This window comes from Canis lupus, chromosome 22 (assembly GCF_048164855.1).
Source record: "Canis lupus baileyi chromosome 22, mCanLup2.hap1, whole genome shotgun sequence".
NCBI lineage: Eukaryota > Metazoa > Chordata > Mammalia > Carnivora > Canidae > Canis > Canis lupus.
Genome location: NC_132859.1, coordinates 7,072,215 through 7,143,884, shown reverse-complemented (window position 1 = coordinate 7,143,884; position 71,670 = coordinate 7,072,215). Strand labels below are relative to the sequence as shown.

At 45.6% G+C, this 71,670-nt stretch overlaps 1 protein-coding gene across 1 annotated transcript; it reads right to left on the bottom strand.

The window, feature by feature from the left end:
* Window positions 1-16,907: 16,907 nt before the first annotated feature.
* On the bottom strand, window positions 16,908-65,352 carry MINDY4B (MINDY family member 4B). The gene is made up of 15 exons (XM_072792096.1): window positions 65,263-65,352; window positions 54,435-54,494; window positions 53,023-53,133; window positions 51,791-51,933; window positions 51,533-51,560; window positions 49,638-49,805; window positions 41,681-41,800; window positions 40,843-40,934; window positions 37,683-37,848; window positions 37,051-37,116; window positions 32,754-32,824; window positions 31,059-31,131; window positions 30,104-30,265; window positions 19,167-19,347; window positions 16,908-17,113 (listed from the first exon to the last, which is right to left on the bottom strand). Exons 1-15 carry the CDS (start codon window positions 65,350-65,352, stop codon window positions 16,971-16,973), a joined length of 1,674 nt encoding a protein of 557 aa, XP_072648197.1. The 3' UTR covers window positions 16,908-16,970.
* Window positions 65,353-71,670: the final 6,318 nt, after the last annotated feature.

The following is a 71,670-nucleotide window of genomic DNA, read 5'->3' as shown; positions in this document are numbered from 1 at the left end:
GCTACCTGATGGCAACATGGTCTCTCTGGCCTTGCTGTCTCTGTTTCTGCTGTTCCCTTCATTTCTCAGGCCTTGCCAACTCCCTTGTGTTGTTTAGAAGTCCTTATGGACACTACCTCCTTCAGGAAGCCCTACCCATGCACTCCCATAGCACCTTCAGTTAATTCCCTCTTAGAACTTGTCACACTTGTGCGTGTGTGTGTGTGTGTGTGTGTTTGGGGGGGTGTATGATTTTTTTTTTTTAATAGTCTCTTCCTCACTAGACTAACAGCTTCTTTTAGATTGGGTCTACATGTCTTATTTCCATATCCCCACTCTGAGTCCCTAGAATTTAGGAACTCCTAAGTACACAGTATGACAGTCAACACTGCTTTTTTCTTTTAGGCAACGAATGAATGATATAGACCTTTTTCTCACCTAACTGTCTGGGTGCAAGCATTCGGGGTGGGGAGAGCAGCACCAGGGTGAAGGGCCCCTGGCTCCTTCTATCTTCTTGCTCTCCCATCCCAAAGCTGCTGCTTGCGCCCATGAGGGCCTAGATGAACCATCACCACAATGCCCACCTTCTTTCAAACCAGTGTGAAGAAAGAGGAGATCACTCCCTCTTTCCCTTTGAGGACCCCATGTGGCATGTGACCTACTCACTTCTGCTCACATCCCGTTGGTCAGAACCCAGAGCCATGGTTGCACCTTGCTGTGAGGGAGCCCCGGGGAAATGTATGCTGGGAGGCCACAAAGAAACCCTTAGTGTTGCCATATCACGATAGAAGAGAAGGAATGACTATTTGGGAATAGCTATCAATTTCTGCCGCAGTGAACAAGGATTGTGGAATCACTCTATCATATATATATATATGCTGTGTTGAGTGAAATCAGCATGTGGATTGTTGAATTTTTAGTTTACTGAATAGTCATTTATTTTATAGACTCCAAAGCCTTTAAATGAAGCGTTTCCTGGCTGGAATAATTTGTCAGCGTATGTATTATTAAGTGAATCAATTTAGTGGAGTGATGGAGGAGAGAGAGGCCTGTCAGAGAAGGTTTCCTGGAGGAGGAGGATCTGATCTGATCCTTAGAACACGTGTAGGAGTTAGCCGGGTAGAGACAAGCCCACGTCTCCGGGTCCAGGGGCTGCAGGTGGTGACCAGCTAGCTATGCGTGGACTCCTGTCAACTTCATGCAGCACCCGTGTGACAGCACCCGGCCTCATGCCTGCACCTCAGGCCTCTTGCCTTCTGTTTTGGGGCTTTCCTGCTCACACAGAGGCATGGGAGCTTGGGGAGCCCCATGGGGCACCCACACTTACACACCTGCAAGTGTAGGGTGGATGATACCCTGTGGAATGGGCCTTCGACCTGAGATGAGAACCCATGGGTAATTTTTTTCTCTCTCTCTCTCCCAGGTGAATGGTCCTGAGGTGCATTTTTAAGTGGCTTCCCGGAAGGGTGGCATGAGGTCAAGCAGTCAGGTGCTCTCCACGTGTTGCACCCTCACCTGACACTCCCTCTTTCCTTGCTTTATGCCCCCTCCTTGTCCCTCGCTCCTGCTCTACGGACTTGCCACCCTTAATAAAGGAGGAATACAGAAGCCTTTGCTTCTCAGACTCTGCTTTCTGGAGAACACTTTGTCTCCTTGAGCCCCATTCCCCATTCCATCAGCGGGATAAATCCATTCCCCTCTTTGTTATCTCTGCAAAGGGTAAGGTGCACAATAGCCATTCACAGGAGCACTCTCTTTCCTCCTGTCCCTGAAGGAGATTTGAACCCTTGCAAAGACTCAGAGGTGCAGGACATTTTCAGAAAGCCATTCAACCACACATTTCAATTTAGATCTCATTGATCCCATGTTAGCATGTAGAGAGAAAGTTATTAGAGTCTGTGCTTGACTGGTTCCTGCCCTTGCCTCTGCCTGTCACGGAGGAGCTTGTCATTGGCATGGGGGAGCCAGGCCGGGAGGTGGAGCTGCACACATCAGGCATTCCGGACGCCTTTCCGGAGTTGCAGACCCAGCTCTCAAGTCAAGTTAATATTAGGAGAACAGTCCCCCTTCCCCACTCAGACCCACAAAAAAGTTTCCCCGCAGAGATGCAGTAAGGAAAAAACAGCACAGAAATCTCATCTTGACTGTAGAGTCGCTACTGTGAATGATACTCAGAGGAAATCTTATCTCTTACCTGTTGACCAATCTTGCGTTTGCCTTGTGTTGTTTAATTACAAGAACAGACATGAAAGAAATCTCAGAAAAAGATAAAAGATCAGCCACGGTCTCCCTTCCGTTAATACAGTGCCAGGCACTTGCTGGGAGCAGCTGGGGTAGGTGACCTTCATGGTGTTGCGTGTGTCTAGGAGTCTGGTTCTTGGCTGTGACTGTACTTCCCTTCCCCATCCTGCTGAGGCTGGTGACAGCCCATTACCTTCCCAAGCCCTACTGTCAGCCCCCAGCTGAGTCCCAGCACCGCCATTCTCCCCTGTGTTTTGAGTGGAGTGGATCCTGGCATGATGTGAACTGGAGGGTGCCGTCCAGCTGGCTCCCCCATCAGCCCTCAAAGACAACCCTCTGGGTCTGGGAGCAACTTCCTGCCATTCGGGGGAACGCGCGTGTGTTTGCTACAATAGCAGAACACATGAGCTCAGGCTCTCCTTTTTGTCAATAACTGTAGAAAATCAAGTGTAAAGAAGGAAATCATCCGCCATCCAGCATCTCGTGATGTTCATTCTTACTCCTTGAATATATTTCCCTCTGTACATACATATAAAAGGTTCTCGGCTTTCTGTGTGATTGCTTCAGCACCCATACAGCCCCCTTAGCGTGAGGCCCAGTGTCTTCCTCTGGAATCCTGTTCTATAGGATGCTCCCCTCCCACCACCGCTTTTTGCAGAAAAGCTTCAAGAGCTTCCTTGGAGAGAGTGGTCTGGTCTAGGCGTGAGTAGCACCAAAAGCTGTGATCATTCCTCTGCCGCTCGATGCATGAACAGCCTTGTTCTGGAAGACCGACAGCTCCGTGCTACTGGACAGGTGACTCATGTGTTCTTGAAAGCATTACGGAGGTGACTCATATGTTAGCTTCATGTTCATCGTCATGGATTTTCAAAGCATGACACGGCTGAGGAATGACACAGTTGGGGAAACCATATAGTCCCCACCAAACCCCCAAGGCCTTTGTGTTGAGTCTGGATCCGATCTCAACTAGCCCCTTTCCTCAGGGTAATTTCTTTCTCGTGACCTTGTTGGCTTTTGCTAATACTGGGTCTCGCTTGGGATCACACCATGATTCTCTTAACAAACGTTCCTAACTTGAATTCAGGAAGCAAGGGTGGGGCATCCCAGGTACCTTCTCACCCAGAGGAGTGTGGACACTTTATGATTATTGATCTGTGTGTCCCCACAATCCTCCAGTTTGGCAGGGGGCCAGGGAGCCTTCACAAAGCTCCACAAAAGGTAGAGAGAGCAGTTACACCCTTTCCCCAGGACCATGGATGGTCACCATCCCATATTTCTATTATTCCTAAGACCTGTCAAGCAGTAACGGGTTGAGAAAATGTTTAACCACCAGCCCTCTGAAAAAATAAAAAGCCCTGATTTTTTGTTTGCCAATTTGTGTGATGCAAATACCCTTAGCGTGGCCAATTTCAACCTACTAAGGTGATGCCCCTGGACTTGGAGCTGGGAATCGATTCATAGAGTCAGCACTCTCTGCTCGTGGGAGTCCAGCTAGCTCCAGGACACCACTGCCTCAAGGGACCAGCAAAACAGAGGTCCGCTCTGAGGGCACCTCTTGTCATTGCTACCAGAGAACTGCTGGAAGCATTTTCTAAGTAAGTAAATAAATAAAATACACTCCATGATACACTTAAAAACTGGGATTATACCAAATAATAGAGTCTCTAAACTGTATCAAAATAAAGCTCCTGATACCCAGTTTTTCTGTACTTATCAAACACCTTAGAGAACCTGGTTTATTTTTTTGTGTGTGTTTAATTATTAGGTTAAAACAAATTATGGGGACGCCTGGGTGGCTCAGCGGTTGAGCATCTGTCCTCGGCTCAGGACGTGATCCTGGGGTCCTGGGATGGAGTCCCCATCTGGGCTCCCTGTGAGGAGCCTGCTTCTCCCTCTGCCTGTGTCTCTGCCTCTCTCTCTCTGTCTCTCAATAAATAAATAAAATCTTTAAAAAATAATAAAAATAAAACAAGTTATACCTACCACTTAAAGCAACTCCCCGCTAACAGACTCCGCTACCTCTGTCCTTTCTCCTTCCCTTTGCCCTTCTCTCCCTCCTTCCTGCCTTCCTTTGCAACTGCGGAGACACTGAGAAGCCAAGTCCACTGTGCAGGCAGCCCGGGACCCCATCCCCAGGCCCCAAAAGCTCAGGTTTCATATGTTATTGAAAGCTGTGCAATATTTCAATGAGGAGCCTCTAGCTGAGCGTTTGGGCCAGAGGCCGTAACCAGGATCTGGTAGCACCAGCTGCCTTTGGGATCTCGGTTTGGAAATCACGGTATACATTTGCTTTAATATCGAAATTGAGTTTTGCCTCAAAAGAGTATCTAGGGATTTTAAAAAACACAAAGAAATGCCAAGTTACACTATAATCAGCCGCTCCCCGCTCTTCAGTGGTTATCTTGAAGGGCGGCTGGTAGTGCTAAGCTGTGGCCTGGGCCCCAGCCCCCCAGCACAGAGAGGGCCCCCTTCTGGGGCAGCTTCCTCCCCCCAGGTTTCCTTGTCTTCCAGGATTCGGCCCACGGCCTTCCACGTATGTGCTGGCGAGATGTAACTCGGTCAAAGTAGGGGAAGCTTATAGGATCTGTGTTTTTATTCAACATAGTTTTATTCTGAGCTCACAATGTGCCAGGCGCTGTAGTAGGTGCTGAGATTTATCAGTGAGCCCAGTACTCAGGATTCCTGTGCTTACGGAGCTCATGCCCCAGGAGGAGGGGCAATGAATGAATGAGTGAGTGAGTGAGTGAGTGAATGAGTGCTGCGTGAACAAGGACCAATGGCCTCCAGGGGCACCATTCACTCTGTACTAGAGGAAGCAGAGCAGACCTGGAGTCTTCTAGAAAGGCTCCAAGACTCAGATATCCTGCCATAGGCTCCGGAAGGGCGCTCTTTGGCTTCCCAGACAGCTTTGCTGACACCCCTCAAGATTCAAACTGCGAGGTGCAGGGCCTGGCCAGGCTCCCCGGTCCAAGGGCCCTTCGAAAGGGCGGCTGGCCTGCCTCGCTGTCACCTCTGAGCCGTGTGGCTGGCACTGAGGTAGCATTCACAGATGTGGGCGGGCCAAGGAGGGGAGGGAGCCCAGTGTCCAACCCTGGCCTTGCCATTTACTAAATCTAAGACTTGGAGCAGCTTTGCTGACCTCTGCACCGAGGCAAACAGCTACTGGATCCAACCTCAGCATCACCGGGAAGCTTCCCGTGGCCGATACAACACTACCTAAATGCACTTTTTAAGATTTTGATATAGAGACTGAGGTGAGTCAGTCTGGAGATCCGCCGTGTGTCTCTTTCTCTCTCTTGTGACATAAACAGCATTTCCGGTACGATATTGGCTACTGGAGCGATTTTCAAGCGGGGATTTAAATCAAATAGTAAAGAGGCATGTGAAGTAGCGGTGGTGGCAGTGGGAGACTTCTGCTTGAGTGTGAACCCCTTCTACCTTGGCAGAGGGCTCTTGGGACTTGACCTAATAGAAAGGTCACAGTGGGGGCTTCCTGGTACCCAGGGGCTGCTGTAGGGCTCAGGTGGAGGTAGGGCGGGCAGGGGCAGGATGTTCAGGTGTAGGCGCGCTAGGGGAGAACCGCCTTAGTCAATGTGGGTAGTGGCCTTTCATAAGTCCAACCCTCTCTGCCACCTTGCACCTTGCATTAAATTCTGTTCTTTGCGGGGGGGGAGGCACGGGGGGGGCGGAGAGGTACCTGGTGGGCTCAGTCGGTAGAGCACGTGACTCTTGATCTTGGGGTTGTGAGTTTGAGCCCAAGCTTGCTGTGAGATTTCTTTAAAAAATGAAATCTCAAGAAAAATTCTGTCCTATGGAATTTTAAAAAAAGATTTTGCTTATTTATTTGAGAGAGTCAGAGAGAGAGAGAGAGAGAGAGCACAAATGGGGTGGAGGGGTAGTGGGAGGGAGATGCAGACTCCCTGCTGAGAAGGGAGCCAGATGCGGGGCTGGATCCCAGGACCCTGTGATCATGACCTGAGCCCAAGGCAGACGCTTCACCGACTGAGCCACCCAGGTGCCCCAGTTCTATGGAATTTAAGGGGAAAACTATTTCCTACAGCTGTGAATTGCACATGTAGGTGCCCCTGGTTGTAACTAAATAACACTTAATTTCTGGTCATTATTTGTGTGACACCACAATAGTACTATCATTTCGCACGCAGCCTCTTTGGGCCACACTTAACGTTTAGTGATGCTCTAAAACCATCCAGGTTATGTCAAGGGCACTTTTAAAATTTGGCACTTAAGGGTAACCTGGGGGGCTCAGCAGTTAAGCGTCTGCCTTCAGTTCAGGGCGTGATCCTGGAGACCTGAGATTGAGACCCATGTAGGTCTCCCTACATGGGGCCTGCTTCTCCCTCTGCCTGTGTCTCTGCCTCTCTCTCTCTCTCTCTCTCTCTCTCTCTCTCTCCTCTGTCTCTCATGAGTAAATAAATAAAATCTCTTAAATAAAATAAAATTGGGTACTTAAGAAATCTTTACAGCTGGAGAGACAGGAGGGAGTGTGGAGGAGAGAGACAAAAATGAGCAACGTACAGACCTAAAGCATTTTAGGAAACATTATGGGGGGAGAGTGAGGAGGGCAGAGTAGTGGGGCGACCCTGAACTTGGCCCCTCCTTCGAATACAGCTAGATCAACATCTACTATTTTGAACAAGCAGTGATACAATTTGAAGATTAAGGAAACAGCATCTCTCTCCTTTAGTCCTGTGGCCTCAAAGTGTGGTTGACACGTTGTGTTTTATTAGACATTTATGCCAAGTTCTCAACTATGGAGGTTCGCTGAGGTTGGAGTCATCCTCTTTTCTTTTCTTTTCTTTTCTTTTCTTTCTTTTCTTTTCTTTTCTTTTCTTTCTTTTCTTTTCTTTTTTTTTTTTTTTTGTCATCCTCTTTTCTGTCCTTGTTTCACGACTGTGGGGAGGAGCCTGAGGCAGGCAACGGAATTCCTGTCTTCCTAATAGTTTGGGAAATAGACTGTGGGTCGTGGTTATTTCAAAATAACTGGAGCTCCGCGTGGGACTACTGTTACCTTCTAAAACAAAATGATGAGCCAGGCTTTCTAGAAGGACTCAGCTATCCTGACTACACAGGTGTCTGGTACAGCTTTCTCTAAAATGTGCTCAGCTACGGGGCTGTGCTGTTTTCTGTTTTCTTGGGGAAGCTGGACCCTTAGCTACCTGTCTTGACATACTCTGGAGGGTCGGTCTGTCCTCCCTCTCAGCACCTCTTCCTCTTCTCCCTCCTCCCCCCCTTTTCTCCCTCCTCACCCCCTTTCTCCCTCCTCCACCCACCACCTGCTCCCACCAGCATCACTCCTGCTTTGTTGCCTATTTTCATCAAAAGAGGGAACTGTCTGATGAGATCACCGAAAGATACCTTTCCATCAACACCAAAGGACTGATGAAATCTATTTCCCAGGCCAAAAGATGACACACGAGGGAGTCTGTGAAAAGAAGGAGCAGAGAAAGATGGAAGGGACAGGGTGTCGTGATGCTTAAGGGTTGGTCACTTACTTAGCCACAGGCTCCATGTAGACACAACTGTCCAAGAGCTTTCCGACGATTTCTGGGGGAGAAGAAGCCAGAGGGGGGGAAACAACCAACCCAGATGTGGCCTGTTGTCTGGGACATAAATTTCCTTGGGGGTGCCTGGGAAGGGGTCCCCGGCTGAGGGCAGGACGAGGACATCCATCATACCTTACGTGCGCAGATCTATTAAATTCTTGGACAGTAGCTTCACCCTTCTCCTGATGCCCACGGCCTCGTCCTGAGCGTGTGGGCCGAAGGGACCCGGACATGATAAAGAGCAAAGTGTTTTCTGGGCTGTGCCATTGCTTTTTCAAAATAGGGAATCCCATTCGATGGAAGAAATACCAGATTAGCTTTTCATCCCACGAGCCGCTAGCTTTGGGCGGCCTTAGCTAACTTCAAGCCGTGCTTGCAACCTTGTGCGGGTAACAACTTTGTGCATTTTTATTACATTTATGCAATCCGGGCTCTGGAGTATCGCATCGATGATGCTATTCGAAACCGGATTTGGTTAGCAGATGACTCAGTGTGCACATGTGCACACGCCTCCCCCGTGGCCTGGCGCTGCTGGCGCTCTCTGAGCGTCCTGTGAACCGCCCAGTGGCAGTCGTGTTTGGCGACAGCGACGGTTAAGGTGGCTTAGCCAGCTCATTTGCACGCCTCCTTCCTCCCCTGTGGTTTTAAATTGCTTAGTTAGTGAATCTGTCTTACTTTTAAGTAGCAGCCAAGCAGGTTGCTCACCTGCCACTTTTGTTTTGCCCATCAGGGCTCCCCCCTCCACCCCGTCTTTCTGCCTGGTCAAGTCTGATTAGCTCTTGCACAACGTGGCTTCTTGGGCTGCTGCCGAGGGGCAACCTGGGTGTTCCCTGCAGCCCATCTCGTGCGGCTGGTGCTCAGTCATTTAAGCACGAAGAGGAGGAAGGAAGAGGGCCGTGACGTGGGTGTCACTGGAGCATCCAAGGGAGAGGAAGGACCGGCCGCATCCCTCCCCGGGGTTTATAACCTCATGCAAAATACAAAGCTGACGAGAGGGGAAGGGACTTGATCAGGTCCGGGAAGAGTCTGAGTTCAAGGTCTGAAACCAGCCAAATGCCAGTTTCTCTGCAGGGAACTGAGTTGGTTTGTTGGGGATGACAGATGGTGATGAAACTTTCACCACCTCCCACCCCGAGGAACAGTCACGCCTCTCAAAATGCCCTGGTTAGGGGCAGAGATGTTTGGCCTCTGCAAATCGATCGGATCTTTATTATTTCACGATGGTCCCTTTCACAGGAATGGTTTTGGTACCCCTTATGAACAGCTATTTTTAATAAACAACCTTATTGACTTATAACGTACATTCCATAAAGTTCACCTATGTGCACGACCTTTATTATATGTGCCCAGCGTGTGACCATCACCATAATCTAGGTTTCTTTTTTTTTTTTTTTAAGATTTTATTTATTTATTCATGAGAGACACAAAGAGAGAGGCAGAGATACAGGCAGAGGGAGAAGCAGGCTCCGTGCAGGGAGCCCGATGTGGGACTCAATCCGGGGTCTCCAGGATCACGCCCTGGGCTGAAGGCGGCGCTAAACCACTGAGCCATTGGGCTGCCCATAATCTAGGTTTCAAATGTTTCATCATCCCCCAAAAGGAACCTTGGACCCATTAGCAGCCATTCCTCCTCCTCCTCCTCCTCACCTACCCTCACCCCCTTGTCCCCCTGCCAACCACTAACCTACTTTGTACCTCTGTAGACCTGACTATTCCAGTCACTTGACAGAAATGGAAGCACACAATATGTGCTCTTTTGTGACTAGCCTCTCTCACGTAGCATACTTTTTTGAAATTCACCTATGTTAAAGCCAATCGTGACGCAGTTACCTACGAATGCTATTCCTCTTTACGGCCGAATAATATTCCATTGTAGGGATGTGTGATTTTTTTGTTTCTTCATTGATCAGGTGATGGAACTTTGAGTGGTTTCTGCTTTTCTGGCTATGGTAAATCATGCTGATATAAACATTTGTATGCATGTTTTTTGTATGGACGTATGTTCTTGTTTTTCTGGGGTATAGACCTAGGAGTGGAATTGCTGGGTAATATGGTAGCTTTATATTTAACATTTTGAGGAGCTGCCAAACTGTTTTCCAAAGTGGCCGCACTATTTTATACTTCCACCAGTCATGTGCGACTGTTCCAATTTCTTAGCCTACTCAGCAACACTTGTCTTTTTGACTATAACAGTCCTAGTGAGTGTGAAGTGGTATCTCATTACCCTAATAGCTAATAATGTTGGAAATCGCTTTGCATGTTTATTGAGCCATTTGTAGATCTTCTTTGTAGAAATGTCTATTCGAATCACTTGCGTATTTAAAATTGGATTGTTTTCTTATTATTGAAGTATATGAGTTCTTTATATATTCCAGATACAAGTCTCTTACCAGATGCATGATTTGTAAATATTTTCTCCCAGTCTGTGGGTTGTCTTTCCCTGATGGTGTCCTTTGAAGCACAAAAGCTTTAAATTTTGAGAAAGTCCAACTTATTAATCTTGTCTTTTATTGTGTGTTTGGTTTTTGCATCTAAGATATCACTGCCTAAAACAAAATCACAAAGATGTATTCCTAAGCTTTCTTCTAAGAAAGGAAGAAAAGGATAACATTTTAAGCTTTTGCGTTTGAATCTCTGACCCACTTTGAGTTAAATCTTTGCATATGGTGTGAGTTAGGGATCCAAAATCATTTATTGCATGTGGACAGCCAGTTGTCCCAGCATTTGCTCAAAAGACCATTCTTCCCGCCACTCAATTGTCTCAGCCTATTTGTCAAAAATCAATTGACTTTGAAATTTAGGATTCATTTCTGGGCTCATAATTCCATTCCATTGATCTTTATGTCTATCTCCAAACGTCCTCTCAAGAGAAATCTTTTTATTAAGTGTAACATACACATAGAAAAGAGCCTACATTTACGTGTATGATTCTGAAAAAAAATTGCAAGTGAACAAAACTGTGTAGCCAGCACCCAGACTTAGAAATATAACATTATTACTACTCCCACTAGCCCCTCTTAATCCTCCTAGTCACTGCCCCCAAGGGTACCTACTCTCCTGAACTTTATCACCATAGATTAGTTTTGTCTGTTTTTGAACTATATATCGATGGAACCATACAGCATGAGCTATTTCCTATCTGTTTTTTTTCCTTCAACATTATGTTTGTGAATTCCATCCGTGTTGTTTCGTGTAGCAATAGTTCATTAGTAACTACTGTGATTTTTTGATGTTGTATTATAAAATATGTCATTTAAGGATCTTCATAACTCAATGAACCAGTATTTTCTTTTTTAAAAAAGGTTTATTTATTTGAGAAAGAGAGAGAGAGTGCGCATGTGTGCCAGTGTGTGAGGGGAGGGGCAGAGGGAGAAGGAGAGAGAGAATCCCAAGCCGACTCCCTGCCGAGCATGGAGCTTGATGACCGTGAGATCATGACTTGAGCTGAAATCAAGAGTCAGACACACAACTGGCTGCACCACCCAGGCACCCCTACAAACCAGTATTTTCCAAATGATAAATGCATGGGAAAGATCCACTTACAGTGCAATATACATGAACGGATTTTGATGTAACAGTGGTTGAAGAATTCATTGATATGATTCCAGTTTCTACACTGCAACTAACCTTTAAAAAAATGACCACTTGTAGAGTTTTGGTGTAGTATCAAAGAAGAATAGCCACAAGCTATTAAATTTCTCCTTCTTTTCCAGCTAAATATCTATATGAGGACAGATTTTCTTCATACATTTTAACCTGTAAGCATATCACAGCAGATTAAATGCAGAGGGAGATGTGAGAATATAGCTATCTTATGTTAAGCTGGCCATCAAACAGATTTACAGAAATATAAAGTAATGACACTCTTTTCACTATTTTTTTCCTCTGGGAAATACAGTTTTGTTTTGTTTTTATAAAATACTACCTTGGGTTAATATGTAATAAGTATTACTATTGCTGGATCCCTGGGTGGCTTAGTGGTTTAGCGCCTGCCTTCAACCCAGGGTGTGATCCTGGAGTCTCAGGATTGAGTCCCACGTCAGGCTCCCTGCATGGAGCCTGCTTCTCCTCTGCCTGTCTCTGTCTCTCTCTCTCTCTGTGTCTCTCATGAATAAATAAATAAAATCTTTAACAAAATAAGTTTTACTATTGCTATTTTAAATGAGTTAGTATTTAAATAATTTTTAGTTTAAATTTCTAATAGGACAAATATTAATAGATATAACTCAGATAAGCAAAAGCTCTTTGGGGTCACTGATAATTTTTAAAAGCATCAAGGGGGGCTGAAACCAAAAGCTTGAAAACCACAGTTCTAGTGGGTCGCTAGGCATGGAACACAGAAGCTTACAAATAAGTATGTCATTGCAAATCATTGCAAATGATATAAAGAACTAGGGAGACCTATTAGATGGGGGGGGGCGGTGGTATCAGAGAAGGTGCCTTTGAGAAGTGATTTTCAGCAGAGATCTGAAGAACAAGCATGAAGATCACTGTGGGCAGAAGGAACATGCAGGCAAAGCCCCTGAGATGGGGATGCTCTTGACTTGGGTGGAGTATGGTGATGAGCAGGAGAGTGGCAGGGGATGGATCAGGAGCTAAATCCTACAGGCTCTCACAGATCACGTTGAGATTTTGGCATTTTGTCCTAATTACATAAAAATGACGGTGATGTGAATTACTTATAATATGATCAGATTCAAATTTTAAAAAGAGAACTGATGGCTGTGTTGAAAAAGGACTGGAAAGGGTTGGGAGAGAAGTCAGGGGAGTACGTGGATGGCTCTCCTAATAGTACAGGGAGAGCAAGCGGTGCCAGCATCGGGGAGGTAGTGGTACACGTGGGGCGATTCCCAAGTTAACATTTCTAGTTCTTGCTCTCCCCCTTGGAGCAGAGGAGAGCGGAAGACTCCTAGGTTAGAGCACTTCTACCCACCATGCTTAGAGATACCTGTTCCAGGTGCCACAAAGATGAAATATCCTTTACATTAATTTTATAATTATTTACTGGTTTTTGTGTGTGTGACCGAGTCACTCGCATGTATTTGATAATTAGATTTGATAATGATATTGAAAAAAGTCACTCTCATGGCACCACCTTGTGGAGAGTAGTGAGAAGTTTTCTTATTGGGTTCAACACCCAGTTCTCTAAGAGGTTCACCAGTTACCAGCCATTCCAAGTACTTCGTGGAAGAAAATGAGAAATGAATATGTTCTTTAGAATTAAAGTTAGACTGCTATCCTGGAAACAACTGTCTGGATTTATTCAGACTTGACTTGATCCCCCCTCTTGTTGACCTTAACATCAAGAATCATTGACCGAAGATACCTTTTATTTAGATATCACTGGACAGCCACCTCTTATATCCATCTGCTCCTCCTTTACCTCCTTCCCCGGCCCATCATACCTTACTCAACTACTGACCCTGGAAGTCCTCAGGGCTCAGTTTTAGACCAGCCCTCTTCTTGCTTCCTACTCTCCTTAGGCACATTTATTCCAGACCCTCACGTTACTTCCCATCAAGACTCCCAGATGTGTTTGGTCCAAGCCTCTCCTCTGAGTGCCTGGTCCCTATTTCTAACCCACTGTTCTACTTCTCCACATAAATGTTCCACACAAGCCTGACCTTAGGGTTTCTTCCTCTCCAAATCTGCCATGCTTTTAGTGTTTCCCAATTCAGTGGAGGCACAGCCTTCCACCAGTTTCCAAATCAGAAACTTGGAAGTCATTCTTGAGCCCTCCCTCCCCCTCCTCTGCCTACCCCTGAAATCAATCTCTTGGCCTTGTCTGCTTTACTGGTGGGTATCTCCCGAGTGGCCCGCTTTGGTCTGCTGTTTATTGCCAGTGCCTTTTCTGACTGTCTCTAGCCTTGTACCACAGCCATAGCCTCCTCACTAGTCTCTGCATCCCCTCCAGGCTCTCTCCAGCCCATTCTCCACACTGAGGCACTTGCTTCAAAATGCACATCTTGCCAGGCCCCTTACAACCTTCCAAGTTTGCCCTACAGCAGGTCCTGCCCTCCCCTGACCACAAGCTGCTTCCCGGCCATTCTCTGCCTTGCTCTCTGCACCTCGGCCCCACTGGTTTCTCTGTTCCTAAAGCACCTTCACCACCGGGATCTGCCCCTGCCATTCCCTCTACAACTCTCCTGGTTATTTCTACTGAGCTTCCTATCTCAGCTTAACCATCTGTTCTCAGAGAAGCCTTTTCCTGAACTTCCAGGCCTTTATTCTCAATGCTTATCTCAGTCTTCAAGCTTATATTCATTGAAGTGGTGTTATGATTAATGCCATCTCCTTGGAAGGGCCTAAGCTCCATGAGAGAAGAGAGCCCATGGTCGAGGTGCTCACCATATTCCTCTAGCACCCAACAGACTGCCTGGCACCCAGGAGCTGTTAGAAGAGTTCCCCGAATGAATGAACAAACGGTTGTGTCTCTAAGGCCCTGAAAAGGCCATTGCAACAGTCAACAGTATATATTCACAGTTTGGGTTACTTACCTGTAAACAGAGTCAGGCCCGGGGTGACTGCAGGTTGCACAGACCTGGTGAGCACAAGGCCAAACCCAGCCAGTATGGGGGAAGGGACTCTTGGGCTGCCCACCCCCGGGGCCAGCTCCCACCTAGTCTTGCCACATTGGTGAACATGTACTTGAAAAAATCACACATGTATCTTCTCTAAGAACAAACAATAATTTTTAAGGGAGAGACCATTCCGAATCAATATTAAGGAAACAAAAAGTATTTGCCATCTCCTCAGAGGCCTGGTCTCACTATGGATACAGTCAGTTTAGGTAACTATTCAGAAAAATTGTTAGTCTCTGTCTTCAAGCAATCAGCTTTTTCCTGATTAATGAAGCTGATAGGACAGGGGCACCTGCGTGGCTCAGTCAGTTAAGTGACTCCTGGTTTTGGCTCAGGCCATGATCTCAGGATCGTGAGATGGAGCCGCACGTAGGGCTCCAGTCTCAGCAAGGAGTCTGCTTGAGATTCTCTCTCTCTCCCTCTCCCTCTGTGCCTCCCCCACACACACACTCATGCTCTCTCTCTCTCAAATAAATAAATCTAAAATTAAAAAAAACAAACAAGCTGATAAGATAAAGTCATTTTTCGCAAAACATGAAAGTTCAAAGGTGATCTAATTGTCCCAGAGCATTTCTAGCTACTTTAAAAGAACATGTTTCCACCCTAAAAAAAAATTACTGGGTGCCCTGTTAATAAGACAAAATAAAAACTCATTTACCAATGTTGACATGAAAAGTGATTAACACCTTTATTTTTTATGTCAAAGTATATATATATATCTCAAAATTATTATACCTTTATATATAAGACATAGGTTCTTAATCTTTCCTCTATTATTTTACTTATTTATAGATTTGTTCCAGGAATAATTTAAGACAGATTACAACACATAAAATATGACAAAATGCCACAAATCATAAATAAATTAGAAATTCAAAGGAAAAATAGGGTAGGGACCAAAAATAGACTCAGAAAATGAGGCCAATTAAAAAATGCCTTTTGCGAGGACAGATACACTGCCAGGCGGTGCGGCCGGTTGTCTACACAACAGTCATCCTGTTGTAGACTCTGTCCTTTGGTAGAGCCCCGATTTTGTCCTGGTAACAAGTGTCCTGTTCTCAGCCTTAGAAGATGAATCATGATTGACCTAAGAGAGCCACAGATCCCTTGCTGGACCAATCTTGTTGGAAAAGCATGTCCTTATTGTTTGAGACACTTGGAGTGAAATCTCTTACTCATGCTGGAAGCTTCCTCCCTGAGGCCTGTGTGGTTGTTTCTCCGTGTCTCTAAGTCCACTCCAACAGGGACATTTGGTTAGAAGTAACCCAGTACGCATAAAACAAAACAAAAAACCCAGATCTGCACCTCAGGAAAAGCCCATTATTGCTAAGACTAAAACCAAAGAAAACAAGGGTTGAAAAGGATCCACTTATTTGTCCAATGGATTTTAAATCCCTCATGAAAACACCAATGTAATAAAGATACTGTAATCAGCAATCCAAGCCAAATTGGCTTTCTTTTTTGACATAATTTATTATTCACCTTGAAGTTTCATTTTCTACTGCTCCTTAAGTTAAAATATTATTCTTTGAGCCAAATGAAAGTGCATTTCACAGATTAATTCGGACAACGGGTGCAGAAAAGGTGTTCTTAGCAATCTAACCTTTGCCTTGTGAATACAGAGCCCTGGCTGTGCGTTGGCAGATGGGTGGAGTGGGTAGGAAAAAAGGTCTAGATGGCTTCCAAGTACTTTTTAAAGAAAGACTATGTGTCCTACTCTGTGTACGTCTTCAGAAACAAGCGTAAGCATTCAACAGGACAGGGAAAGATCACATTCTAAAAAGGACTGTTTCCCCTTTTAACAATGACATAAGAAGAGATTCTATTTTTACATGTAATTTTGTTTTATCTAGGAATAAGATTTCTTTCTCATTTTATCTGTGTGTCTGTCTATGTGTTTATATTCAGCTTGTAAAGACAAGAAACATAGCATTGGTAGAAAGAATGTCTCCTTCCGTGTGTTCGCCTTGACTGCTTGAACCCAGAAGTCAACTACTATAGCTGCCAGAACCAGGAATAGTCCCTGCTTCAAGCCCAAAGAAGCCCATTTACTATTTTAATGACCAGATCTTGCTAATGTGGGCATGTGAAATGTAACCTTGGAAAGGAATGCTCTCTCTACCAGGAAGTCTTTGAGAAGGCTTGAGTTCTTGCCATAACTAAAAATCTGATGATGCATTACTGATGACTTCATCCCCAAATGAAAGCTAACTGCCTGCGTCCATAATCCTCAGGGAGAGTCACACCAGGAAAAGACTAATTCGAAAATAACATACAGGAAAGACACTTCACTTGCTCTATTGAATAAAATGAAGGAACCAGTCTATGCAAGTATAGAGGATACACCTTGCAAGGCCCTGCTGGAAGGGCCTGTGTTTCTTCCATAGCACTTAGAGGAACTGCAGAGGGCTTCACAGAGATGAGAAAGAGAGAGAGAGAGAGAGAGAGAGAGAGAATGAGAATGGCTAACGTGTTTTTTCACTGGGGTTCATGAATGAGGAATGTATGAAGCGGTCTCCCCCCCGCCCCCCCCCCACACACACATTAGCTTCATACCCCAGCAGCTTTCACGCTTCAGACGTCGTTGCACATCCTGGCTTTCTCTTTAGAGAAAGGGAATGGTTCCATTCCAGTTGACAGTGGCTTCTCTCCACTTGGTTCTGATTGCCATCTCCACTGGAGAAAGCCGTCTTCCTGGTCCATGTTCATCTTCATGTTGGTTCCTTTCCCAGTGATGGGAGTGAGTATCTGAGTGGGGAAGAGCCAGAGTGGTTTTTTTTTTTTTTTTTAAGATTTTATTGATTTGAGAGAGAAAGAGCATGAGCGAGGGGAGGGGCAGAGGGAGAGGGAGAGGGAGAAGCAGGCTCCCCGCTGAGCCTACTGTGGGGCCAGATCCCAGGACCCCAAGATCAGGACCTGAGCCAAAGTCAGACACCCAACTGACTGAGCTACGCAGGTGCCCCGAATGGCCAGCATTTAGGCCCTAGCATCCACACACGATTCTAGAGGAAGCCAGGAGGGAAGGAAAACACCACAGGTAGGCAGGAGTTGGGCCTGTGTTCCTAGAACTGGTTAAACAGAGGGGGATTCCAGTAGATGGTATGTAGAAATGCCCATACAAAACAAGTCTATGGTTACACGGGTTGTGTATTTTAGACCATGAATATTTGTGTCATGTGATACATATTCCAACACCATGATGTGACACATAGAGCCAAGTGTAGGTCACAGGATGTTGTCAGGAAAACCAGGAGAAAGGAGAGCTCATCGCTTCTAAGAATACAGTCACATGTTTGCGTGAAGGGCGAAGGAGTTGAGTGAGGTAGTCAAGGACTAGGTTCAAGAGCCAGCTTTGTCTCATGTGACATTTGAGAGGGCATTAACATCTCTCAGCCTCATTTAGTCAGTTAATAACTGCTTATTTTCTACCTCAGTTTCTTCTTTGTGAAAATAACTTCACAGTACTACCTCATATGACTTCTGGGAGAACTTAATGGGATTACATGTATAGCTTCCAAGACAGTGCCCAGAAGAGAATGCTCGCAATGCATGTGAGTTAATTAAAAAAAAAAAAAAATATATATATATATATATATATATTTTTTTTTTTCTGGGGTGCTTGGGTCACTCAGTTGGTTAAGCAAGACCCTTGGTTTTGGCTCAGGTCATGATCTCAGAGTCCTGGGATCAAGCCCCATGTTGGGCTCTGGACTGAGCGCAGTCTGCTTGGGATTCTCTCTCTCCCTCTCTCTCTGTCCCTCCCCCATCCTTGCGAGCACACATGGGCTCTCTCTCTCTGTCTCCAATAAAGAAATAAAATCTTTCAAAAAATGATACTTTCCTCAAAGAAGAGAATAAAGTAGAAACGATAACATACTTGAAGGAACGTCTTGTCAACGTCCCCCTAAATTAAATGAGCAAATATATATTTCTCATAATTAAGGAAAAATTAGGAGCCAGACAGATAAGAGTCACCAAGATACTTTTCCAAATTTGCTCATTAGACCAAAAAGTTGCTTAACACCAGGCCCATGATGCTAAATGCCAAGAGTGAAACATCAAACCAGCAAGGCTCCACCAGTAGAGCCGAGGTACCCAGTACAGACTCCCAGTCTCATCATGTTTATTCCCCTGTCCGAAGGGCCAGTGTGTAAACACACTTAAAGTTTAGTCCTTTTTCCTTACGAGTTTAAGCAAGTATGGTTGTAATTGAAATAAAATGACCTGCGTGGTCGTCTGCTTCTCCCATTGGACTGGAACCTCTTAAGTTTTGCTGGGACTCTGTCTTAGTTATTGTTGCTTTCCCAGTGTCAGGCACTTAGTAGGCCCTCAAATATCTGAACAGAAATGCCCTCTGGGTTTGCTTGCTTAGGTCACTGGATGATCAGCCCATCAGTTGTAGGATAGAACTGACCAAGTCCAACACCCCTGCCCCAATCCCTCCCTTTTTCCAGTTCTTCCTTCAGGCATTAAATGCCTCCTGCTCACAGATCAAAGACCCTGGAGGGGGCTTCTTGGAAATTTGACTCTCCCCCTTTTATTTTTTCTCATCACCCAAAGCTTCTGTGCTGCTTCTCAAGGCCCCTGCTCTCACTGAGAGCAGCTTTGGATGGCCCAGGCTGCAATGCTTGGGTTCAGGCCCGTGGGACTCGTGCACGGGTTTCATTTCAGAGCTCAAGCCGAAGCATCTTCCTGCAGAGCTAGTGTGAATGTGCACAGGGCTGTGAAACATCGGCAGGTGCATCTTTCCGAGCGCACTGCAGCGCCCACGAGGGGGGCCCTCGGAGCCAGAAATGCTCACCTACTGTAAGATGCACAGGCTTCTGCTGGGGGGGGCGGCCCCTGTAAAGGTACAGATCGAAGTGACGCTCCGCTTTCCAGTCTGACAAGAGCTGCCTGTTGGTGCTAAAAAGGACACTGGGATTTCCATTGATGTTGCACAGCCAAATAGGTAATTTGGGAGTCTTCAGCATGCTGCCCACCTGGAAGGGGAGAGCAAATGCAGATGAATATAGAAATTTGGTCACATCAAGGCAGATGCTGACACATCATCGTGATCAAAAAGCAGCTCGGAGGCTTCTGGTTGCACTTGCAGGTGTGCAGGGCGCCCCGCGTGCATGTGCTTTCAAGTGGAGGCTGCGTCATGAGTGAATTTCCATGTACAAATGGTGTGGCCCAGGGGGGCTGCTGCAGTTTGGGGATGGCCTCACCGAGGACGTGGAAACGCCTCAGTTTGGCTTTGACATTAAGGAGAGAACAAATAGATAAACTGAAATACAAGTGTGGGAGTGGAATACCAGAACTTCAGTTTGTCTTCATCACCGACTGGTGTCCTATGTCCTATGCCCAAGATAGGGCAATATTTCCCTTCAGCAGGTGCTCAGACCTCTGGAAGCACTAACTATTTAGAATATAGGAAAAAAGAGAGGGGCACTTGGGGGGTTCCATTGGGTAGGTGTCTGCCTTCGGCTCAAGTCATCATCCCAGGGTCCTGGGCTCCAGGCCGGCAGCAGGCTCCCTCTGCAATTCCCCCCCCACCTCGCCCCTGTTCATGCTCTCTCTCCTACTCATTCTTTCAAATAAATAAAATCTTAAAAAAAATATTTAGAATAGAGAAATAGGGAATATTTTGAATGGAGGACAGGGCTCCCAGGAAATGAGGGGGATGCACAGTCATATACACATTCAAATGCTCATACATATATCCACGTATCTGCATATCAACATGCACATGGGATGGGAGAGGGGCTGAGAGCCGAGTACACTAGTTTAGCATTACAGTAATAATACGCAGTTCACTCTTTTAACTAGTTCATCTCGTTTTTCCAGGCAACTTTCAATCCGGCCTGGAGTTCTCATAGCTAGTGAGTTAGATTGGCCAAGTAGCACTCCGAGAGGCACACCCCACAGCCCCCGAGGGTATCTCGGTATGACAGTGCATTTCTATTTATGATATCTACCACTTTGTTTAAAGAGGCAAGAAAGCACATATTGCCATCAAGACTCATTAATATTAAAAACTTTTCTTTTTCTAGTTAGAGACATGAGCATGAACTACTTAGGGAAAAAAAAAACACATCATTTTCATGTGATGCCAGGGAAACCTACTGGACCCTCAGCCTTAGTGTGTCTTCCCATAATGACCCAATTCTGTTTCTTTTCTTCGTCAGTCCTTAGAGTCTCACTGCGTGTTCAAGAACAGGTTCTGTGTTAGGGAAGATTCCGCTTTGAGAAATTACCACGTTGCATAAACCCAAGTATTAAGGGCTAATAACTTGACATTTTGATTTTTCAATAGTTCTATTCAAGTCTCTTCGTTTTGCTTTAAATTCTTCGGTTGTGGGTGAGTGGGTGAATCAGAAATGCTTTTGTCTTTAAGTTTTTGGCTTTTAGCTGCCGGAGGAAAATTTTATCACTGAGTTTGAAAGACACAAAGTCAGGGTTAGCGAGCAGTTTTGAAAAGGGGGTGCCGGCCTAGCACCTCAGTTTGGACATGCTCATGGGGGGTGCAGGATTTGCTCATCTACTCACACTAGAATTAGCCCCCTCTGGGCTGAATATAATATGAGCATCTCACATATCAAACGGGCAAGTCGCCCACTGGCTCCATCGGAAATAAAACACAGAGGATGTGCCATGGAAGCAGCCCAATGTGTTTACGTTCCAAGAATCCACCCACAAGTTCCAAATAACCTTGTAACCATTCATTAGTTATAAGAGAAGCATTTTCTTTCTTAGGCCTGCTTGCCGGGGCACCTAGTGCACTAAGGTCATATGTAATCAAAATACGATCTGCAGAACGTGGAATCAGTAAGGTTGGAAAACTTGGGCAAACTAGGAAATCGAGGGCTGTTTGGAATAAAGTGTTACTTCTGTTGAAATGGAGAAAAAAAAAAAAACCCTGAATTTTGGCTGATTTCCAACCAATGAAAGTTCCTGTAAATTGTGACTGGGGTGGAGGGGGGGATGTCATAGCGTATAGGCACGCATGATATTGTTGCACAGAGTTTTTGTAACGTAGGCAAAATTCAGCTGGCGCTCAGATTGAACACCCTGCAAGGTGCTGACACCACACTCTTGGTACTTCCTGCAACAAGGCAACGGTTTTCTCTTCTGAGCTCAAAGCTACTCAAGATTTTATTAGAGTAGGAGGAAGATGAAGTAGTTATAAATACAACCATCTCCAACCCCCAAAGTCACCATACAGAGACTGCACAACTGAGTGGGCAGGGCCTCGCTTGCCTTGAGAGATCCTAGTGGAAAGGAAAATGTCATGTGTGACTGTCAAGGCACTCTGGGGGTATTAACCCTGAGAGGCAAGCCTTAAGATCACAGCTGAGAATACACCTGGTGTAAAGTGAGTCCTGCAAAAAAACAAAAACAAACAAACAAAAAAAAAACAAAGCACCTCCCGATGGAATCCAGCCGTATATTATAGCCCCTTCTCTTCTTAGTACGCCACAGAATGTATTTGACTGGAACCTTCGGTGAAGGATGTGTATCGCTGTTGGGTAGACGGTGGATCTGCTAACCTCCAGCCCCGAAAAGCAGCGTTCTAAATATGTTTTATTGGTGAGATTCCCCCAATGCAGAATTTGTGCGTGTTGCCTCACGTTGCCATGGTGAACAAGGAAATTAGCTTGTGATACAGTAGTGCTATAAATAAAATACCTTTCTCCTTAAGTTCACTCATTGTGTAATAAGCCCGGCGTTACGTGCAGTAATCAAGGCTTTCATAACCTGTATCCTTTAAGTCAGCGTGACACTATAGGGACAGGACGAAGGGTGGACAAATTGCACACATGCCAAGGCAAGGATGGAGTCCAGCAATTTTTTTGGGGGCGGGGAGGGCATCTAGAACGATGGCACTTGGAATGTGCCCTTGCATTAACGAGCTTTGCTATGGCAAGTCCCAAGGGCCCAGGGTGGCAATCGGAGTGGGAGAAAGGTGGACATTTGTGCTTTCTTCCCTCATGCCTGGTGACGGTTCGCGTGCATAACCGTGAGAGGCCTGGCTTTCATCTCTGCAGCTGCAACACGGAGTCGATGGAACTCCCCTCAGCGAGTTTGCAGGTATGTGGTCCTTTTATGGTTGGATTCCTCCCTCCTGATCTCTTTAAAGGGACTTTAAAGAGGGAAGAGGGTATGGCTGGGATGCTGGTGTGCTTTGCCAGGCCTGCCAGGGGAGTGATTCCAGCAAGGCCTAAATGGCTTCGGTCCCTCCTAAAAAATCAGAGTTGATTTTTCTTCTCGGTGGCAGGTGCGAAGATAATGCGAACCTCCTAAGGCTTTCCAGATGGCGTTAGACTCAAACTGCTTTATGTTCTCACTTAGGTATTGGAACCTCACACTGAAACCTGTACCTCCAAATAGAAAAGTGACGGGAGGCTTCAAAACAGCGCCTCATCTTGCGGGTAGCTGGCTGTGTTCCGCAGGAGCTGTCAGTCTGGTGGGCTCTGGGGGGCTCGCCGTGTCATCTAATGAGAACTCCAAGGTTTTTTTTGTTTTGTTTTGTTTTGTTTTTTTTTAAATCTCACCCACTGGGTTGTGACATTGGGACTGAAAGGCAGTGTGTTTTTGCAGTCTCTGCAATTTTACCCCAGACTAAGAAGAGATTTACTTTAGGAAGACAGATGCAGCATTACAGGATGGGATTCACCTGGCCAGCAGAATCTGTTGGCACGTTGGTTTTCTTTTGAACTCGGGAACCTTTCCTATATCCTATCTTTAGTATCCGTGGATACATATAGTCTTCTGACCTGCAGCACTCACCGGAGGCAGGAGCCCCTAAATGCCCATAAAGCGTTTAAGGACCCAGGTGGCACATTCGTGAGTCCTGTGTGGAGGAGTTACCCTGCTCGGAGCAGAAAGGAAGGGATTCTTCAATCCATCGGGGATCTTCAATCCAGTGATACAGAGAGCATTGTTCTGGAACCACATCTAGTTCTTTCTGAGCAGACTTTTGCTCTGCAAAGTATTTCAGTTCTATGATAAAATACTGTGAACTATTCGGCTTCTGGATACATGGCAGTCGTATGAGTCTTCTGGTTGGCACGAGTCTCAGGGCCATATAATTGGCCACAGGTGAAGGGGGGCAGATACTTTTCAGAGTATGTGCCCCACGTATGTGTAGTTCACTATCAGCTCAAACTCGCATCTGTTTTAACCTAGAAGTCAATGTAAAAAGGTCTCGCTTGTTGAGTCATGACTTCTAAAACCTAGCCCTGGTGTTGCCACCAACTAAATGTTAGCATCTAGGGCATCTGGGTGGCTCAGTTGATTGAGCACCCAATTCTTGATTCTGGCTTGGGTCATGATCTCAGGATCCTGGGATCGAGCCCCCCAATTTGGCCTCTGTGTTCAATGAGTCTGCTTGAGGACCCTCTCTCCCTCTCTCTCTGCCCTTCCTCCTTGTCTCTCTCCAAAATCAATCAATAAATCTCTAAAAACAAATAAATGTTTGAGGGGCACCTGTGGCTCAGTCCAATAAGCATCTGCCTTTAGCTCAGGTCACGATCCCAGGGCCCTGGAGTCAAGGCCTGAGTTGGGCTCTGTGTTTGGCGGGGAGCCTGTGTCTCCCTTTCCCTCTGCCCTTTCCCCCTGCTCATGCTTGCTTGCTCTCTCATGCTCTCTCTCTCTCTCTCAAATGAATAAATGAAATCTTTTAAAATAAATAAATGTTCGAGTCTAACATCAGTGCATCTATAATAGACACTACAGATGATATAATACACATCCACATCTATATGTAAATAGATAAGATATGATAGATTATAAAAGCACTTGTGAAGGACTAACATTCTAAGAACTGGCATTTTGCATTGAGCACTTTATCCGAAGACAAGAAAAGATGCTAAGGACAGCATGGCCCAGTAGCAGAAGATGGGCTTTGATACAGGTGGAATCTGGCATCCTAGCACCGGCTCTGACACCCAGCTGGTGGCCGTGGGCAAGTTCCTGCACTTGTCTCTGGCTGGATTTTCTCATATACAAAATTAATGGCCAAACGACAGACCCTGGACTAAAACTAATACTACAACTTTGAGGGGAAGGGAGGATCGGACAAAATGAGGCATCGCGAATGGCTCAGAGAGAACCTAGCACATAGTGCGTGCTCTATACAAGAGGCCGTTGGGCTACAACAAATAAATACACTTCGTGTATACTTTCTTTAATTACCACCCTCAGGGATGTGAAAAATACATTTAAAATTATATATATATAATATCGTATATTTATATATAAAGCATAATTATATATAATTATTTTAATAATACAAATGAGTTCTGAATGGCTTCTATCCCCAATAATGAGCTGCTCGAGAAAGAATAAAAAAGCACCTTCCACTAAAAAACTTTCTATGTATATGTGTATATGTCTAACACATTCATAGATCTCGGCGGTTCAAGCAAGCAAACTAACCACCAGCCAGTATTTGCTCTTTCATACATTTGTTCCGAAGCCAAACTCCAGGTGCATGACAGAGACAGCATAATAAACATCCTTGGGGCTTCAAGCCATTAGTGTACAATTGCAGGCAATTTTCACTGAGGGCAGGATTCATAGGAGTCTCCCTGGAGAGAGAACACTGAGTCCAAGAAGGAAGGATGAAGAGTCACATGAGTCACTTTTCTAAAAGATAGAAGCATTGCAGATTTGACTTCTACGTAGATTTTAAAGCTAACGTGGGCAGCTTCCGTGCTTTGCCCTACTTCCAATTTATGAGCAAGCATTTGGACGGTGGTCCTGTCGTCTGGTACATTTTGCCCTCTTCTCATAGGAAAGCTCCTAATTTTTTATCTATGCCTTGGCCTTTTGGCTTACTTTAAGGTCCCAACAAATATCCACTTTATTATTGGAGGATATTTTAGGCTCTGCAGGTAATTTTCTGTAAATCATGACTTAGCAGCTCTACGGGTCTGAGCTGACTCGCGTAGAAAGAAATGTGTTCCAGAGAAAACGGTAGCACTGGATCTCTGAATTCTTGACTCTGAGGCACGTGCTCAGTGTCACCTCCCTCCCTTCCATGTGGCACAGTCTTTGACATCGTCCCTTCTCTCAGAGCCACTTAGTAGCTATTTAGCAAACACCTCCTTAATTTTAATTGAAGATAAGTTCTTAGACTTGTCCCTAAAGCCTTGCAGATGTTTACAGGAGCAGAAAGCTGTCAACCATGCTGATACCACTTGAAAGAAGATGTGCTTTCTTGTAATTTTAGTTGCAATAGTGGGTTTTTCAATTCTACACACATGGATTTAATCAGTTAGATCTAACGAGAGTTTCCTTTCCTTTAAAGCATTAGTTCAACCAGGGCAATTTTGTCCCCCAGAGAATATTTGGCAATGTCTGGAGACAGTTTTGGTTGTCACATTGAAGGGCAGAGCTACTGGCATCTAGTGGGTAGAGGCCAGGGGTTTGCTAAACATCCCATGGTGCACAGGACAGGCCCCACCACAAGGAGATTATCCAGTCTAACATGTCAATAGGACTAAGGTGGAGCAGCCCTGCTCTAGAACAGAGGTTGGCCCATTAGAATCACTTGTGGGCTTTCAAATTCTAATGCTTAGATGTTCTCTAGATCAAATAGAATAGGGGCATTGGCCCTATTGGCTAGGACTGGCCTTGCCATTGGGGCCCAGGGTGAAATGAAAATGCAGGGATCCTTATTGAAAAATTATTAAGAATTTTTTAGGCGGTGACAGCAAGGGCAGGGCCTTCTGAGCATGGGTCCCTGTGTGCCTACACAGGTCCTATATCCATGAATCTGACAGTGTTCTGGGGGATGAGCTGCCACTGGTAGTTTTAAAAGCTCTCGAAGTAGGCCAAAGGCTTTAAGAGATGCCTCGCCAAACAAAATATACAGATGCAAATGAGCATATGCAAAGATGTTCCTCACCACATATTATCCTGGAAATGAAAATGGAAACAGCAATGAGATACCGCTACACACCTACGAGAATGGCCAAAATCCAGAACACTGACGACACCAAGTGCTCGTGAGGATGGGGAGTAATAGGAACTCTCACTCACTGCTGGTGGGGACGCGAGAATGCACAGCCACTGGCGAGACAGTTTGGCAGTTTCTTACAAAACTACACACTCTTACCGTATAGCCAGCAATCATGCTCCCCGGTATCTATCTAAAGATGTTGAAAACTCCCGTCCCCCAAAAATCTGTACATGGGTGTTTATAGCAGCGTTTGCCAAAACTCGGAAGTATCCAAGAGGTCCTTTGCAGGTGAATGGACGAATAAACTGTGGTGCAGCAACGGAATATTATTTAGTCAAGGGAATATAATCAGCATTATGAAGAAATGAGCAACTGAGCTGTGAAAAGACCTAGAAGAACCTTGAACTTACATATTACTACGTGAAAGAAGCCAATCTGAAAAGGCTACAGGCTTTCTCCTTCCAACCATACGACATTCTGGAAAAGGTAGAACCAGGGAGGCAGTAAAAAGAGCAGTTATTGGGGCGCCTGGGTGGCTCAGTGGTTGAGCATCTGTCTTTGGCTCAGGTTGTGATGCCGGGGTCCCAGGATCCAGACCCACGTCGGGCTCCCTGCATGGAGCCTGCTTCTCCCTCTGTCTATGTCTCTGCTTCTCTCTGTGTGTCTCTCAGGAATAAATAAATAAAATTAAAAAAAAAAAAAAAAGATCAGTTGTCCCTGGGGGTGGGGGAGGGAGGGGTGACTAGTTAGAGTGCGGAGGATATTTAGGGCAGTGAAACTACTCTGTATCATGTTATAATGGTGGACACGTGTCATTATACATTTGCTGCAAATCCATACAGTATACAACGTCAAGACTGTACTGTAAACTATGGACTTTGAGTAATTTTGATGTGTCGGTGTAGGCTCATCAATTTTAACAAATACACCATTCTGGTGGGAGATGTTGACAATGGGGAAGGCTATGCGTGTTTGAGGGCAGGGAATATATGGAAAGTCTCTGTCTTCCACATAATTTTGTTGAGGAAGAAAACTAAAAAAAATAAATTCAGTTAAAGAACCAACCTCTCCAGGTGATTTCAGTGTACAGCCAGTGTCAAGACCACTGTTCTCCATCATTTAGTGCCTATATCCTTCCTCAAACAATCGGTGTATGTATATGTACTGGCCCATGTGTGACTCATCTTTGTATCTGGATACAGAGCCTCACAATCAGGAGATGATCAATGAATGCACTCTACTGTCCTTTTTTTTTTTTTTTTTTTTTAGATTTTATTTATTTGAGAGAGAGAGAGGGTACAAGAGAGAGCACAAGCAGGGCAGAGGGAGAAGCAGAGGGTGAATCCAGGACCTCTGGATCATGACCTGAGCTGAAGGCAGACCCTTAAGCGGCTGAGCCACCCCGGTGGTGGTTTACTACTACTTCTTTATCATCCATCATAAACTTATAGGCATATGGGCCATTTTTGGCTTTTCAGTGGGCTTTGGCATTTATTATCTTGTTTGCTCTTCACCTCAGTCCTGTGGTTGCAGAGCAGATGTTAGGACACTAGTCTGAGTGAGGAAATAGGCCTAGAGAAGGTAAGTGACCAGCCCAAGTGATGATCCTGTGAGTGGCGGGGCAAAGCCTCCAACGGAGTCTCCTGGTTTTCAGGTCAGGGCCACTTCCTACGCATTATAGAACCTCCCTCACTTTTAAATCAGGTTTCCAAAGTGTGGCACAAATGCCGATTGGTGGCATGTGGCAGGAAAGCCAGTGGCCCTGGGGTGAGCTTTCAAACAAAACCTGTTTATTTACTTATGTGAACATGTATTAGGAAAAAAAAAAAAACAAAAAACACCTGTCAAATCCATGGCTTGTATTACTGCTGCAGAAGAGGTTACATTCAAATTTTTACAAGGATTTGATTTAAAGAAAAATATTAATCAAATAATAGCAGAGTGTGGAGCAGGTGTGGAGACGCGACAGAGCTGTGAATTACCTACGCAAACGACTGAAGTACGAGAAACGCTTTTTAAAATCTTTGTAGTTTATAATGAGAATATAGTGAAACAGTGTGAAAGAGCTTTGTAATCACAGACAAAGCAGTACAATTACTATTATGGTTTCTGTGCCCCACTCTTTGAAACTTGCCCCTGGTGTATCCTCCCTTTTTTTTTTTTCCAAACTGAGTCTTGGCCTCTTACTGGGCTGGGAGAGGTACGGAGTGCTTGACCCCATATGGACATCAAATGACCGTGTGTGGTTGAAAAAAAAAAAAAAGAAAAATACGTAAAATGAAATCTATAGATCCCTTTCCTGTTTATTATCGATATATCAAATTCTAAGATGAGTCCTCAGATGATCTAGGACCGAATGGTTAGGAATCTTATAACAATAACAAATCCTTTCTGTGTTCAGGATATATTCAAAACACCGTCTTTCATATCCACGCAGTGGAATTCTTTGCATCCATTACATATGACGAAGGGCATACATCCATTGACACATTACAGATATCTGTGTCAAATGATAAAAATCATGTTTTGAAGAGTAGAATAGGACATATTCATATAAGAAGGAAAAAGACATGGAAGCATTTCTGAAAGGATTGATCCCTGGGTGCTGGGAATGGGTTCATTTCTTTTGCTTTTAGCTTATCAGTCACTTCTCATTTTTCTACGATGGGCCTGGATTTCAAACCCAAGGAATAGCAAACAAACTTTTAAACATGCTCGTAATGCAACACGTACTTAATTCTGCTATGGTCAAACTCTACTCCTCTGGTGCCATCCGATATAGGATTTGTAGGTGGCACGAGATGCGGATTTCATGAACGAGGCATTGTGGCCGGAGCCAATGGCAGGAGGGAAGGTGAGAAGCTCTGGATGGAAGAGGATCTTCTAAAGCGTGAAGTCTCATGTCCATGAAAGGGATTCTGAGCTGAAGGAGGAGAGTGAAGGACAGGACAGGCCCCCATTTGGTGCTGGTGAGGGGGGAAGGGCTGGGGGGTCCGTCCTCATCCTGTTGAATCACAGCCCTGCTCATCTCATGGCCACTCCAGAGAAGCGCTGCTTTTCACAGGACCCGCCTTGCCCTCCCTGGGTTCTAGGGTGATGATCTTCGTGACACTATCACAGAAGTGTCTTTGATATCTGGTTTGGGGTTGGGTGTATTTGCCTCCTCACCCTCTCTCCTGTTTATTTCTGCAGAATCACATCTGACTTAATTCTCTCGTGATGTTTTTCAACAGCACATTCTCCTTTCTGGTTGTCGGAGGCTGTGAATCCCCTGAGCTGGAAATCTTTAGGGGAGGAGTTTCATAAAGGGGGAGTTTCATAAAAGTTTTTTTCCCCAGTGATTTTTTTCTTCAAGCTTTAAGCAATAGATAGGAAATATGGATTCATTTGCATAAATAAATTGGGACCATACCCATGGGCTGCTGACAGTACTGATCTCTGAGAAGGAGGCCTGTCCCTGGATGAGGATGAAGGGAGCTTTCTTTTCGTCTGAATATTTCAAGTATTGTTTTTCAAAAAGTTATTTGCATTTTACTTATACTACCTGTACTCTCTATACACAAAAATGCATAAAATAAATATGAAACAAGTACAGGAGACTCGGATATTTACATTTAGACTCTGAAAGTCTCTGTTTGTATATGTGTATGTGGTGGGTGGGAAGCGTGCGGGAATATAGTAAAGGACAAAGTTAGCTCAGATTTTCATTGCCTGAATATAGAGACCGAAAAAAAAATAGCAAAATGTTTACACTTAGGTTGTGTGGCTGAGAATCAAAGCACACTCACCTGCGCAAGCCTGTCATCCTCAGAGGCATCCTTACCCCACTGCAAATACCCGACGTCACTGCGGGTCAGGACTCCATGTAATATTTCTTGAGACTTGCCCTCCTGATAGCCATTAAAGACATTTGGACTTGCTCTTCCAGTTAAAATCATGTTCAAAATTGCCTGGAGGACATATTTTACAAATATTTACATTCTTGGTAGCAATGACAAAAGGACTTAATTTCTTTTTCCTTTTAATGATCACTGAAGAATTACCAGTTTTGCTTCAAAAATATCCACTTTTGGATCCCTTAATATCCACTTTGGGAAAAACATGTCAGCAACCTCTGGTAGGGTTAAAACAGGAGTCTATTGACTTGTTTCCTGAGCCATACCCCATATGGCCGCACTCAGATCTTATTGCCCTTCCTCCCTTTACATTCCTTTTAAACTCTGCTTTCTCATAGTTGCAATTTAAGAAGCAATCAGCTAAACTGTTTTTCTAGTACTTTTCTTTCCATTATTAGGGATTCCTGGTGGGTCTCGTCAAGGTATTTTCTAATAGGTCTATGGAGTCTCAGGGAGAGGGCACCTGGGCGGCTCAGTTGGTTTTGCGGCTGCCTTCGCTCAGGTCATAGTCTTGGGGTCTTGGGATGGAGCCCTGCTTCGGGCTCCCCACTCAGCTGAGAGTCTGCTTTTCCCCCTCCCTCTGCCCCAACTTCCTCCTGGTGCTCTGTCTCTTTCTCTCTCTCATTCTCACTCTCAAACAAATAAATAAAATCTTGGGGGGGAAAAAAAGACTCCCAGGGATATGGGGCCCTCAGAGGTTAAGTGGGAAGGTAGAGTCTGATAACAAACTTCTCAGTCCTTCAGAGGTAGCTCGATCACTCTTCACTTCAGGAGAGAATATACTTAATTGGGGGGGAAAAAGCCTTATTCAGATTCTACAATAGAAAGGCAAAGTCTCCCAACCTACCTGCCTGCACAGGAAGCCCCCCGCACTTGGCTGTAACAGATGAGTGGTGGAGGCATCTAGGTCCTTCTGAAGCCTGCAGAATGTGAGACACCATCAGCCTTTGGTCAGAGACGATGACTGCACCAGGGACCTGCAACCTCTCCTTCTCCACCTTCCAACACAAAGCAGCGGTCCAGTGGGTCACCTAGCCACTGCGTGCCTCACACCTGCGTATCTCCCTGGAAAAGCCTCTGAGGCTGCGGAGGTGATGGGAGAGCAAGGCATGCAGTTGGGGGAAGCTGCTGATAGGCGGTGAGGGAGAAGGCTCAAGTGTCAGGCTCACACGTGTGTGTGTGTGTGTGTGTGTGTGTGTGTGTGTGTGTGTTAGAATCCCAGTGGGTGCTGGGGTGGGGGCACGGGAGAGAAACTGTTTGCTCTGGGCAACAAGGGATGCTTGGCTTAGGGTAGTGACACATGAGCACTGCAGAGAGTGCTGGCCCAAGGTAGAGTTGAACAGATTGTTCAAGGGGGAAAATACCAGTTTGAGGGTTAAGCCCATTTCCTGGCAGCAGAAGGGGCGGCCTCTGCTGTTTCACCAGGGACCAGGACTTGGGGTCCTAGCCTGGACTGTGTGAGGTCAAGGTGGAATGTGGCTCCTGCTCTCACCCAGGGAGAAGTGCTGAGTACTGGCGTGTGACCTGTGATGAAGGAACCTATTCACAGGAGGCATCCTTACCCCACCGCCCTTCTATGAATAGGAACTGCAAACTTGGGTCAAGCATCATGAGTGCCTTGGTGGCCTCAGATATGCTTCAGGGCAGCATTGCCCAAAGTGCAGCGTGATTTAAAAAAAAAAAAAAGTGTTATAGTGATGAGCTTAATACGTTTTTCTTTAGTACAGCAAATACATGATTTAAAGGATATGAAGGTTTAGGGGGGAATTTAATAGTCAAATATGTATTGATTTAAAGAAAACTGTTAAGCAAATAATAATAGAGACCACAAAAATGTGACGATGTTATGCAAAAGCCAGGTGTTGGGAACACTGCTTTGGGGCCTGGAAATCTTCCTTTCCATCTCTCTCTAACTCTTAAAAGGTTACCTTCTTTTCAGAGCCCACATCTTCTAACGAGTCTTCTTTGACTAGTCTATCTGCTGAGGATCCTTCCTCCCCTGGAATCCCCTAAGACCCCTTGTCTTTACACCTCATTTAGTACATGAAGTACCACCTGCACCTTGCCTAGTACCCCTGTGTACACCTCCTGTCTTTCCCAGACCAGACCCTGCAGGCCAGGCCACCTCTTCTTTCATTTATATTTTCCATGGTGCCAAGAATAGGGCTTTGCATATCATAGAGGCAAAAAAAAAAAATCTGTGGATATATCTTTTTGTGCATATAAATAATAAAATATTCCTATTATGAAAATTATGCGAAGAAGCTTCGGCGTTCTCTGTCCACAGTTATAACCACCAGAAGCAGGAAGCCACCAGTGTCCTAGAAAAGCAAATCCAAACCTTCCTGGTGACGTCCACTCACCCGTTAATACAGCCAAACCGACTACAGAAAAGGGTAAACCCACCGAAGAGCATCCAGGAGAAGCCACACTGTACTCGTGTTTCCAACAGGGCGTGAAAGTATTTTCCGACCCCGGAGTATATCACCTATGTGATCTCAGAGCTATAGGAAATGCCTGTGCAAATATTTGTTGGATTTACCTTTCAAATGTTCTGGAGAAGATCAGGCTATAAAGAAACAAGATGACACCATGGCTTCCTTCCCCTTTGAACTGTTTGGGAGGACAGAAAAAAAAAATAAAAATAAAAAAGCATGTTTGCCTTAAAGCAATGCAGCTATGTTTATCTCTAGGCATGAATTCAAGGATTTATAGCCCAAGAAGATTTTTTTTTTTTTTTTCTGAGCTGCTGATAGGACGCTGCCCTGGGTCATCTTCACTCTCAAATGCATTCTTCCCTGTTGCAGATCTGCCCAAGGCACGTCATTCTCTTGCTTTTTGACCTATTTTTCTTCCTTCCACTTGTATCACGTGAATCAGGGCTACCATGTAGTAGATCTTTCCTCTCCATTTTTCCGGCCTCCATCCTAGCCCAGGCCCGCTGTGTATTCTTGGCTGGCCCCTCTCCCAGCCTCTCCTCGGTCGGGGTACCCTTCCCTCCTCGTTGCCCCCGGGGGGGAGCAGAGATCCTCTACAGACATAGCCTTGGCGCTAGACAGGTCTAGGTTCAAAACCAGCTCTACTCTTATTCCCATTTACTGACTTGCCTGTGAGTTTCAATCTCCTGATCTGCAACTGCAGATACATGGCAGGTTTGTTGCAAAAGTCCAATGAAATCAGGCACAGTACCAACCTTAGTTCTTGGAACGCGCTGGAACGACAGCAAAATTAGTATCCGTCCCTCTTTCAGGCATGTCTCTCCTGTGTCTTTTCTTGGCCAGGTTCTATTTCTGCTTACAAGTTTCCAAAGGTTCCCTGTGAGCTCCAGGATCAGATCCAAATTGCCCAACCAACGTTCAGGTAGTAGGCCTTAGCTTCCCGTCCGTGCTCCGGCTGCTGAAAAGTAGCTCCTTGGCTGGCTTTCAAGGTTCCCAGGGTGAAAGCCACTCCTCCAGAGGCACAGGAGGGCCTCTACTAAAATGCAGGTGCTTTCCCTTTCCTGGATTAATTTGTGCCCTTCATGCTCTGTGCCCTGGCAGGGGCAGGACCCTCAGGCAGGAGAAAACATTCCAGCACCACAGGAGCCAGACAGGAACCCGAATGGGTGTGCTGCAGGGTGTCGGAGAAATGAGCAGAGGTGGGGCCTGAGGCAGACTGGGGGCACTGGTGTGTTCGTTTCCTGTTACGACCATAACAAACCCCACAAAGTTGGTGGCGTAGAAACAGCACAAATTCATATGGTTTGGGATATGAAGTCCAACAGGGGTGTCACTTCATGAGTTTGATTCAAGCTGCTGGCAAGCCCGTGTTTCTTCTGGAGGCTTGATGGGCAATGCTGTTCACTTCCTTTTCCAGCTTCTAGAAACCGTCCTTATCCTTGGCTCATGATCCTAAAGTGTGACCCTACACCGCGACCCCTCTTCTCCCTCTGCTTCCCTCGCCACACCTCTTTCTTTCCCCCCACCCTGGCATCCACTTTCTTTTATAAGACTCCTCTTATTAACTGGGACCACCAGGAAAATTTGGATCACCTCCCTATTTCAAGATCTTTAACTTAATCACATCTGCAAAGTCCTTTTGCCAGGTGGGTGGCATCATCCAGCCTCTCCGAGCTTGCCCAATGGGAGTCACCGCCCCCATGTCAGCTAATTTGAGGACTTGCAGGGAGATAGGCCTAGGGCAACCAGATTTCCTGATTTTGGGGGGGGGGAGAAGCTACAAAATCCAGAGTTTTGTGTGGCATCTCCTGATTGTTTTCGACAGTTGCTGAGTCAAATTTTTAAAAATAACGCTGTGTGGGCTACTGCTGCAGATCATGTACGATGGATGTATTGGTTTCCTAGGATTGCTGTCACCAATCACCAGAAATTTGAATGGCTTAAAAACAATAGGAATTTATTCTGGAGGCCAGCCATCTGAAACCAAGGTATCAGGGCAAGGCCGTAGGGAAGGATCCTTCCTTGCGTCTTCTAGCTTCTGGTGCTACTGACAATCCCTGGGGTGCCTTGGCTTATAGGATGCACCACTCCAGCCTCTGCCCACATTACCACTGGTGCTCTCCCTGTGTCTGTGTCCAAATGTCCTTCTTCCTCTTACGACAATACCAGTCACTGGGTTAGAGCCGACCCCAATCCAGCATTCCTTCTTCTTAACTTGATTCCATTTGCAAAGACCTCCTTTCCCCATAAGATCACAGGCACTGGAGGTTAGGACTTGAACATATCTTCTTGGAGGATGAAATCCAACCCATTACAATAGGTCCTACTATTCACATGTAGCCCGCAGACCTCTGGCTTGATTTCTGTCTCGAGATGGGACACAGGAATGGGACACAGCACTGTGCATCTTGAGAGTGAATGGGCTTTGGTAAAGGTCTGGGATGGGGGCTCATCCTAGAGTGAAGTCCCTGGTCGGGGGTGCCCTTGAGAGGAGCATCAAGTGCCACCCTCACTGAGGAACTGCTGCCCACACTTCCCCAGAGTGGCTTTGGTGACAGTTGGCAGAGGTCTGTTTGACCAGGGTAGCTCCTGTGCCACGCTCACCCACACCACATGGTCTGCCTCTGCTTTGGGCCTGTTTTACTTATTCTGGCTTTACTCTTAGTCTTCAATGAGGATAGTTGTGATTCTCGACTCTGGCTACACTGAGGAATCGCCCACAGACGTGGGAGTCCTTCCTATTGCATCAGACGACCCCAGGTCTGCATTGAGGAGATAGAGGACTAAGAGGAAGGGGTTTGCCTATTTTTGCTGGAAGCCTTGTGCCTCACGTGGTTCTCTCTGTGTCACCCCATTAGACATCTCCTGCCCACAACAAAGAGTCCCTAAGCAAACTTCTCCCTTAATATTTCATGTCAGGTCTTTAAAGTCTATCATACAGCTTTGATCAGTTTTATAATGAGGCTGTAACAAATAACCATAAATTTCATAGCCTGAATAATACAAATTTTGGAGCTAATACAGCACTGCATGTTAACTCTGCCGGAATTACAACGAAAAAGTTGATAAAACGAAATACGATACAAATGTATTATCTTACAGTTCTGGAGGTCAGGAGCCCAAAGTGGGTCTAACTGGGCCAAAATCGAAATGTCAGCAGGCCTGCCGGAGGCTCTAGGGGGGAATCTGTTTCCCTGCCTTTTACAGCTTCTAGTGGTCCTGTCCGCCTGCTTCCATCTTCAAAGCCAGCAGTGGCAGGTGCCACTTTCCTCATGTTATACCCTCTGACTTCCTCTTCCACATCTAAGGGCCTTTGTGATTAATTGGGCTCACCTGGGTGATGCAGAGTACTCTCCTTATGTTGAAGCATTGTGCAATGCACAGAATTGCCAAATCACTATGTTGTGCACCTGAGGCCAGTATAATGTTGTGTGTCACCTATACTTAAATAATACAAGCTTTAAAAATGAAAAAAAAAATCAAGTCAGCTGATTAGCAACCTTAATTCCCCTTTTCTACGGAAGAATAAAATTCACAGTTTCTGGAGGTAAGGTATGGACACCTTTGTGTGGGAGGTGGCATTGGCGGGAGGGTCTTTCTTCTACCTGCCATACAGACCTATGAGACGGTGGGGGAGGTTGGCCTGGGGTAACTGGTTTAATCAAGATCGTGTGGCCAATGTATGGCCACAAGTTTTCTGCCTCTATAGACTTTGGAAGGAACGGAGCAGTGAGTTTCGTAGAACACATCTCCCCCTTCTGTATAATCCACAGTTGTGTGGCTTCGTGGCTACCCTACTAATCATCCTCTTTTACCTCTTAGGGTTCTGATTCTTTAGAAAATCAGTACTCATCCCTTTCCACTGCAAAGGAATCTTTAAAAAGCTCCTTAGATTTTCCACCAACACTGTCCCCACCTGGGAGGTGGGGAAGTTCCACTGCCAGGAGGACATTGCATGGAAGGTGCTGGTAAAACAAGGTGAAACGAGGCCACCTTTTTCAGAACAGAAGTCATTTCCTTGGAGTCATTTTGGCAATTTAGACCAGGGCTTTTGTTGTAAGGCATTTTTGTGTTTTATCCATCAGATGAGACAAGGCTGCTTTGACGTATTCTCTTCCCACAAAAGAAATCTTGGCATATGCCCTCTATAGCATTATTCTCTGGGTTTGATTAGCCAGGGACAAAGAGGCAATTGTGAGTGGCCTGTGTGTGAGCTGGCCTCTTTTTAGGTTGTGGGGAGGGAGAGGCGGGCTTCTCTTTCTCTCATTTGGCCTTTCCTTAGCTTTCAAAATGACCTGGTTTTCTTAATAAGCATCATTAGAAATACACTTTGTAAAAGAAAGAAGATTCCTGTAAGATCAGTTCAACATAAAGGAATTATCTCAACACTTAAACACTTACGCTTTGTAAATGATCATAGATGAATTTCTCAGTGGCTTCTTTCTCTACAAGTTCAAACAGCTGGAGCTATAAATCAGGAACAGAAGATAAAAATGAAAAGGAAGATGAAAGCTACATCTATAAGATGTCAACTTATGGCTATTTCCTCAAGGAAGCTTTTTGTTTCATTGCAAAATCACATTGCTAAAGCCTGACGTGTCGTCTTCCACAAGGCCGTGCAAAACATACATAGTGGAAGTGAATGACCTGGCCTCACTTCTACATTCCTTAGTTTTAAGCCAATATGATATCTTGAGCAGCAAAACCATAAACATGTTTTTCTCCTGATGGGTAGGACTCGGCAATGTTTAAGACAGTGGATGTGGAAATGCAGCCTGTAATGATCTCAGGTATGGGATAATCCCGATCATGATGAATTCTGGAAGGAAAAATTCACAGCAGGAGCCTCCTCTCCCCTTAGGCTGCCTGGATCACTTACAACCCTGGTGGTTACCTCCTTGGAAGATGCCTTTGGTCACATCGACACTTCCAGAAGCATCGATGGGGCTCCACCTTCATTTCCATGGTGAGCCTAGTACACTCTTTGGCTTCATTGGCCCTTTATGTGGCAGGACGGGCAGGGGTGCACTCACTCGCTCAGTGAAATCATCTCCAGGATAGTCAGGGGTGGAGGTGATGTAAGTGTCCTCAGTGACAAGGCAGACGGTGGCCTTCTCAGCTGCTCCTGCAGCCCACACGATGCTGGCGAGCGCCGCAGCCAGGGCTTGCTCTTGCTCCTGCTTGCTTATGGCACATAAACTACAATGCAGAAGGTTGGGTGGGGAAACACTGGCATCAATAGTCACCTAGCTGAACGCGAGGTGCGTCTACCTTTAGGTCCCTTTCTGAACACCAGGTGGGTCTCTTTGGTTCCTTCATCAACTACGCCGTGAGAACATCACGGGAACTGGCATCCTCACAGCAGCATATTATTTCTGTGGGTGATCTTAGCCAGTGCCACCCTGTGAGTCATCCCACCTTTTGTGACCCCACCAACTGTCCTCTCTCCTGAACGCCAGCAGAGACTGAGCCAACTTTTTTAACCCAATGACAGGCCCTTTGCAAGTGTGACCCCAAACAATCCTCCCAGCATTATCTCCCTGTGTTATTGTGCAAGCCCGCTGGCCCCCATGGACCAGTGACCTGAACATACATCCTACGTTGCCCCTCCACAGCTTTGCTCATGCCAAGGTGTATCTTTCATTGTCTGTCCTGCCTGCTCATGTCTGTCCTATGCCTCGCTGGAGGCCCACCTCGTGTTGTCCTTACTGACTTGTAGCTCACACTTACTTGCCTGGCATCACTGTCCCCGGCGTTGCTCTAAGTGCTTCATACACGTCACCTCATTTCATCCTCCCAAGAACCTCGTGAAGTAGATACTACAGCTACTTTGCATCTTATTTTATTTGAAAGATTTTATTTATTCATCACACACACACACACACACACACACACACACACACACAGAAACAGAGAGAGAAGCAGAGGGAGAAGCAGGCTCCCTGCAAGGAGCCCAATGAGGGACTCGATCCCAGGACCCCAGGATCCTGACCTGAGCAGAAGGCAGATACTCAACCACTGGGCCACCCAGGCGCCCCTGTTACTCACATTTTAGAGGTGAAGAAAGAAAGAGATGTTGAGTAATTGTCCCCCCCACCCCGCCCCGGGGGGTCATTCACCCGGGAAATGGTAGAGCAGTGATCTGAAATCAGGCAGGCTGGCTCCTGACTCCCTGCTCTTAACCATTAGAGTCTATGGAGCAATCCCAGTCCGTCAGGATTTCCCAGGACATGGGAGCCAGTCTTTACATTGTAGACCTCTACTGTGCCGGTTTTCTAAATATTTAACACTGACAACTGTTGGAGAAACACATGATTGGGGTTCATTAAGGAACTCAGTAATGATTTATGTATATCATCCTTCTAGCTCTGCGGTGGTACAGAACTGGGCATCAGGGAGTTCCATACTCCAAAACCTAGTCTGAGGAGGTGGATGAGAATAAACCAAAGGGCTATGACAGTCCAGAAGAGGGAGACAGCTTTTGACTCAGAAGGTTCAGGAAGTCTTCATGGAGTAGGTCTCGGATAGCGGTTCCTCATCACCACATATTTAATATTTAAATTAAATTTGCATACCAGGTGCTGTGCGAGATGCTTTATGTGTGGAGCAAATGTGTGTGTACTTCATCTGGATTCCCTGAGGCCCCTTTTACTTACTTGGCGGACACCTCTCCCAGCTGCTCTTGGGGATGGCTACCTGCGACTCCTACTTTTCAACTCTCTCTGAAGATCAGGAACCACCTGGCCTGGGAGTGATTAGGAGTTATGCCTGCCTTTTGAGGGATGGCTGAAAGCCAAAGGCCGACAGGGTGGGAAGCCCAAAGGCCCCACTTACTTCTTTGAAAATGGGGCAGCTGAGGCTGCAGAACTCCCATGGGATCAGACCAAGGCTGGACATCGCTGGACACCACATCCCCAGCTTCTCCTTCCCTACCCTGCATCCCTCGCTCTTACAGGTTCCTCCTGCGGGCTGAAGGGGAGTGAGTCTTGCCACCCCAACCTCTTTGGCATATTGATTATTTTAAGCTGGTTTATTTTTCCTTTTTTAACTACAGACTTCAGAGCAGGTCTGAAAGCTCAGTAGAAGTTAGCCTTTTGCAAAAGACATTATAAGGGAAATCGCCATTTGTAAGGGTATCTCTCTCACTGGAAGAGGGGGGTGGCTCTAAATCTCCAGAAACTTCTATTGGTCAAGAACGCACGGATGTAAATCAGCACAACAACCTTACCCCTCGTTTGCTCTGCTTTTCCTGGTAATCTCCCATGACGGACTCCCCTCCCTCAACATCTTCCTTGGTCTTTAGCCAAAGATGGTATTTCAGGTGATGCCTTTGGCTATTCTGGGGAGTTACTCCATTTTCCTGGGTCTCTCCCATGTATACAGGATGTATACGTGTCATTAAACTTATGTTCGTTTTTCTCCTATTAATCTGTCCTCTGTCAGGTTAATTATTAGACCAGCCAAAGAAGCTAGAAGGATAAAAGATTTTTTTTTCTCTCTCCAACAAGGCATTCCCTTCATAAATCACTTGTATAAAGAACTCCCATCTCTGGCTCCGCTTCTCAGGAAACTGGCAATTCATGATCTTAGAATAAATTATACATTTAGCTCCTGTTTTGAGGGATAACTCACCCTGCTGAAAGCAGATACATACATTTTACTTATTTTTATTTCTTCTGATATCGAGCATAGAGCTTTGCACACGATAGGGGTTTATTGACTTCTACATCAAGTCAGATGAACTGATTTTCTTAAGTTGGCAACTACCAAACACTGTACTTTATCAGCCTGGTTAAATAGGAGAATTAATCCTTCATTTACCAGGGTTTCTAAAAAGCAGCCCTTTTGTTCCTCCTTGAAATTGTTAGTCTGGGGCTTCCCATCAAATATTGTCAAGTAAGCCCACCTGAGACCAGGTGCATCATTTTACCTGACAGGATGGTTTGCAGTGGAGCATAAAAACTGTCAACATTATTCCTGCAGCCATTGAGAGTGGCTTCAGAAGAGTCCTCCCCAGTCACAAAATCCAGTCCCTCCAGGAGAACCAGAGCCACTTTGGTCTCATGAGGCAAGTCCCCTTCCAGAGCCCGCCCCCCCCCCCCCCCCAGCCAGGGGAACTTCCATATTGACTATTTGGCACATAAAGGTTCTCCTGAAATGCGTAACTCTTTCAAGTAGTTCTAGGCCTCTTACCTTTGAAAGTTGGAGTCTTTTCCCTTCCTTGTAAACAACAAGTATTTGATGATAGATCCTTGTACAGCCATCTGAATACTTCGGGCACCTCCCTGAAATGGGGAAGGTGAATACAGTGAGGCATGTGAAGGCTGGGAGCGGGGCTCTAATGGAATTCCTTCGGGGCCAACATGACAAAGGAGAATTCTTGGAAATGGATGCTGTCTATTCTCGGCAACTCTCTGCCTCCTGGGGTACAGCATCCCTGAGCGTGGCAAAGGGACACTGTGTTATATAGACATGGGGCCATGGTCAGATGCCATGGCTGGGCCAGAATCTGCAATGACCAGCTCCTTCGAGGAGCTCTGTAGACTGGCACCTGGGGATGTGTGTCCTCCTCCACCCTTCCTCCACCATGCCCCTGCTTCATATCAAACTTGTAGATTTGTAGGATGCAAGGAACTTGTTGGCTAGTCCTTGAAATTCTGTGCGACTGGTAACTGATGACATGAATTCCTGAGATTTCAAACAAGACAGAAAGAAGCTCCTGGGTCTCCTGCTGCCTTCTAAATCCTCAGGGATACTTCGAACCTGGAGGGAAGAGCCAGGAAAGCTAGAATTGGGGAGGGCGGGGTATATGGGGGGGATGGGGGGGAAGTTGAGACTTTGCTACAATCCTGGCAGTAAGTTTATAGTTGCAAACAGTCTCTTGTCATTTAAAGTTAAATTTTAAAGTATATTAAATATGCTTCTAGAAATGATTGTAATGAAAACATGCATTCCTGATGGGTGAGGATGGAGGGAAACATGGATAGGGAGTATAGGATTAGAATATCTACAAAATTTTGCCTATTATTACCTTTCCTACTTCCAAAGCGAAAGCCAGGTCAGAAAAAGGATCATGGAACCTGAAATAGGCCTTTTTCCAGTCATGGCTGAAGACATGGATGGTATTGCCAAAGAGGCTCTGCCGTAACTTCTGAGAAGAGGGGAAATAAATGATTCAAACAAAGATAATTCTTCTTGGACACAATCCTCATAAAGAGCCTTAAGTATGCTGGTGAAGTTATGGAGGGAGGCCCGTCCCCTTCCTTCATTCTGGTTTACATGTTACCTTATTCCCCTATCTTAAGTGTAGAGTCATGTGCAGAAGAATCACACCAGGTTCCCTTAGACTATTTTTTTTTAAGATTTTGTTTATTTATTTGAGAAAGCACAAGGGGCAAGGGTCAGAGGGAGAGGGAGACGCAGACTCCCCACTGAGTAAGGAGCCCAACATGGGGCTTAGTCCCAGGACCTTGGGATCATGACCTAGGCTGAAGTCGGACGCTTAATTGACTGAGCCAACCAGGTGCCCTTTGACTATTTTATCCTGAAGGCTCAGTGTGTCGACTTTGCACCCTGTGGTCCCCAACCAATTTTTGTCCCTTGTGTCTGTCTCACCTTCCATTGCCAGCCATGTCTCCCTTACGCCTTGCAGTCCACCGCGGGCTGCTGCGCTGGCCCTCTGCCTCTTGTCCCTATCTATATCCATGACTCTACAGCCCCTACCCATCCCATCTTTGAGTCTTTCTCTCTTGCTCTAGGAAAAAGAAACAGGACGAAACAGGACTCTGCATTTCTAGCTTGAGTACAACATTGATTCCAATGACACTAAACAAAGCATTCTCCGTTCTCTTGCCCCAGAATCTTTAAGGTTTTCCTGGCTACTCTATAGCGTGTTGAGATTAGAGAGGGTCTTTTAGAGCTTCCCAGAAAAAAAAAAAAAAAAAAAAAGCCTTTATAAACCAAACACATGAAAAAAAAAAAAAGAGAGAGAGAATCTATTCATGATCAAGGACATATAAATTGTTTAGCATGCGCTTGGCCCTATTTGGGATATAGAGAAATAAAAAGTCTGATACCCCACAACTATGTATAAGATAGAAGGTGTGAAGTTCCGTAAGTACAAGGTAGCTTGAGAGAACAGAGGAAGGAGAACTTCTGACTGAAGCACTCCAGAAGGCTTCAGGGAAGGGGCGGCATTTGAACCAGGCTGGCAAATGGCATCTAGCGTTTATTGAGCATTTTCTATGCACCAGGCATTGGCCTAAGTGCTTTATATTCATTATGTTGATTTAATTCTTTGAGGTAGGTACTCTTATTATCCCCTTTTCACAGAGAAGTATTCGAGTAAGTTACCCAGATGGTAGGAACAGCTGGGACTTGCATCCATTGCTCTGCTTCCCTAGCTTTAAGTATGTGTCATCCTATGATCGCTATTGTTTTTGCGTGCTGGTCTTTATTTAATTAATATTTTTTCACTAGCTGGAGCTACTCTTCGATAACTTCAAAAATATCTGTTTAGTAAGGACACTTCATATCACATCTTTAAGTAGGAATCAAAATCACTCGCCACATCTTGAAAAAAAAATAATGGAAATAAAACAATGTTCGATTGACTTATGCTAGGAACCGTTGCCTGTGAAAGCTCCACCTAAGCTGGCATTCTTTTTAAGGAATTAAGGAAGCAGGAAGTGTGAATGAGGTGTCATCCCTTACAGAGCCTTTTTCCAGGGTCTGCCTGGGTGAGGAAGGAGCTAACTTTCCCGCAAGGTGCCTCAGTCTATGTAATATGGCACTTAATGACGTATCCCTAAAAGCACTCATGCTCCAGCAGAGGCACATGTCTCACACTTTGGGACAGACCACACATTGGCCTATTGCCTGTAACAGAGGGGAGAGGAGGCAGAGAAGATCTGCAAACACACGCACACACAGAGTACTCAGAGCATCCTGGGACAGGGAGTGGTTCAGTGCAACTAGGAGACTCTGCGGTGTGTGCATGCGTATGCATGTATGTGTGTGTTCCAGAACCGTGGTACAGGAAGTCTGTGGAAGTTGAGACTGAAGAGTTCCTGGGGGCTGATCCTGGAAACCTTAATATCACATTCGGGCGCTCAAAGCCAACTGGACGGTGTGGACAAAAAAGAACATGCAGCCCAATTGGTCCAGAGCTAAATGGTTTCTAAGAAAGAGATGCAGGAGAAGTCTGCATCTGGAATGCTCGTCCCCTGGTGGGACCAGGGTCTGCTTCTGTGGCTGGAGTTTATTTCCTGGCCATCTCTGCTCCCACTGTCGAAAGAAAAGATCGCCTCTACAAAGAAATAGAGGCAGGTGCATTTCAGCATGAACAAGGGCCCAGAAGTGCACTTGAAGAAAAATAATTTGCCTGGGGGCACCTGGGTGGCTCAGTCGGTTAAGCGTCTGCCTTCTGCTCAGGTCATGATCCCAGGGTCCTTAGGATGGAGCCCTGAATTGAGCTCCCTGCTCCTCGAGGAGCTTGCTTCCCCTCTGCCTCTGCCTCTGTTTGTCTCAATCACGCCCATGAATAAAATAAAAATAAAATCTTGAAAGAAAGAAAGAAAGAAAGAAAGAAAGAAAGAAAGAAAGAAAGAAAAAGAAAGAAAGAAGAAAGAAAGAAAGAAAGAAAGAAAGAAAGAAAGAAAGAAAGAAAGAAAGAAAAAGAAAGAAAGAAAGAATGAATTTGGTGTCTCAGGGTAACAGCAAGTCAAGGAGACAGAAGAGAAGGGCATAGAGACTGCTCTTGGGAGACACAGACCAGGTGTGTCCCATGGCCAACAGGCCACCAACCACAGGACATCCCCAGGAAGAGGGCTGACGATGAAATTGAGTGTTTCCCTGCCATCAAGGCGGCACAGCCCAGAAGACAGACCGAGCACCCCCCACTCCCGGGTTGAGAAGACGACGGGTTCGACTCCACGCCGACCGCGTGCCCTTGGACAGATTGCCCCTCCTAAGATTTTATTGCTTATCCTGACAGGCGGAGGGGAGGGGAAGTGTGTAAATGTGAGAGCCTGAGACTAAGAAGGCTTAGAATTCAAATTCACTTAAAAAAACAAACCTCTGGAAGTCTAAACAAAGTCTTCCTTCTGTTGCCAGGTACCACTTCCAACTTAGGGAGTGTCACCAGCCAGCCCGACTGAGGTGGCCCTCCCAGCCTGCGTGACTTAGTAAAGGTGACTCATCTCACCTACGTTGACATTGACCTTCATAAGGTATATCGCTTGGCCCAAGCCCGGCCTGCTAGACTCAGGAGAGGTGTGGGTCATCGTGCTGCCAGCTAACGGGACGCAAATGGTGACGGTCCTAATGAGTGACCAGGACGATCGTTCTTACTTGGCACCCTCAAGCACGGTTCTGAGTTTTTCTCTTCTCCCCTGGTTAGTTTTCTAGAATTTGTAATGAATGCCTCTCTTTCCTGATCGCCAGGATGATGACAGCGGTGAGGATCGTTGTCTGACACGCTCACGCACACTCATGCACTCATGCTCACACACGCTCACATGCCCACATTCACACATTAAGTAGCATGACTTTTTGAAGCTTCTTCTCTAAACCTTTTCTTGCCTTAGGAATTACCAGCTCATCACGGGATCAGAGTTTAGAATTATTGGGTCCAAGGAAACATTACTCTCCTCGCCCGTCATATGGAGTGGTAGACGCTCGGCCTGGTCATGTTCACCATGGATTCCTCAGCATCCAGGGCCCTGGCTGGTATGTGACAGGCTCCCAGTAAGCATCGGCTGAATTTTCTAAAAATTGAATTTGGCCCTTTCAGTGTACAATGAAAACATCTGGGGTGCGGAGCAGCTGCGTGTAGGCCCAAGGTCGACTCCCTTGTAAATGGCAGCTCCAGGCCCCAAATGCAAGCCCTTCAGCTTGTACCAGTAGAGGGCCCGCAGGGACCAGATGGCGCCCTAGGTCAGGATGATCAACCTGAGGAAAGTTGAAGACAGGGACTACTTACAAAGACGTGGGCTGCATGGGTGGGGGGGAACCCAGAGGCTAATGGGGCTCCCACAGCCAGCGAGAGCATCTCCCCTAGACCTGAAGGGGGAGTGGAGGGAGTAGTGACCTGAACCACTCTGGGGAGAGAGGACTGGCTTTCTGCTGGCTGCACAGACCCTGACTCCTTTCCAAATCCTCCCTCCAGGCTCCCTCCAGGCTCCCTCCAGTTTCCCTCCAGGCTCCCTCCAGGCTCCCTCCAGGCTCCCTCCAGGCTCCCTCCAGGCTCCCCCAGGCTCCCTCCAGGTTCCCTCCAGACTCTGTCCAGACTCCCTCCAGACTCCCTCCAGGCTCCCTCCAGGCTCCCTCCAGGCTCCCTCCAGGCTCCCTCCAGGCTCCCCCAGGCTCCCTCCAGGTTCCCTCCAGACTCTGTCCAGACTCCCTCCAGACTCCCTCCAGGCTCCCTCCAGGCTCCCTCCAGGCTCCCTCCAGGCTCCCCCAGGCTCCCTCCAGGCTCCCTCCAGACTCTGTCCAGACTCCCTCCAGACTCCCTCCAGGCTCCCTCCAGGCTCCCTCCAGGCTCCCTCCAGGCTCCCTCCAGGCTCCCTCCAGGTTCCCTCCAGACTCCGTCCAGGCTCCCTCCAGGCTCCCTCCAGGCTCCCTCCAGGCTCCCTCCAGGGCTCCTTCCAGAGCTCCCATGGGTCAAACTGAGTAGGGCGCCAGGAGAGGAGGGAGCCCTGTTGATGGAGTCCCTCCAGGTCAGTTTTGGCAGAGGGCAGGATGGAGAAGGGTGGAGAGTACAAGAGGGGCACCGGGATGGTACCTACTGCCCCACACTGGGCTGCTTCCCTGGGAGATTGTCCAGAACAGTGAATGAACCAAGTAAACATCCACTGAGGTCCATCTCCTGGCCAGACCTTCTGCGGGGGCACCAGGCTGTGCTTCCTCCTTCCAAAAAGCCTCACCCGTTGCCCTTAGGCTCCAGGGAAGCTCCACTCACCTGGGTCTCCACCAGAATATAATATGCTCCTGCTGGGTGGTGTTGCAAACACACCAGGGGCCTGCTTATTGGCTGCTGATGAAAGAGGCTACAGGAATGTGTTCAGGGCTGGGTTCTGGAGAAGGGCCTGGTTGCGGAGGAGGACGGGAGAGTGCCCTGGAGGGAAGGCAGGCAGTTTTGGGGTGAGGGGCGGGGAGGTGCAGGTGCAAGAGCGCAAAGGAGGCTGCTCACCTTCTCTAGTCTCTCCCGGGCCAGCCGCCTTGGCCATCATTCCTCACACCTCACGCACCCTAAGATGTTCCGTTGGGGAAAGGAAGAGGGCTGTAGTCTTGGAAACGAGTCACAAAAGGGGAGTAACAGGAGGGCTGGCATGCGCACTCCCCCCCCCCCCAACACACACACACCTCCTTTCTCAGCAGATTTCCAGCAAAGAGTGTGTGGTCCCAAGTCAGGAAATCCCATGCATCCCTACCCCAAACAGGAGGGAAGAGAGAAGGGCCCAATGACAACAAAAGGCATCCTCAAGTGAATATTAGGATTCAATAGCTCTGATAATGTGCCAGGCGGCTGCACCGCCCACCCGTCCATTAGACTTGGTCAAGCTTCCAAACCAGCTCCCTGGAACACGCGTACTCAGGATCCAAGGCTCAGCAGCTCGAAATCCCAGGGTGTGTTTAATTAATGCTACTGCTATTTAAAGGACACACTATCATCTGGCCCACACAATGGGAATAAGTCCAAATTCATTTTTTTTTTAAAGAAAAAAAATCAATTATCTCCACTTCTGGGACTTCCTTACCACTCCATCGACTCCGGATCAGGCTCTAGCCGTCTGATTCTCTTGTCCCCCAGGCTTTTCCAAAGGGAGAGAATTACCTTGGAAAAGTCACGGGGGAGGTCTGCAATCACATCACGTTTGTGTTGGTGGATAAGTGGGGGAATTCAGACCCAGGCTCTCTTGCTTCCAACAATATACGGAGAGACTGGAAGGCTTTGGAAACATCTGCGACTGCTTTTCTCCTGTTTTTAAAGTTTCTACATGTGTTTTTAAAAATACATCGCATGTTCACATGGTTCAAAATCCAGAGAGCACCAAAAGGTACACTGAGAGAAGACTCCCTCCCACCTCTGTCTCCTTCCTACCCCACTCTTTCCCTCCACTGTTACATCATACGAAGGCTTCTGGAATTTCTGGGAGCCCGGACAGGCAAATACCAATAGAGATTCATGCTTTTCTCTCTCTCTTTTTTTTTTTTTTTTCTCAGAGAAAAGGTAGTCTAATTTCCTGATATGTGTAAATCCTACAATGAGGGTCTTCATAGAAAGGCATCATAGAGCCAAGAATACATTCCTATTAGAGATTGCTCGTTAAAAACATTATCTTGGAAAATGCACACAGTTGCCCTCGCTTCCGGTTCTACGGCACAGTGTAGACAGACCAATCACTGAGGCTGGAGACTCTCACGGGGTCACACGTGCATGGCCTGTCTTCGTTCCCTGAGAGGCTAGCCATTAACTGGACACGCAAGACACGAGTCAAGGTACCCGCCAGGGGCTGTGAGGCCAGTAAGCAAATGCGGCGTCTCCTGGGAGCCTGCTGACCTGTCTTCCTGTGACATCTGGCATTTGAGCAAGGGAGGGAAGGTGGATCGAGGCAAAGATTTGTGATAATAAGAAAGAACGGCGGGCCTCCTGGTACATCTGTACTGCAAGGATGACAGGAAAGAGCTGCTCTGTAAGGCCCGTGAGGATGCGCAGGGTAAAAAGGAATGTGGGGCTTGGTCCCTTACAAGTGACGATGTCCCCTCTGAGGACCTTAAGGGAAGCCTGTATTCGGGGTTGCAAATGCTGCAGTCGGGGCCAACCCAACAAGCAGATGGCGACTGTGTGGTTTCCCCAGAAGGGGTTCCAGTCCCCACTCCTGCCTGACCCTGTGTGCAGCGCACGGCCTGCGGCAGGCCTGACTACAGGGCAAGTGTTACTGGCCTTCAGCCAGGTGACCAGGCTGGTCCTGGGTGGTTTCTGCAAGCTTGCCCAGGCTTAGGGCAGCATGTCCTCAGGAAGGAAGTGCTTCCTCCAATTCTTGTTCTTAGGGCCCCCCAGGAAAAGTCTCTGCCTGAGGCTCCAGAATACAGTATGGAGGCTGAAGAGACAGGAGGAAAGTCCTGAGGAAGAAGTTGTCCTAAGAAGCCCCGAGTCCCACTCTGATTGAGAGAACTATCTTGTAGGCAATTTGACTGAAGGGATCTCTCACCCTAGCTGGTCCTTTCCCTTCCCCTCCTGGCTTGACCCATGGCTTAGCTTCCCCAGTGCCCCACCGTGCCTCTTTGACCTTGACAGCTGGGCCTTCGGACCATTGCCAAGGCATTTGGCTCCAGCCCTGGCCTGTTTGACCCCATGAGATGCTGCTGGTTTGCCCCCTAGCTGGGTCTCCGCCTCAGCCCTTTGCCCCCACCCAGCAAGTTTGGAATTGAGCGAATTGTCCCTGGGAACAGGAGATTCCAAATCCACTTGAATCCTCAATGTCAGCTTCTTTTCAACTCTGCATGTTCATTGGCAGCCCCAGAAAACATTTCCTGAGACGAGCCCCTTGCCCCAGGACCAGGCCTGGCCCAGGTGTCCCACCACCCTCCCTCCCTCCCTCCCTCCCTCCCTCCTGCCTGTGCTGGGACAGGGCTGCGACCTGGCTTTCTGGATGCTTGTTTGTGGCACTTGTCACCTGCCCTATCTTACTTTATGTAGTGATTATTTGAACTTAACTCCCTCACTCCCTCAAAGTTAATCAACAGACCAAGGAAGTGAATGGAGAGACTCTCCGAGTTTGGGAGGAAAAGATTGTTAACACCACCGACGTCCTTGAAAAATACCATAAATAAGTCATTTTAATTATATTCTCCTTTTACCAATAACAACCGTCTGTGGTCTTATCTTCCGTAATACTCTCACATGACAGCAGATAAGATTCCCAGCCTTGTTGTTTGGGGAAGATTACATTTCCTTTCATATTTAATTGACAAGCTATACTTACCATGGCCATTGCTAGGGAGATAGGGAAGCCGCCTGATTTTGAAGAGATGATAGAGGGTTTGGGGATAGAACAAAGGCTGCTTGATGGCAAATGTCCTTGTCCTGTGGGCTGAGGCTTTCCCGGTCCATCTTCAGTTTCATCCACAGTTATATGGTTGCCTTCATGATTCTGTGTAAAATGCCATCGCCAAAAAAACCAAAAAAACAAAAAAAACAAAACAAAAAAAACAAAACAAAAAAAACAACCAAACAAACAAAAAAACCCAAAGCAAACAGAGCTGGTGATGACTTGTTCCCCCCCCTCCCCTTTTTCTCTCTTTCTCTCGGAAATATCAGTGTTCAGAAAATACTGTCTCCCTTTTAGAGACCTCTGAAAATTGTGATAAATAGCAATAAAAGAGGCAGAAAAATCCCAGTGTCTGTGTCAAAGGGTTTCTCCTAAGTTTTACATGACTGGGAGAGGTTAAATGTAACTATGGAAACATAATTAATGCTATCAAGACCTTGACTTGAAATTATGTTTAGAGAAGAATGTAAATGTCGCTGTCTCTTGTTTGGAGAAGACAACACTTTATAAACAGTAAATGAACCTTCCAGTGTCTACGAGGGATTTCTCACTGTGTGGTTAACTGGCCCATAAATGAAGTCGGGTTACCTCCTTTTAATTTTCTCAGATTCCTGCTCCCTAATAAGTGAGTTATAATAATTTTCGTCTTTAAGAAAACCACCCCCTATCTTTAAGAAAAAAACTTATTTTTACTCTTCTTGACCGATTCTTATGGCATTTAAATATGTTAGTGTCAAGTCTTCCTCCAATTTATTTGACTTCTATACCGATGCCGTGAAACAAATCTGCCCCGTTGGTAGCCGAAACATGAAGGAAACTGTCTCCTTAGTTTTCTAGATTCCTAGAGGCCAAGATGTTTTCTTATCTCAGAAACACAGCCTCCAAGTTGCAGACTACTGCACTCCGTAAATCAAATGGAAAATCTTTACATTTGTGGCGATGGGTTTCCCTCACCTTGTATGAAGCGTAATTTGACATTTATTTAGTTTTTTCCTTTCAAAGATTGTTTTATCTTTTGAATATTCTGTTCTCCCAAATGGTAGCTATTTCCACTGAATACTTCCAGGACTAAAATGGAAGCATTATCTCTCTGATTCTAATTTAGACTGTGGTTAGGAAAGTTTTAGCACAAATAAGGCTTTTGATGACAGGTTACTGGAAGGAAGACGCCTTAGCGTTAACAGTTAAAATATTAATTATTCAGTTGTTTGATCATATCATATATTAGTGCCAGGAAAATCGCCCTCATGTTTTGTGCTGTGTTTGTTCAGAGATTGAATTAATATCTGAAATACCAAGTTCACTACTTCGTAACCTCGGGTTACAGAGATTAAAAAAAAAAAATCCTTCGTCTTATATCGTATAACAGATTTTAAAATGCCTTGTAACCCCTGAATTCAGTCAGCTTTCCCATTTTTGAAAATGATGAAGGAAAACAGTTTTTCAGAAGCTGAATAAAGATGATAGCTACTTTCAAAATTACTTTTCTTCAGGAACGCTGAAGCATTTGGATGTCAGAATCTAGTGTTGCTTTGCACGTGTAAGAACTCTAGATTCTAATATTACTTTTTTCTAAAATAATAACCATATGGTGTTCTTAATGATGAAAAGTACTTAAAAGTGGGAAGAGATTTTTATGGAGAAAAAAGAAAAAAAGGAAAGCAAAAGAAAAGATTTCAACGGGCTTTCTAGTTTTCTGTGTTCGCACGTTAAATGCCGGGTGCCTGAGTGACATTATGTGCATAGAATAAATGCCGATTATGCCGTTAATGTGATTGTTTGAAGAAGCAACCAGAGGAAAACACACTGGTTTTGAGAAAAGTAATTACCTGAAGAGTTGTGTTATTGGCTCCCAACCTATAAATGAAAGAGGGAACATCAAGTAAATGACTCCCTCTATTCAACCCTCAAACCTCCTCCAACCCAACCTTGCTAGCAAAGTCTCTCTCCACACATGGTTATACCTGAAGCATCTTAAATGTAAACCTATAATGGAGACTTCTCATGTAGCGAGCATAAAAGCTGATTGCCTGAACACCTGAAATCCCTCTGGTTCTAGAGAAATGAGAACACAAGGACATTCTTACCGATGATAACTAAAGATTTGCCGCCATTTGTCCAGAAATGAAATTTTCCTAGTTATCTCCTCCAAATCCAGCTCCTGGGAGCATTGTTCCTTGTCCGAGACTTGCATAGTCCTCTGGGTGATGTGGTGAACTGATGAAGGGAGCTGTTAGGTTGGGAGAAGAAGGTCGGGCAGTGGGGAAGCCAGGTGCTGGCTCTCTGGACTGGGCCAGCTGGAGTGCGGCCCCTACTTTTGACCAGCGAGGAGATCACACCACACACTTGCTGCTCTGGGCTCTCTGAAAGGCCCTGCTCTCAGATGTCAATTAAACTTTCATTGGAGGCGGAATACTTTGTGTATTGCTGTTCCCTGTATAGACGCCATGAATGTTTAATCCAAGACCCAGATTTATAAACAAAAGGATTGCAATTACTTCTCAGCAGCATCAAAACAATTGGGATAATTTAATTGGCCAAGGATACCATCCTGGTGGAATGTGAGAGTAGTTGATGCCATCATGCTTCTGTGGAAGTGTTTGTGGTACAGAGATACTTAGCAAAGGGGGGTAAGAGCCATCCTGTTGATATCTAAAAACTGTATCGACTACTGTTGGATAATATGTAGGCCAAGGAAGAAATTGGCCAACAGATGTTTGGCATCGAGTCTAGTACACAGAAATCTTGCGGACAGTTTGAAGAAGGACTGGTTTGATTTGTTTCAGGGAGAGGTCTAAAATGATATCATGCCCTATTGGCTGAATGAAATGTAGCTGCGATAACTGGCATAATAAAGAATATTCCTGTTGTGATGGGTAATTTTATGTCATCTTGTTAGGCTACATAGAGAGCCCAGTTTTGGGTCAAATGCCCATCTAGATGTTGCTGCGGAGGTGTTTTTGTTTTTTGTTGTTGTTGTTTTTTTTAAGATGTGATTAACATTTAAATGGTAGGTTTTGAGTAAGATAGATTATACCCCAAAAGGTGGTTGGATCTCAACCAATCAGGTGAAGGCCTTAAAAGACGGAGGTCTCGGGAAGAAGAAGGAATCTGCCTGTCAATAGTCTTCAGACTCAAAGTGAAGCATCAACTCTTCCCTGAGTCTCCAGCCAGAGAAGCGCCCTGAACGTTCCCAGACTAGTCAACCTTCACAGTCACGTGAGCCAATTCCTTACAATAAAGGTCTCTCTCTCTCTCCCTCTCTTTCGGGAGGACCCTGAGTAATATAAATGTGTTTATCAAAAACAAATACCAATACCGGCGACCAATATAAGTTTTCTTGTCTCTTCTGATTTGGTGGAGTATCAGATTTGAGCCTCAGGAGGTCATTTTCTCTTTGAACATTTCTGATGACGAGTTTTGTAAAATCCTAAGAGGGGAAGAGGCGAAGAGGCTTTTTGGATCTATCATGACTCGCATGGCCGGGGCTGAGGAGATTGGTTATATGCAATATGGCAGAGACCTTGAGACACAGCAAGTCACTAAGTAGACCACAGGTGGATTTAGGCATCCACGGTTTTGCTTTGAACTTCTCTACCATCAGTTTCTGAAATGAACTTTTGGTGGTCGTAGAACCAATTCGTATTCACAAGTCCCATAAACTTTCATCAGATTTCACATTTTTAGTGTCAACGTAAGAGGCATAAATGATTCCTTTCTTTTTTTTTCTTCTCAAACCATAAATCCTTTTTTTAAAACCCTTACTGTCCCACTCTTCATAATTTTATCTTTCTAATAGTGGCATTAGTATTTAATATTTATTGGGCACTCTCAGTATAGAAAAAAATAAGAAATTATGTGATCCTTGCTCTTGAACAATATAATGATGAGAAATGTCTTGTCTTGGGTTTCCCTATTTAGAAAGTCATGAGAAAAAATAAATTCCGCATCTGCCATTTCAATTGTTTAACAATCCCAGCCCAAGAAAGGAGAGTCGCTAAGAAAGTCTTTTTCTTAAGAATCATTCTTAAATCTGCATATTTTTGTTTATGTCTCTGTCCTATTTTACAGAAGATTCTGTAAAGGTAGAAGCATAAATCCCAACGAATAGACAACTCACAAATAAACTTTCCTGTTGGGTTTCATAAACATGTTTTGAGTATTTCCTATGTGCCAGGCGCTTGGAAATGCCAAGGTGAATAAGATGAAGTTCCTGCTCTCTCTAGTGGTGGAAACGGACACCAAGAGAGGGAAACGCTGTGAGAACCCAGGCTCCGCAGGCTGTGAGTAGGTACGCAGGAGGCAGGCAGGAGAGCAGAGTGGGTAAGGACGTGGTCTCTGGGCCCAGACTGCTTAGTTTTGAATCATGGCTTCACCTCTTGCTACTTGTATGGCTTCAGACAAGTTATTTAATCTCTCCATGCCTCAGTTTATTCATCTGTGAAGTGGGGATGCTTTCATATCTTCACCATATTAAGACTTCTAATCTATCCAAATGGTATGTCACTCTACTTATTTAGGCCGTATTTACCTTCCCATTGTTTGACCCCAGAAGTGGAATGCCTGAATTAAATGGTATATGGTCATTTTAAAGACTTTTGATGCATAGTCCAACTTTCATCGCTGTTTGTGAGCATCCCTTGCCCAGCCCCTCTAATTCCCTTCATTCTCAGGTTGGAATTCATGGTTCTGCTCCTTGCAATAAAGAAGTTACTGCCTTTACTTCCTCACCATTTGCTCACTTTTCCATCGGATGTTGATAAGGGCTCCACAGATGGAAAAGGCTGGTCTCTGGAAGACACCAAGAGTCAAGAATGTCATTCAGCCACATCCAGAGAAAACCACCCATCTCTTTGAGTGTTTTATCAAGACTTAGAGCAGGAGGCCTGGGTGTAAGAAATGGGGTAGACTGAAGAGATGGGATTGAAGACCCTGGGCCAGGTTGGAACGACAGGGCAAGAAGGGAGGGGTGCAGAAACATGTGAAATCTGGGATTGTCCATTTCTGCATTTTTCTACCCTTGCTTCTACCCCATGGTATGGCATGTGAAGTCACCTAAAGCTCCTGTTCCAAGACCATCCCTGCTGTGGCAAAGAATTGGTTTTGCATGTGGAGTCTAGGGCAGCAGTAGGCCTACAGCAGCAAAAGGAAAGAACAAGAACAAGCAGGGATAGTGGGGGAGGGGGAGGATTTTGCAGCCATGTTTTCGGGGCAGTGGGTGACGGTAGAGGGTCCGAAATCGTTCACCTGTGAAGGAAGTACACTACATAAGTGCAAAAACCTGTGTCTGAATCCATTTGCTTTCCTTGTGGATGATTTTGAAGTAATACCAGTGATTTCATGAGAAAAGCTAGTATCTATTCCAGACTTGGAAATTACTGTGTAAAAATTTAACGTTATTAACATTTGCTATCGTTTCCCAGAAAGCTATGACTGATCTTTACAATCATTTACTCAATCTGCCTTAGAGTCAAATTTAAAAACGTTGGGCTTGCAAGCATTTTGACTAGCTTGCAAAATCATCCCCAACCTTTCTTCTTGCTGTTTTCTTATGATGCTTCATAAACAGAAATCCGGAAGTAAAATTTAGAAACTTTTGAATTTTTTTTTAAAACAGAATCTCATTAGTGTTTAATTAACCTTACCCCTGGAAAGCTCTTCCTTAGGATTAAGTTAAATCCTTTATGCTTTGAGAATCATTCATTTTCTTTAGTTCTCCTTTCTGTGGAGATGGAAATTTCCTGATTACATTCCTTACCGAAAAGAACTCTGCCAATCCACAGGAAACCAGAAGATGGCTGATATCTTCTCTTTTTGTTCTTTGGTGATGTGATGAGGACGGTGTCAAATCCCAGGGCCTCCCCCCATGACTTCGTAACCTTGGAAAAGTCAGTCTCTCTGAGCTTCGTTTGCTGTGGCTCCTCTGACTTAATTCATAGAATCGTAAAGAATAGGACTTATGTGAAAATTCCTAATCTTTAACCAATGTTTTCTTGCCTCCTATATGTTAAAAACTCTCCTTTAAACATTTTTTTTCACCGCTTTATGTATTTTGAGAGTCGCATCATGAAGCTAGAAGTCAAAGTCCTAAAGTGAGAAGATGCAGACATTGGTCCCAACCAGTCCCTCATTCCATGTGGCATTTGGTTGGTCACTCAGTCACTGGTGTAGGCCCCAGTCCTCATCCGAAAGACCTTAAAGACCAGTGTGGTATAATGGGAAATATATATTTGGTCATTGTTCCTGGTTACTGGCACAGAGCTCTTAAGAAATCCTTGGGATTTCCTGAGTGACAAAGGGTGATAGGACTGCCTGGGACTTCCAGCCCTAGCCCCCAGCCTCCAGGAAGAGGATACGGGCCACAGACCGAGTTGATCACCAATGGCCAATGTTTGATCAATCATGCCTGTGTAATGAGGCCTCCATAAAACCCCTAAACATCCACGTATCAGGAGGGTGACATATTCCATCTCCACTGTGGGCAGAGATTCCTGCACTTGAGACCCATCTGGACCCCCCAGCCATGTACCTCTTCACTTGGATGTTAAAGCATATAAATTAGTATATAAACTTGTAAGTAAAGTGCTTCCTGTGAGCCCCTCTAGCAAATTACTGAGCCTCATGAGGGAGTTGTGAGAAACCCCTATTCTAACCAATTGGTCAGAATGATCTGATACTTGTGACTAGAGTCTGAAGTGAAAACATTCTTGCGAAACTGAGCTCTTAAGCCCATAGATTCTAACCCTAGATAGTTAGTGCCAGCATTGAATTAATTATAGGACACCTAGTTCACCTACTCAGAGAATTGGAGAATGGGTCAGTGGGGGGAGGGGGGGGCAGGGGGAACTTCTCACTTAGTGTCAAAAAACAACTCGGCAACTAGCATTTAAAGCACACATCCTGGAGTCAGGCTGCTTGGGTGGGGACTCTCGCACCTTCACCGTATTAGTTATCTATTACTAACAGCCTAGCACAGATTTAGCCGCTTCAAACAACACCCATTTATTATTTCATAGTTTCTATGCATCAGGAGCCCCGCCATGACTTAAGTGGGTGCTCTGCTCAGGGTCTCACAAAACTGCAATCAAGGCGTTAGCCAGGCCTCCAGTTCCCATCAACGTAGAGGGTCCTCTTCTAAGCTCACGTCATTGTTGGCCGAATCCATCTCCTTGGGATTATAGAACTAGTTTCCTCAAGACCAGCAGACAAAAGGAGTCTCTGTTGCTTTAAGTCTCTCTGACCGGGGAGGAAAGCCCTAGCATCCCAGTAAAGAATTCACTAAATTAGGCTAGACCCACCCAGAATAATCTCCCTTTTGATTAGCTCAAAGGCCAGACTAATTAGAAGCATTAATCACATCTGCAAAAGCGCTTCACCTTTGCTGGATCAGGTAACATAATGGTGGGAGCGACATCCCGTAGTCCTTTGCCATATTCTGTTGGCTAAGTCAGACTGTCTCTTTTTCGTTGTGAGTTTTAGCAGGTTGTATCTTTCAAGGAATTGGTCCATGTCATCTAGGTTATTAAATTTGTGAGCGTAGAGTTGTTTGTAGTGTTCTTATCCTTTTAATGTCCGTGGAATCTGTGATAATGTCCTCTCCTGTATTTCGGATATTAGCCATTGAATCCTCTCTCTTTCTTCGCCTGGCTGGAGACTTATTGCTTTTTTGGTTTGGTTTTTAGGTTTGCTTTTGTTTTTGTTTTCGTTTTTTAAAGATTTATTTATTTATTTTAGAGAAGGGGTGGGTAGGGGCAGAGGGAGAATGGAGGAGAGTCTTAAGCAGACTACGCTGAGCGCAGAGCGCCAGGTGAGGTGGAGCTCAATCTCAGGACCCTGAGGTCATGACCTGAGCCAAAACCAAAAGTCCAACCAGCTTCACTGACTGTGCCACCCAGATGCTTTTATTGATCTTTTCAAAGCACCAGCTTTTGGTTTCATTGATTGTTTTTTCCTATTGATTTCCTGCTTTCAATTGCTCTAATCCTTTATTATTTATTTTCTTCTCCTTACTTTGAATTTAACTTGCTTTTCTTTTTCTAATTTCCTTAGGTGGAAACTTAGATGATTGATTTTAGAGCTTTCTTCTTTTTTAATACATGCATTCAATGCTACAAATTTTCCTCCCCCCCAAAAAAAAATATATTTTTTTTTCCCTCCCAGCATGGCTTTTGCTACATCCCACAAGTTTTGGTAAGTTGTGTTTCATTTTCATTAAGCTCAAAATATTTTTCTATTTTTCTTGAGGTTTCTTCTTTGATCCATGTGTTACTTAGTGCACTGTTTAATCTCCACATATTTAGGGATTTTCCAGTTATCTTTCTGATACCGATTTCTGGTTTAATTCCATTGTCGTTCTGCGAGCAGACATTGTATGATTTTTATTCTTTTACATCTGTTAAGTTCTATAACAACGCTAAGAGGTCAACCAGTTAACTGGGCAGATGTGTTTTCTTGCCCAGAATGTGGTCTATCTTGGTGAGACTTCCATATGAGCTTGAGAAGAACGCATGTTCTGCTGTTGGATGAAGCAGTCTATGTATGTTAATTGTATCCAGTTAATTGATGGTGCTGTTGAGATCAACTGTGTCCTCACTGATTTTATGCCTGCTGGATCTTTCCACTTCTGAAGGAAAGGTGTTGAAGTTCCCAACTATGAGAGTGGATTAATCTCTTTCTCCTTGCAATTCTATTAGTTTTTGCTTTGCATAGTTTGACACTCTGTTGTCAGGTGCTTACGCATTAAGAATTATGATGTCTTTCTGGAGAATTGACCCCTATATCATTATATAAGGCCCTTTTCCATCCCATATTGTTTTATTTTATTTTTTTAAGATTTATTTATTTATTTATTCATGAGAGACAGAGAGTCGCAGAGACACAACCAGAGGGAGAAGCAGGCTCCATGCAGGGAGCCCAATGTGGGACTCAATTCCAGATTCTGGGATCATGCCCTGGGCTGAAGGCAGACGCTCAACCACTGGGGCACCCAGGCATCCCTCATCCCATATTCTGTTAATAAGCACATCACAGGTCCCACCAACACTCAAGGGACACTTGTTGGGAGGGTCAACTAGGGTGTGTCTACCACCAGCACATGCTGGCAGTGATCTTAGGTCAATCATTTCACCTAGGTGCCTCAGTTTCTACTCTTATAAAATGGGTATAATAATATTAACCACCCCATTGGTTCACTATGAGGACTCATTAATTAATACCTAAGAAGCATTTAGAACAGAGCCACGTAGTAAGTGTTTAATGACTTTTAACTATTTCTCTTCAAAATAGGGACAATTGCTGCCAATTTCTGCTACTACTGACCACCTGCCTGGGGTTGTTACAAAACTCAGAGGGGATGAGGCATCTCTGCTAACTGAAAAATAGCACGCAACTATGGGGTTGGTGACTGTTTTAGGGCGTGTTTTCCTCATTCTTTAACGAATGTAGCTTTTCATTTCTTTCCTCTGATTGTGCAATGACCCATAATGGTCTCTTTATATTTGTGGACAGAGAGAAGTAGAGGTTCTGGATTGATTCATCTTGCTGGTGTTTCACATTTGCCTGTTCCGTGATATCTTCTGTCCTGTTTTAGGGGCTGCTTAGGTGTCAGAAAGGTCATGGAGCAGCAAGTAATGAGATGTGGGTTCACTGAATCTGCTGTGTGACCTTATGGGAGTCACTAACCCTCGCTGGGCCTGAGGAGGTAAAATAAGACATTGGACAACACTAGATCATTGCCTGATAACCCCTTCAGTGCTTACCTCCTCTGACTGGGGCCTAATCTGTCGAGTCTAACTCCACCTGGAATCTCTTGACTCAGGCCCACGAGCCCTCTCTATTTATAGGCCGTTTGTGGTTTTATAATACTTTGTACCCTCTCCCTGGACTTCAGATCATGCAGTTCTCTATGAAACCAAGAAAGCCCCTTCAGAGACAGCAGAAGTCATTCTCAGGAATGTAATTCCAGGAACCAGAAGCAAAGTAATGCTAACAACATCAAAAGCCAGGCAAAATTAACAGATGCTCCGAGTAATGAACAAGGTGCAGAGAGGTTTTTCATAATGACTGCCTCCGTAGAGTATAAATAGGAATGCATCCCTTCCCTCCCCGTCTCCCCTCACACCATCTGTTATTTGTGTCAGGCAGGCAGTAATTGCTATATGTGACCCTTGTTGTTGGTAACGGGGACAACACCGTACATCGCAGTTTTCTTTGCTTTCACCCATCTCCTGGCAGCTGTGGCTATAAGGTTTGTGTCTATCCTAAGATGGCAGATCAGGATTTCCTTGGCCCTTGTAACTAAATATAAACAAATCACTCACCCTCCCTATTGGGGAATAAGTTATAAATAACAAGTCAGAGCAATCTTTCATCAGAGAGGCTGTGGTTACTAGGAGACGGGCCCTGCAGTCAGGCTTTCTGTTGTCATTACGTATCCATATGGCATTGAATATAAGCTCTGGCTCTCAGTCTTTGGCCTTTCGAATGGTTCTTAAGTAGACTGTTCCTGCAAATTATTCAACTCTTTTAGGCATTTTGAGAGATGAAGTTGTGGGTTCTAATCTGACCTCTGTCATCAGCACGCTGTGTGACTTTGAGCGAATTCATTCATTTCTCTGGTCTTCAGTTTAATTCTTGGTAAAAGAGATGAGAAAGTTGGCTGGATCGGGGGTTGGCAAATTATGACCCATAGGCCAGCAAATCCGGTCTGCTGTCTCTTTATGTATGGCTTGTAAGCTAAGAATGGTTTTTACATTTTTAAATGGTTGAAAACAAATGAAAAGAATAACATTTTGTGATGCAAAATATTATACTATGTCATAGTATAACAGTATATAGCTATAGGATGTAACATCTAATAATATATAAAAATATCTCGTGAAAATTATGATTTTCAAAAATTTACATCCACAAATAAAGTTTTATCAGAGCACAACCACTGTTTACCTGCCACCCCCTCCCCGCCATGATTGCTTTCACAGTCAGTAGCAGAGTTGAATGGTTCCAACAGAGGCTGTTGAGGCCTGAAAAGCCTAAATAATTACTATCTGGCTCTTTACCATAAAAGTTTGCTGACCCCTGAGCTAGGCTGTCTCTCAGGTCCTGGTCACTCCATTTTACAAATTGACTAATTCTTAGCACAATTCCCTCTCACCCTGGGGAAGAAATTCCAGGCTTCCAGTGAACCACACTTGGGCTGCTCTTACAGGAAATCTGGCATTTCCAGTGAGTCCTGATTGCTGCCCTGGGGTAGCCTGAAAAAAACTAGAAATGTCTTCGATCAATATGTGATGGAATGCTAGCCTCTGGCCTGCCCTCACTCTGGGTCAGCCCAGGCCTGGGGACCAGGGCAATGAGTCACGGGTTTACCCTGAGAGTGGGGATATGTAGTAGTTCAGGCCTAGTGAAGAGATGAGGTGTTAGGATGTCCCTGCTATGACAGAGAACCCAAATAATAGTGGCTTAAACAAACCAGAATCTCACCAGGCTTTTCCATAAAAGTCCAGGTAACTGTTACATTAAAGATATCAACTGTTTGCAATCTATAGAATTTATTTGGATCCTAAAAAAAAAAATGTATGAGATAATTGGGGAAATTGAAGCACTGTATGTTTGATAATAATAGAGAATTATTGGCATGCCGGGGTAGCTCAGTGGTTGAGCATTTGCCTTTGGTTCAGGTCATGATCCTGGGGGTCCTGGGATCAAGCCCCACATCAGGCTCCCTATGGGAGTGATGTCTCCCTCTGCCTGTGTTTCTGCCTCTCTGTGTCTCTCATGAATACATAATTAAAGTCTTTTTTTTTTTTAAAGAATTATTGATTTTTTTAGATGTGATACTGAAACTGTGATCATGTTTTTTAAAAAAGAGTCCTTAAGATCCATACTAAAATGTTTATGAATGAAATGATGTGGTGTCTCCAATTTGCCTCAAAATGATCCAGTTGGGGAGGGTTGAAAGTGGGTGAGGATGTATAGTTTAAAAAAAAAAAAACTGGTCAGGAGTCAGCTGAAATGTGTAATAGATCAGAGGGGTTCATTCTATTACTTTCTCTAATCATAGATAACCAGGGATTAAAAGTTTATACTTAAAAGGAATTTGGTCTATGAAAAATTTCACTCAACTGCCAAAACTGTATAATTACGGTCATTGTAGATGTGTTTATAATAAAAATACTTAGAAACAAGTTTTCCTGAGAAAAAAAATTCTTTGGGGAGGAATAGTTGTGTTGTGTCAAAAGTTCCAAGCATTTAAAAATTTCGATTGATGGAATATATTTTATTAATAAGCTTTTTATTGATTAAAAAATCATTTGAAAGTTTAAAGAAGATATAGAAATTACCATTAATTTCTTAGTCAAATCAACTTTTTTTTTTAAGATTTTATCTATTTATTCATGAGAGACCCAGAGAGAGAGAGAGGCAGAGGGAGAAGCAGGCTCCATGCAGGGAGCCCAACGTGGGACTCGATCCCGGGTCTCCAGGATCACGCCCTGGGCTAAAGGCGGTGCTAAACCACTGAGCAACCCAGGCTGCCCTTTTTTTTTTTTTTTTTAATTTTATTTATTTATTTATTTTAATGTGTGCCTCAGTCGTGGAAACATTTACCATTTGTCAGGTGCGTAGTATGATACTATGCATGGCATGTGGAATTTTATTTCTTCAATGTAACTGTCATAAAATTATTCCTTGGACATGAAGATAAATCTGGGTTCTCAGAGCTTAGTACAGTGGCTTCTCAATCAGCAGGCATCTGGGGCTCAGGCCACAGACACTCCCATTTTGTGGCTCTGCCATCCTCATGCTTGGCTGCATCTCATAGTCCAATACGGCGGCTTCGCCTCCTGCCATTAACTCTGCATTCCAGAATGTAGGAGAGGGAAAATGGTGAAGGGCATGCCCTTGCCGGCATGATACAGAATTTGTCCGTGTCACTTCTGCTTCCCTTCCACCGGCCAGAATCACGTGGCCACTAGTTGGAAGAGAGGTTGGAAGGGCGAAGTCCTCAGCTGGGAGCCATCCATTGCACTAGGCATGTTTTATCCACACAGTAAGGGCAGAAGAGCTGTTGGGGCACAATGACTAGCCTTTGCCATGCATGTCTATGTTTACATTTATGTTGGTATGCGAACTCCAGGAGTCTCCCTCTTGCTTGGAGTTTATTTTTTTGCCTTTCCCTCTCCTCCATCTTCATTCCGACCCCCTGTCCCTTCCCTTTTCAATACCTTCTTGTAAACAGCTTGCTGTGGGAACCCATGTGACCACATTCCTTCAGGTCTGGTGGTTCTGATCCAGACACCCACTCACCTATTGTGCATGCGTTCCTATCCACGCAGTCACCCGGCCTCTCCCCACACCCACCCACCCACCCCCACACACACCCACACCCACACCACAGTCATGCATTTGGTTTCGTAGTTTGGGAGGCATGGGTTTTTAGTCTCGCCTCCTTCATTTACCCCGTATGTAGCCTCGGCTGGGTCAACTAAACTTTGTAAGCCTCATCTTCCTCACGTGGAAGAAAGCATTGCTGCATCCCAGGAAAGAGCCCTTGCAGAGCCTACCTTAGGTGATAAGTGAGGATGTGCACAGTTGTAGGGAAGTGCCTGGGCTTTGATAAGGAGAAAGCCACATTCCTGGTGCCCTGTACTGTCGCTGAATCTGATCACACTACTCTTCTCATAGGGTCACAGCTGGGTGATTCAGACATAGAATCTCATCCCAATTGGCCTGTTTCTTTTGGAAACATGCATTTGGACCTCAGGGTCAGCTGATGATGATAGAGTCCTTTTAGTGGCCAAGGTCTGCAGGGACTTCCCAGAGTCCCCGCGGTCCTGGGGTCCTCTCCGCGTCCTGGAAGTCAGCAAGTCTTCATATTCTGTGATATACCTTATTTCTTCAATATACTTCGCTTCTTTGATTGCAATTTGTTAGCCTGGTTTCTCTTCCTCACAAGAACCTTAAACCAAGCAACTGGGTTATTGGGAAATTTGGCAAAATTTAACATTTGATGCCCTTGTCTTAAAAATCTGTGCCCTTTAACCCTCTCCAAGTGACTGATAAATTAGTTTCTTCCTGTTGCCATGCTTCTTCCCAAGCAAAATTAGCCATAAGAAGAGGCTCCAACCGCCACCATTGACGCTGTGAAAACACATGAGTTTTTGGATCTCTGCCTCACCTACAGTGACCATGCTATCCTTAATTCTAATTACATAAAAAAAAAAAAAACATATTTTCCCTCCAATAAAGGGATTGGATGTATCGGGAAAGAGATGAGGGTGGACTTCCTGGAGGAAGGGCAGATCTTTCAACCTGGCTGCCTAGATTGCCTGTGTGCCTGTGCACATGTGCACATCCCCACATTGGCCCACGTCCATGCCACACTGTGGGGTCACAGGCAGGCTTAGCTATCTGGCATTTGAAGACAGAAGACCTGGCTCCTCACGTGTTTCACCGGAGATTTCTCCTTTTCTCTGAGGCCTACCCTCCAGCCTCTAGACCGCTGTGTGGTCTGTGTGGCTTCTCCCATCAGCTTCATTGACCCATGGGCTCCGCTTCTGTGGCTGCAGTCCTGTGTCCTGTCCTCTCAGGCCTCACCCACCTCCTGATATTTGAGTGGCCTGTGTGTGGTACAGTAGAACACACTCTCACCAGACACTTGTTCAAAATGACAGGAGGGATTTTATTCAAACCATGGAAGCAAGGGGAAGAGGCTGAACTCAACTCTGAGTATGGCAAAGACCCCAGGTCCTCATTCCTCACGTTTGGTCAATCACTGGACCCCGACTTACTTTGCCTCATAGGCATCTCTGTGTCCCTCTGCTGCCTGAGACAGCCTCTCTTCTCCTGGGTGAATTTCTATAAAATGTTCTTGTTGGTTGGCCAGTCTCTGTTTCAGTCCCTCCTCAATGGGCCCTCGCAGGTGGTTCTTCCAGGGTGGAAATCCAGCTATGCCATTTGTCTTCCGTGATTTCTGGTGGAACCACCAGCCCACATGGCCCTTCCCTGGGGTCTGTGCTTGCTCTCTTCATGCCACCTCTACGTAGCTGGCCTCCTATGGATGCTGAGCACTCTCCACACTGCCGACAGGGAATAGATCTAATCAGCCTTGCACATGCCTTCTCAGGCTACTACCTCAGCTTGCTAAACCAACACAATCCTCCCTACCCTTAGCAGGAAACCTCAGCTAAAGTCAGTGATGAATTTGACTTGGAATCTAGAACATTTCCAATTCACAAGGCGCCAGTGTATAGCTTGAAACTTTCTGAGCAAGGGGCACATATGGAAAGCCCTCGAGGTGCCCCACACAGAAACTTCCAATTTCCAAAGAGAGCCTTTTAAAGAAAAAATGGAAAGTAGTACTGATATAAAGGAAGAAGAAAAAGGAGGGAAGAAGAAACCTCAAAGATTAGATGTGCCAGGAATACCGATGGCTTAAAAAACTGACGGTCCACCGTCTTGCCTCTCTGGTCTGCACGGAGGAACCCTACACAGAACAGGCTCCCGGATGCCCATGATGTGGGACCACTGGTTATAGCAGGCCCTAGTACCCTCTGCTCACCCTTGTGCCACTGAAATCTATGCTTGCAATGATGTGTCGCTGGGCCTGGCAGTGCTGTGCCCTCAGGATGAGCTGATTCCTTCCAGTCATTGGCTGTTTTGGCCGTGAGGGATCCTAGACATCTTTCAGGGGGATCATATTTCATGTATGAATAATCCAGCTGTGGATTGAATCCTGACTCTACAGAATGTGGGTTGGGGACCCTCCTGGATGCATTGATATGCCATTGACAAGAGCCGATAAGCATGGGGCTTCTCCTTTTGGGTTGGAGAAGAAAATGTTGTGGCTGGGTGTCCGGAGAGGAGAGAAAAAAAGTCTTGTGATAGGAAAGAATGCAAGCACTTGGGTGGCATTTGTGTCGTGCTCAGCCTGTGGGTCTGGTTTTGAGATTTCTCGGAAGATATGTGACATCCCAGACGCCAACAAAGCTGGTTGGGAAAACAGATGACAAAATATGTAACAGAGTGGAGGAGGAGCTCTTCTGTCACAGACTTCAGCGCATTCTGGGTCCTTAGGGTTGCAGAGTATCCTTCACGGAACAATCCCTTTGCTCTGGGAAAGCAGTCTCCTCACAGGGGCCTGGGAGGCAGGTAGGCTGTGAGCTACCTCGATGTAGACAGACTTGTTCCTGAGGACACAGAGCTTCAGCGCTGCCAGAATGAAATGACAGGGCCCTGGGAGAGAGGGTGGAGAGCGATGCCTTGGTTCTCTGTTTGGCAGGGGGCTGACTATTAAGAGCTATCAAAATTTGGAAATTTAACCTAGTATGATTAAATTTATGCTCATGTCCTGGGGAAGTCTGCAGACATTTAGATTAGTTTCAGATAAGCACACAAAGGTCAAGAAAAGGAACTCCTGGGTGGCTCAGTGGTTGAGCGTCTGCCTTCGGCCCAGGGCATGATCCTGGAGTCCCAGGATGGAGTCCCACATCGGGCTCCCTGCAGGGAGCCTGCTTCTCTCTGCCTATGTCTCTGCCTCTCTCTGTGTGTGTCTCTCATGAATAAATAAATAAAATATTTAAAAAAAAAACAAAGGTCAGGAAAAGTTAGATGTGCTCCAGAGTTGTGCAACTGGTGAGAGCAGGAGTTTGGGCTTGAACCAAGGCTCTCCCCACCTTCAACAAGCTGGCTTAACTTGAATTCTTATTGAGAAAATTGTCTGTAATTTAGCAGCAACCTTGTTTCTGTGATTTTTTAAAAACTGATTTAAGTTCTAAGAACAGGGACTGTGTCCTGTGCTTCTCTTTCCAGTAGGCCATGTGGCTGAAGCTTAATCATTACCTCATGAATCATCTTACTCATTCCTTAGAATGGACATCATGCATCTTCTCTCGTGTGTTGTGGGCAGTTGCTGGCAAAGGATTGGGCATGGGTGGCCGTACAGTAGGCCTTATGTCTCCAAAGCATCACCCCCTTCGAAGTGAAGGCCCTGGTAGATTTATGGTTAGATGGAAACCGAGAATGGGTACGTGCAAGATGGAAGGGAGGGGACTCAGTTTAGGGACTCCAAAGATCTAGAAGCAGTCAGCTTGGGGTGTTTTGGTAGCACAACCAATTAAGTGTCTGACTCTTGGTTTCTGCTCAGGTCATGATCTCAGGGTTGTGAGATCCAGCCTTGCATTGGGCTCCGCAGTGAGCGGTCATCAGGCATGCCTTGCATCGGGCACGCAGTGAGTGTGGAGTCTACTTGAGACTCTCTCTCTTCCTCTCCCTATACCCCTCCCAGCCACTCTCTCTCTGAAATAAATAAATAAATCCTAAAAAAAAAAAAAAAGGAGCCGGAGTCAGCTTTTCTGGAACAGAAAGAAGGTTGAAAATTGACTATAGTCATTCAATAGATAGTTATCAAGTGTTTAATACATGTTAGGGATTGTTCTAGGGACCAGGGATTCAGCAGTGGACAACACAAAATTGATTTAAAGTGAAAGTATGTTAAGGATGGGGTAAATATAAATTTTATTTTATGTTATGTTACTTTTTTTTTTTTAGAAAGAGAGCACACTTGCTCACATACACAGGGGTGAGGGGAAAGGCAGAGGGAGAGGAGACAGAGAATCCTAAGCAGGCTCCACACCCAGGGCAGAGCCTAATGAGGGGCTCTATCCCACAACCCTAAGATCATCATCCGAGGCAAAATCAAGAGTCGAATCCTCAACCAGCCGAGCCACCCAGGCACCCCGAAGAGGGGGTGATATTTTATTCACATCTCTCCTTAATGGCCTTGTAGTCCTAGGATGATGAAAAGTCTTGGATTTGTAAAATTTATGTGCCACCTTGTTCTAAAACACTTAAAGCAACGTATAAAGTACGTTAATCAATTTGTCAAGATCAAAACAGCAGTAGAAGAGATAAGTAAATCACTAGAAAACTTACAAAACACTGGAACCCCAGAGCCAGCAGGACTAAGGCTAGTTACAAGGATATAACATGCGCCCTGGAAATCCCAGACACAGCAACAGGTGAGCCACAGATGTGGCTTTAGGCTTTTCAGTGACTAACCTACAGTGGGTGATGGTACCATTGAAACAAATCAACAGCCACAGCTCTTTGGAAGAAGCACAACGAATCCTGATCCCAAGGCCAGAAGGACATTTCTCTAAGAATCTTCCCCAAACAGGATATTCTGTGGCTGAGCTCTGGGACTGCATTAACAAGGAAAATGCCACACAGATGAGGCCGGGAGAGCTGTCACCTTGAATTGAATGGCTGAGTCCTTGTCGGTTCCTACTGCCTCTATCTCCAAGGCCAGAGCTGTGGGCCAGGAGGCCCACGTTACGTCAGTCCCCACAGCTTCATTCAGCAGATATTAAATACACAAGAAAGGTGTGGCTATTGATCTTGCGTGTGTTTCACGAGATAAAGCACTTTCATGTGATTCCCAGAAGAGCTGGAAGCAAGGCGGGAGGGAGATAAGAAGGCTTGACGTTCACTTCTTGCAGAGAAATGTGTGTCTGTAAACATGATCCGAATAATCTCAGCTCAGGACGTTTTGCTCACCCAGCGCCTCCTGCATGTGTAGCTCCGGCCATAGGCATCTGCGAAGTGAGACAAGACCAGAGGAAGGCTGAAAACATTTGGTCGTGTTTGAATAGAACGAACAAGTCTAGAAGCACAACTGCTTTGCCTACTCAGTAAAAATTGAGTGCTTTTTTTTTTTTTTTTTTTTTTTTAAGGAAGCATTGTTCAGTCAACTGGGATATCTGTGAATGACATACACAGGGACAAGTCAGGCTGTGTCTCCATTCCTTTGTCTCAATGAGTCTCCTCTCTCTGATTTTTAGAAAAGAGTGAAATGGGTCAGGATTGATGGTCAGTCGTAAAGCAGGGAACTCCACTAAAAGACTCCTGGGAGTAGAGATCAACATGCAGGATGCAGGATCACATAGCCGACCTGGGAGGGTAGCTTTGCACTACCTGCCAAACTCACGTGCTCTCCTGCTAGAACGCCCCTGACACACACATGCACACAGGCACACATGCATGCACACAAGCAGGTGCTCAGACACGCCCTCCATGTCCTGCCCTCCCTGCAGCTGTGACTCATCCCTCCCTCCCTGCAGGTGTGTGGAGCGCCCGTGGGCATCTGCTCCAGGAGTGGATTCAGGACTGCACATCTCTCTCTCTCTCTCTCTCTCCCTACGTCCCTCCTTCCCTCCCTCCACCATCCCCACTCTTGCTCTCACTCTCTTGCTTTTCTGCTTAAGATGTTTTAAGTGGGTTTTGTTTCTCGTATCAAATGCTCCCTGGTCAAGACACTAAGTAAAATAGGAAGATTTTTCTCCCCTTTATTGTAAAGAATAGAGGATTAATTGATATGGCAAAAGTGTATTTTATGTTTTATACTTAAGCCTCTGAAAAAGGAAATAGCAAGCATGTTGGGGGGAGGGTAGCTATGAAGAATGCTAAGAATTAAAAAAAATCTGAAGCAAAGAGCTTCCAGTTTAGTGATGATGTGTATGGAGAGACAGTTCCATACACATTGGTCTGCTGTGTTTTTCTGTGCTCACTTCATTTCTTCACCTGTACTCCAGAGGTTTCTGCCCCATCCAAACTTTGGGGGTAGGAAGTGACTGCGGTGAACAAAGAAAGTGATGTTAAGTTCAATAGTCACTAGTTTAGGTGTGAAACAGAGTCTGAGACGTTCCGTGGAATACGTTTGCTTTTATCTCCCTACTAGCTAGAAAATTCCTAGAGCTGGGGATGGGTGGGAGAGGGAGAGGAGGTACTCCTCGATTAAACCTAGAATCTGTGCTGGAGCAAGTACCATCTTCTTCCGGCACCAGAGAACACTGGGGAAACTGAGTTCATGCCCAGTTGTCATCCTCACTGCCATCCAGGTGGAGCCCAAGATGACAGCAGGGAGTGGGTCTCCCACCAACTGACCTGTAGGAGGGATGCTATTCTGGGCCCCAAGACTTCACTAAGGCTTTGTCTGACCCAGAACTGTGGAATATTCCTCCTCCAAATAGCTTGACCCCTCAGGAGGGAGAGGATGAGGGGAAGTGGTGGGTGTGGAGGGGAACAGGCGCCACCCAGGTGGCACCTCCAAAACCCACACGGTGCTGGAACCGCCCTCCCTGCTCTTTCAGTCACATCGAAGAACTTTATTTGGCCCTCTTAAATTAGGTACACAGTTCCTTACCGTTTTATGAAAATTGAAACTCTAGGATAATTGTTGATTTTCGGGTAATCAATGTAGTTAAGGAATGTCATTGGATTGGGGTTTTTACCAGCAGCCTTAAAAAACCTCTATCTTTAATAATAAATTAAAGCCTTAGAAAGAAAACAAGAATGGAGAGTCTTGAAGGATATTCATCTCTTTTTTTTTTTGTTTAAAAAATCAACAAAAGATTTCTTCATATTTTTTTCATCCTCTTTACATTTCCTCCCCACAATCCTCAGCGCCTTCTACACAGCTACCTCCAGTGTAAATGCAAGACAAGCTGGTTTTGAATGGATGAAAAAAGGGCTCATTAATTGTCATTTGGAAAGAATCCTGAAGGATATCAACATAAGCAAAACGTTCATTTCCTCTCTAGATATTTGTGCAGAAGATGCACCATTTGGTCTTCATTTCAGTGGGTGGGGGGTAATGTGGCCACTGGGCCACAGCTTCCTGAAGGACAGTGGTCCAGATAGAAGCTCAGTGGTGGTGGTGGTGGTGGCGGTGGTGGAAGAGGAGGACGCCCCTGGCTGTAAGCTACCACTCAAGAGGCCTAGAGAAGTGTTTCGTTGGTGTAACGCGGAAGAGCATTGCTGGACAGGCGGGCTTTGTTGGCCAGGCTAAGTTAAGCTACGCTGCAGCAACGAATAACCACCCAAACTCAGTGGCTTTCCAGGAAGGTTATTCACCACTCTTGTCATACTCTAGCGTAGGTCAGGAAACCTGTCTCCTCTGTTTTGTAGGCTCGCCGTCTGGACCCCATGAGCGCCCGGCTGCACGACCAGGCAAGGACAGGGCTGGAGATTGGATAGTATGTTCTTCCTTCCAGGATTCCAGGTGGCATGACTCACGTCAGCCTGTATCCCATCGTTCCAGACACTCTTCCATGACCCCAGCTGCGAGGGAGACTGGGAAATGTGGTCTGGCTGCGCGCCCAAGGATAATGTGGTGGAGAACACATAGCATTTGTCTGCTACAGAGTCAGGGGGAAAGGCTGACAGCAGAGGGGCAGGGCGAAGAGAGCACCCATGTGGCAGGAAAGCAGCGTACATGCCAGCTTCTCCCAGGGTGTCTGGCCTGGGATGGGCAACACGCGGCATCTTTCCTTATTCTTGGCTACACGGAAGGATAGCAATTTACGTGCAAATCAGTGAGCTGGGGCATCCTAGAGCCATACCTGTGAATTAGATACAATACACTTTTCTTGCACAGGTACGGTCCATGGCAGATCCAAACCCAAGGACATGGCAGGTGCGGGGTGAGCAGCCTGTGCGCACCGAGATGGCAAGTTTCTGTAGCGCCCGGGCTCAAATTACTTGAGGGACCCAGGCCACCACTGAGTGCACCTGTTTCACAAAGCCAACCGATGGACGGAGGGGACAGCGGCCCCCGGGTCTCACTTTCCTCCAGAATTAGATTCATGTCCCTCCCCCGGGGAGGACACGTCTACACCACTCTGTTCACATTGAGAGCGGATGGAAACCCCTCACACCAAGATTCTAGCAAAGAAACGTGATCCTTTAAGACACTTGCCTTTTAATTGTTGGGTGGTTTTCCCGACAACCAGGCTATTCTCTACCACTGTTGTCTGATACCGTCCTTTAGGCTCTGCAGGAAACACTCCCCGGAGACGTCCAACTTGGCTCATCCGCCACTCAGCCTCAGACTCATCCCGACTTTCCCAATAGAGCCAGTGAGTCCCCGCCCTGAGTGTGACACTGCAGGTGTAGCTGGTTATCTCAGGGG

Coding starts and splice junctions, on each gene's coding strand:
- MINDY4B (XM_072792096.1), bottom strand. CDS start 65,352: ATGACTGGAAGGAATCAGCTCATCCTGAGGGCACAGCACTGCCAGGCC. Junction 37,117..37,682: donor GAGATGATTTCACTGAGCGA/GTGAGTGCACCC, acceptor CCTGATTTATAG/CTCCAGCTGTTTGAACTTGT. Junction 19,348..30,103: donor AGGATGACAGGCTTGCGCAG/GTGAGTGTGCTT, acceptor CTCCCCTTCCAG/GTGGGCAGCATGCTGAAGAC.